The following is a 71,014-nucleotide window of genomic DNA, read 5'->3' as shown; positions in this document are numbered from 1 at the left end:
TCCCCTTCTGCTGGCTCTAGCTCAAGCCCCACACCTGTGCATCCGTTGTATCCTGCTCTGAGACCCCTCTAATCCCAACCCCTTCAGCCCCTGTCTCTGCCTTGGCCCCCGCACCTTATGTCTGGGTCCCTGAAGACGTCTTCCCTGTGGTCCTCCAGCCTCCATGCTGACTCCCTCTTCTTCATCTTCCATTCACATCTGGAGAAATCATGATACTTCTTTTCTGAAACCCTCCCATGGCTTCCATGTCACTCAGAACAAAAACTAATATCCTCACAATGGCCCACAGGCCTGACAGAGTTTATCCCCCTGTTAACTCTCTGCTCTCATTTCCTACTCCTTCCCCCCTCGCTCATGCTGCTCCAGCCACACTGCCCTCCTGGGTGCTCCTTGAAAATATTGACACCAGGGCTGTCGCCCGTGGTTGTTTAAGATGCACACCCTGCATGAGGGCATCTGGTTGAGAGTGTGAGTGGAGGCCAAAAAGACTCTGTTCTCAAAGCCATGAACCCTCGTTTGGAGTTGCCTTTTTCTTTTAAAATATGTACAGAGAAAAGCCCTTTAACATTCTTACCCGTTAGTTCCACAATCTCTGTTATTTTTAAAATTTATTTACTGACTTTTCTCTTAGTTATGGAACACGTTTTTCTATTCCTTGTCCAGTCTAGGAATTTTTTTTTACTGGATACTGATATTGTGAAGGTTACACTGCTGCTGGTCTGGATTTTATTTATTTATTTATTTATTTTTGTCTTCCTGTAAGAAATGGTATGCAGGTAAATTCGTTGGTTTGTTTTTTTGACGCTCATTTTAAAGTTCCTTTATGGTAGTTTCAGAGTAGCCTTCACTCGTGGAATGATTTAGCCCTTTTACTTAAGTCATAGTGAAATGCTTTATCTGATCACCGAGGGTTTGAGCTCTGGCTAGTCACAGCTTGAAGTTTTCCCACCCTGTGTGACCCCTAGGAATTGTTCAGCTTAAAACTTCCCAGTCTTTCCGAAACCGCTTTGGCTCAGCAGTAGAGCATTGGTCTGCGGACTGAAAGGTCCCAGGTTCGATTCCGGTCAGAGGCATGTACGTTGGTTGCGGGCACATCCCCAGTAGGGGGTGTGTAAGAGGCAGCTGGACGATGTTTCTCTCATCGACGTTTCTAGCTCTCTATCTCCCTCCCTTTCTCTCTGTAAAAAATCAATAAAATACATTAAAAAAACAAACAAAAAAAAAACTTCCCAGTCTTTCCTTGCCTGGCCTTGTGGATTTTCACCCAACACATGCACAGCCTTGCACGTAGCAATGGCTCAAAGGGATCCCAAGTAGATTTCCAGGGTTATTTTTCTGCATAATTTCCTCGAGTTAGGTACTCTGCCCCCGCATGGCCCCTGGTTTTAGGCTATATTAATAAAGCTGCTATGATTTTTGAGAGCTGGTCTTAGTGTGGGCAGATGTTTTAATTTCCTCTTGGGTGAACATATAGGAGTAGAATTTCTGGGTTGAATGGTTAGTGTACGTTTAATTTTGTAAGAAACTGACAAAATGTTTTTCAAAGTGGTTGTATCATTATATATTCCTTCTAGCAATGCATGAGAGTTGCAGTTGTTCCACTTTCTTGCTAACATTTGATATTGTCAATCAATTTCGTTTTAGCCATTCGTTTTAGCCACATGGTGGCATTTTCTAAAAACTAATGCTGTTATGCTTCAGGCAGACCAGAGGAAGAACTCTTTGCAAAACACTGATGGGGAGCCTCCAAAAGAGAACAGGAGGCCACGGGCCCCCCATGGCAGAGACAGGCTACAGCTGGATCCAGCTGCCAGTCTCCCACCGATGCCTGAGGACTAAAAGCGGTCCATGTGGGTGAGATGCCAAGCCTAGCCCCCTCTCTCTGCTGCCCTAGCCTTTTCCTCCCTGACACATCTCTCACCCTTTGCAGACTCAATCCTTCTTGCTTTGGAGGAAAGGGGTGGGGACTCCTAAGTAGATATGGCACAGCCTGAGGTAAGAAGACGGGGCAAGACAGTTATCTGAAGATGCTTCAGTCGTTATGAATTCTTCCATAAACAGAAGACGTTTGTATAAAGCCAAAGTCTGGCCAGAAGGCAAGACACCACTCCACACCGGCTAGCTGTCACCAAACCCCACCCAGTGTTTGCCATTCAGCAGTGGAGACAGCAGATGAGATACACAGAGGACAGACCCAGGCTGGTCATCGTGGCGAGACGCAGTTCACTCCCATTCACCAAGGCTCGCTTCCTAGAAGCACACCAGGATCGGTCTCCTTCTTCCACAGCTTCAACGTGAAGTTCCTAAATTCTTTGCACTTGGTTGCAGATGCTACATCTACTTCAGATTTTCCCTTCTACCTGGTCTTCCATCTAACTACTCAGATTTTCTTAAAGAACGTGGAGCTGAAACCGGTTTGGCTCACGGGATAGAGCGTCAGCCTGCAGACTGAAGGGTCCCAGGTTTGATTCCGGTCAAAGGCATGTGCCTTGGTTGCATGCATGTCCCCAGTGGAGGGGGTGTGCAGGAGGCAGATGATCGATGTTTCTCTCTCATCAATATTTCTAACTCTTTATCCCTTACCCTTCCTCTCTGTAAAAAAATCAATAAATTAAAAAAAAACAAAAAAAAAACAAAAAAAAACTAATGCTGTTGAGCATCTCTTCATGTGCTTATCTGCTATTCGTATATCTTCTCTGGTGAAGTGCGTGTTCAAGTCTATGCCGATTTTAAAAAGTAATTTTCAGTATCTTATTATTACTGAGTTGTAAAAGTTCTTTATATAATATATTCTGGATATGGAAAATTAGGTCAGAGTTGAGGTTCCCGTTTTTTTGTTTTGTTTTTGTTTGTTTGTTTTTAAATTTGGGTTTCCAATCCGTCCAGCACCATTTGAGGAAAATCATCCTTTCCCCATCGCCTCGGCACCCTTGTCAAAAATTGGTATTTCTGGACTCTCCATCATGTTCCATTTATCTGTAGGCCAATGCCACATTGTCTTGATTATTGTAGACTATGGTAAGTCTTGAAATTAGGTAATGCAAGTTCTCCTACTTTGTTCTTTCTTCTCAAAATTGTTTAGACTATTCTAGTTTCTTTGCATTTCTATATCCATTTTAGGATCGGTTTGTCCATTTCCACAACAAGGCTTCTAGGATTTTGATTGCAGTTGATGCTATCCACCAATCCGGGGAGAACTGACACTTTAACAATGCTGATTCACACGCCTTGTGACCCTGGACCAGTATGTGTCATCTCTGAGTCTGCTTCCTCTCAGAGAGGTTTCATGAGCAGGTTAAGGCTGAACTAAGAAGTTCTGGGCGCACAAGGAAGTTGACTTGGTGAGGATTTGGATTTGGAGGCAGGCGGCTGACAGGATACTCTACAGTGCCTGCCAGCAAAAGGGGGCAGGGCCACGGGGCCGCCCCAAGCCGTGGGTCCAGGTTCCTGGGCTGGGCCCTACGACACTTACTGATCGCAACGTCTGGGTCTCTTCTTCCTGGGCCTCAGTTTTCTCATCTGTAGATCTGAGTTGGCTAGGTTGCTGGGCAGATTAAACAAGAAGGCCAATGAGCAGAGCTAAGAAAACCATCTGTTTTCTCCATTCCGTCTCCGAGCTGCCAAGGCCGGCCGGCAAAAATCACATCATCACGCTGGTTGGTGCCAACACAGATTAGTTTTTTTTAACTTCATCTGGGTCTTAAGTACAGCCCAGCAACCCCTCACCTGGTCCCCAAACTCCTTCTCTTTCCTTTCCTGCAGTAGTTTTTCTACCAAGCGGCTCCCCCCTCCCCCCTTTCCCCTGGGCTGATCAGACAACTGGGCTCAATGGAGGAAACAGAGGCCTTTGTGGGGACACCAGCTCCCTCCACACCCTTCCCTCACAACTCCGGAGTGATCTGCCAGCACTCTCGGATGCCTAAGGCCAGCTGTCCCTTATCGTCTCCTCGTGGGCCTCACACCCGCTTCCTCCCATTCCTCCTTCTCCGCAGCTCCTTCCTCTCTACCCGTAAGAATTCTCAACTGCTCGCTCCCATTCCACAGCCGCTGCCTCCCCCAGATCCCTCTCCTCTCCTTCCTGGGGAAGCTGCTCTTCCCTGCCTCCATCCTCACCTTCTACCCCCAAGGTGGTCTTCCGAACGGTTCCCAGGAGCTCTCCTGCCCACTTACCCCATTGGGGGGGCTTTCGACACGGGCCATGGTTTAGTGGCACAACAGCTGGGGACCCTGGGCCGGGCAGGATGTGGCCCCCCCTCCCTTCCTGGGGCATTCGGAAGCCCACAAGGTTCACTCAGGACACGGGGATAAAGTTACCCGCTGAGGACTTAATTAATTCAGCACTTAATTAATGGCAGCTTAGCCCAACACTGACGTATTGTTTAACTCTAATCCTTCCACCTGGCCTGATCCTGTCCATGTGGGCACTCCCCCTCCCCGCTGAGCCTGCTTCTTCCTTCTGAAAACACCCTCCCTTCCGCCTCCATCCCCTGCTGCCCCAGGGCTCCCTCCCCAGGCCTGTGTCTGGCTGCCCTTTCTGATCTTGCTCCAGGCCCTCCAGACAATGAAAGCCTCTCTGGCCAAAGCCATCAGGATGTGGATGGGGTCTCAGCCAGTGGCTTGAGCTTGGCAGCATCTGAAATGGCGGACCACCTTCTTCCTCAAATGAGTGGCCCCTGGGTTCTCCGTAGCACCCCAGTCCCTCCTGGCTTTCCTCCTCCCTCTGGCCGCTTTCTCCTCGCCCTTTGTGACCCCTTCTCCTTGTCCTCTAAGCCTCTAGGCTCCATCCAGCCCACTCCTCTCTCCTCTCCCCTCTTCACTCCCTTCTGGGGCCTTGAGTGCCAGACCCTCAGTTACAACTGCCCGTTACCCATCGCCTCTCAGAGTCATCAGGCCCCAGCCAAACTCTGTCCTTCCTCCCGAGCCAGCTCTTCCTGAGTGCTCCATCTCAGGGGCCTCTGTCACTCATTGAGTCGACTCAGATTTACTGAATATCTACTAGAAGCCAGGCACTGTCCTAATTGCTGCGATGCAACATTTGTGGTAGATATCGTGGATGATGCTGTTTAGATCCACCCCGATCTCTTTTAACCAGTGTTTTGAGCCCCCCACCTCATCTCATGTTAAGTGTGTTTGGAGCCCCATAACTGACACCAGCAGTTGTTCTCCTGCAGGACTGTTCTCGGGTTTCAGGAGCTTCTTTCCCCACAGGCACTGAGAGCCAGAAGTGCATGGGGATTTGTGTCTCCCTCCTGCAACCCCACTGTGTGCCCCAAATCCCTTACTTGATACCTGACTGGTGTGTGAGTGTGTAAGCCAGATTTCTTGCCTCCGGGGGGCGGGGGGCGGGGGGCAATTTAGAGGTGTGCCTGACCCTCCGGAGGCTACCCTCTGTGGAACCTTGTCTGCGTCCTCCCCATTTCCTGTCCTACTTCCCCATTCCCTGCGGTTTGTCTTGGGATCACCTCCTTTGTAAACCACATGCACCCAAATTCTTGTCCCCTGGTTTGCTTCTGGGAACCCCCACCTGAGTCAGTGTTCACCATTCAGATTCTCACTCCCTCCAGCCTAAGGCCCACCCCCTGCTGTGCCCTTGTCGCCTGGACAATGCACCAAGCTCCTCCCAGTCCCAGGGCACAGCTGCAGCCAGCTCTGAGACACACCAATGACGGTGCCCTCCTCCTCATATGGCCCTCCCAGTCGCCCTGACAAAAACACGGTCAAAAGATTTGAACCACGACTAGAATGGCTAACACGAAAACAAAACAAAATAAAACAAAACCCAACAATACGAAGTGCTGCCAGGGACGAGGAGCAACTGGACTTCTCAAATATTGCCAGCGGGAGTGTGAAATGGTACAGCCTTTAAAAATGGTTTGTTATAAAGTTACCTGAGCATGCATTTACCATATAACACAACAATTCCCTCTTGGGCATTTATCCTGGAGAAATGAAACTTGTACGTATAAACACCTCAACATAGATTGTTTATAGCAACTTTATCCACAGTTGCCCCACACTGAAAATGATCCAAATATCCTTCAACAGATAGAGAGGTAAAACAACAACAAAAACTGTGGCACATCCATGCAATGGAACAGTTCTCAGCAAGAAAAAGGAACCAATATTGAAACACACAACATGGATGGCTCTCATATGCGTTATGAAAAGTGAAAGAAGACAGACCCAAAGGCTCTCTACCCTGTAATTCCATTTCTGTGACATCCCGGAAAGGTGAAAGTATAGGGACAGTGGTTAGTGGCACATAGAGATTTTTTTTTCCGTGTGTGTGTGTGTGTGTGTGTGTGTGTGTGATAGATATGTTTTATATATAAATTATGTTGCAGGGTTATGCAATTATATGCATTTGTCAAAACTGTACACAAGAAAGGGTGAATATCCCTGTATGCAAACCATACCTCAAGAAACAGGACTTAAGAACCTTACTTTGTTGAGTGTAAATTGGTACAATTACATTGGAAAACTGTTTGGCAATATCTACAAAAGCGAAAAACACATGCCTTCCCTCTGACCCAGCAATTCCACTCCTAGAACCACGCCGCATGGAAATGAGTGCACAGATTCACCTGCTACAGAGGCATAGAAACTATTCCCAGCAGCTTTCCCTGTCATCGGGGAAAACTGGGAACAACTCAAATGTCCATCAACAGGAGATCCACTGGTGCTATATCCATAGAAGGAACACTCCACGGCAGGGAGAAAGAACAGAGCACCTCTACACATAGCAACGTGAGTGACCCCACAGACACATATTTCATTAAAAAAAAAAAAAAAAAAAAGCCAGACACAGAGAACACACGAATTTCATTCAGGTGAAGTTCAAGAACAAGCAACTTCTCTCCCCTTTGTTACAGAAGTCAGGATGGTAACTCCTGCTGAACGGTGGGTAGTGACTGGGAAGGGGTACAAGGGAGCCTTGGAGGGGGATAAAATCGTTTTGTATCTTGATCTGGGTGGTGGTCACGTGGGTGTACGCACCATAAAAAAATCATTGAGCTGCACACTTCAGCTCTGTATGCTGTATTGCTTGTATACGAGGCTTTTATACAAAAGGCAATATTTTCAGCACTCATCGGTTTTACTGACCAATGGTCAGAATTTGCAAGTGATCGTTGGGAGAGAAGATGAGGAAGAAGTGATCCCAGCCGCGATGCAAGATGGAACAAGCTGGTGCTCACGTTGGGCCCTGTTGCCTATGCAAGGGGCATAGATAAAGTCAGGCTACCCAGGAAAGGTGGCTTAATTAGGTCCTGTTTAATGTAACTCATATCTGATGGTAATCCCTCTGTTTACGGTCTTGGCACCATCTGGCCACTAGTTGTTGCATCCTTGCTTGCTCAGTGTCCTTCTTGTGTCCTTGTGTTCCTTTAGCTCCTGCCTCTCCTCTTCACTTCCCTTCTTTCTCCGGTGGTCTCCCACCCGTTTTTGCACCATCCCCCCTCCTGACCAGCTCCTCTCAAAGAGCCCCCCAAAACTTCCTTGTAGCCAAATCCAGGGGACATCATACTTTTCCTCCCCGCCCTCATTCCAACATTTCTGCTCACAGCTCCAGGGTGACTACTCCCACCTTCTGGAACACCCGCCTCCCTTGCTTAGCAGACATCCTATCGTCCACCTGACCCCCTCTGGCCCCTCCCCAGTCTGCCTGCAGGGCTCTCTCCCTGATTCCAGAAAGGGCGAGGCCCCTGATTCTCCCCTTTACTGTGGTCTCAGCTTCATGACTGTCTCCTCCTTCCTGGCCACATATTCTGGGTTAAATTTGAGCTGTGGACCAGTCCACCAAAGTCCCCTGGTTACCAACCACGGCGGACAGGTCTCTCTCCCCACTTGGGTGCACACTGATGGCTCAGCCCTTCCCGTCCATCTTCTCCTTGGTCCCAGAAATCCTGCTGGCCCACAGGTCCATCCAGCCCACGTTCGGAGCGTGTTCTTTCTGTAGCGCTGTTTTGTCTGCCATGACACTCCTGCTGGGCCTCCTCACCTCTCTGGCTCAGAGGACTCCCACATCCAGACTTGTCCTGGGCCGATCACCTTCCAGGTGGCGATCAGAGAATCTTTAAAAATGAAAGTCGTCTTTCAGACCCACAATGCTCCCACTGTATTTAGAATAAACTCCAAGGCCCGGTGTGAGGTGCCTGCTTGTCCCCCCACTACCTCTTGCCTGCTCCTTGCTCACCTTTGCAGCCACACTGGCCTCTTTGCTGCTCCTGGAACACACCCAGTTTGTTCCTATGACAGGCTCTTGCTCCAGAGGCTCCCTGTCGAATTGTGTCCCCGGATTTATATGTTGAGGTCCAACCCTCCCCCCCCCCCCCCCCCCCCCCCCCCGTGCCTCCGAATGTGGCCTTATTTGGAAATAGGGTCATTGCAATTGTCATTAATGAAGGTGAGGTCGTCCTGGAGGAGGATGGGCCTCTAACCCAATATAACGGGCATCCTTCAAAGAAGGAGACACGTAGACACAGATGCAAGCTCAGAAAGAGCAAGGTAGAGGTGAACGTGGAGATCAGGTGATGCCATGAGCCTGTGTCCTCTGCTCGATCATCCCGAGCTTCGTGCTGTCAAGGGCTTTCGGCATCTTCTCCCTCATCTCTATGCCTGGGTGTGGGGGCGCTCAGTCAATCCCTTCACTCGGATACGCTTTTCCCATCAACAAATATTGAGTGAGAATGGCTGCTGGGGAACAGGACAGCCCCAGTCCCTGTCCTCATGGAGCAACCCATCTGCAGGTGAAAAGACCCCTAGGAAACAAGCAATCACACAAACATGTAGACTCTGAGGGAGACAGGCCAGGCGCTTGCTAGGAGAGTGTAATCCAAGAAGACTGCCCTGGGAGCAATGTTTTTGCTGAGATAGAACCATAGGAGGCTGAAGCAGAGGGAGCCCTGTGCAAAGGGGAAGAAGGTTCAAAGAGCAGTCGCAGCGTGTGCAGAGCTCCTGAGGCTGGAAGAGGAGGATGACATGTGACGTTCAGGCTGGCTCTGTGGCCAGAGTGCAGTGAGCGGTGGGCAATGAGGTTGGGAAGGGCAGGGAGATCAGAATGACGCAGAGTTCTAAGGGCAGCGAGGAGCCCCTGGTTGTTCCGAGCAGTGAGGGTTGTTTTAAGCAGGAGTGGCCTGGGCAGACGAGGTCAGAGGTTATCACAGGCAGCCTGAGTCTATCCCCTGGAGGAGGGAGGCGGTGGGGATGGAGATGAGGGCGTGGGTCTGAGAAATATCAGTAAGACCGAACTTGGCTCTGACTGTTGGGAGGGATGTGAGAGGAGCGGGATCAAGGATGACCTTCACATTTTATTGAGACGATGGATGTCAGGAGCCACAGAATGAGGCAGGGGAAAGGCACGGGGAGCACAGGGATTCCCAGCCCCCTGGCCCTGGGCTTCCCTCCGTCCGCAGAGCGGGGGTTCCTGGGGGCTCCTTCCCTTGACCAGTGGCCTCGGAAAGCTGAGCACAGCCTCTTCCCATCCGGTCCCCCTCCCCTCCCCCCTGCTCCCGGCCTCCGCCACCCTTCCCTCCGCCCCAGGGGTTCCATTCATGTCCCTCTGACACTCCAATTGGTTTCAATAATTAAAAAAAAGAAAAGAAAAAAAGACTGAGCTGCATTTCAGACATTTCATTTTGTGTCTGAAAACATCCTTCAGCCGGGCCGGGGGATTAGGGCGGGTAGGTCGCCAGGTGCAGAGGGCGATTCAGAGGCCTGGCCTGCCCTCCCGCTGCCGGGCAGGACCAAATCCCTGGCCTGGAGCTGCCGCCGGGCCTGAGCTGCGAGGGGCTTGGCAGCAGGAGGACAATTTAATTTGTTCCATTCAGTGAATCATGTGTTCTAGTCCAAAACTAATTTCCCATCGCTGCTCGGGACCCCCAGCCCCCTGCGCGTGTCCCTCTGCTCCATCACTCACGCTGCAAGGCGTCCTTCCCTAGAACTTCACGATTCTGACGTTTGTGTTCCCCGTTTTCTCAGAACTCCGCATTGTGTATCTGTATCTGCTGTCTCTGGAGGGATATGCTGATTGCCTTTAAGAAGGGGACCTGGGAGGGTGGAGGAGGGGGTGGAAGGAGGAGCAGGCGAGGGGGAGAGGCGGACTTCTCACCAAGCATTCTTTGTAGGGTTTGAATTTTAAACTGTGGGAATGTGTTTTCTAATTTAAAAAAATTTAGATTAAGAAATAATTTCCAGCAGAAACCAGTTTGGCTTAGTGGATAGAGCATCGGTCTGTGGACTGAAAGGTCCCAGGTTTGATTCCGGTCAAGGGCATGTACGTTGGTTGCGGGCACATCCCCGGTGGGGGGGTGCAGGAGGCAGCTGGTCGATGTTTCTCCCTCATCAATGTTTCTAACTCTCTATCACTCTCCTTTCCTCTCTGTAAAAAATCAATAAAAGATATTTTTTAAAAAAAAGAAACAATTTCCATTACAAAATAATAGCTTCCTGGACTCTGCCTCCTTCCTAGCACACCTTGCCCCATTTTCTTTCATAGCCAAACGCTAATTGCCTCCCTTCTTGGGGTTCCTGTACCTTCCCCTGGGGAAGATCCCCAGAGGCCTGACCAAGGCCAGGTAGCTCCCCTGGACTCTTCGGACACTGCCCACTGCTGCCCACGGGAGTGTCCCTCCTTTCAGCATCTGCCATTTGGCCCTGCCTTTTCCACCTTCCTGGTGGGCTCCTTTAAATGCCAGCGTGATCCGGGCCTCTAGCTGGACCCTCTCCCAGTGTCACCGTCCCTAAAGCTATGACCCTCTCCTGGCTCCAGGGACCCAAGTTAGTGTACACCCCCACCAGCACAGGCTTGATCCAGGCCTCTGGCTGGACGTGAGGCAAGTCGGAGACCTGCCCTATGTGGTGATTGCTCTTACACCCCCAGCCAGGAGCCCCGGCCCACCTGCCTCCTTGACACCCCCATTTGTTGCCCTGGGGACCCCCACACCTTTCACAGCCAGCTTGCCTGGCTTCAGATCTGTATTCTACCCCTTCCTTGCTGTGGGCACGTTTCTCAGCCTCTCTGTGTCTGTTTCTTCCTGTGTGGATGGCCATAGATCAGGTAGCAGCTACCTTTCAGGAAGGTTGTTAAAGAGAAGTGAATTAATACAAATAAAGCTCTTAGAACAGAGCCGGGCACATGGACAAAGCCAAAGTGTATTTGTGAGATTAAATGTCCCAAATGAACTCCTGATCTTCTTCTTGGAAACCCAATTCCCCAGCAGCATTTCCGCCGCCATCCGGTTCCTTCTGAACCCTGGAGACCCGGGGGTCTGGCTTGCAGTGTCTCCCTCTTCCTGCTGCTCTCCCTCCCCCATCCCCAACTCTGGTCCATTTCACCTCCTACATTTCTCTCTGTCTCTGTCTCCCCTCGGCCCGCAACCTGGTCCATGACCTCCTGAAATTGTTCTTGTTAAGCTCATCAATGTTCTACTAATTGCCAAATTAAAAGAAAAATCTTAGCCTTCAAGAGTTTGGAATTTTCTGCTACATTTGGTCCTGCCGATCCCTCTCTCCTAGAAACACTTGACTAGCTTAGTTTCCATGACAACCTGCTCTCGGCTCCACTCACGTGGCCACAGGGCACAGACATCTCCTCCTCTCTGCTGCTTTGGTAGGGGCCCCCAGCTCTGCCAGCGCCTGAAATGGCGGTGGAGGTCCTCAGACCCTGGCTGGAGTCTCTATCTCTCAGTCTTCCTAAGCCTTGGCCATTGACACGTGATCACCCTGACTTCATGTCTCCAGGTCTTCCTGAGGATCAGCCTCCTAGCCCTGACTCCCTGGGGGTCACCCGCCCCCCCCCCCCCAAGGTGTTTTCAGGCCCCTCAACAATCAGCCCTGGACTCTGGCAATGGCCCCTCTCTGGTCCACTTGCTTCTCCGAGTCCCAGTGAGATCCCCATACAATGAGAATCTGTCCACGGCACATGCCTGCTCCTCACTCTCCCATGGCTCCCCGTTGTCCACAGGATTAAGCTTGAGCTTCTTAACAGGACATGCACTGCTCAGCTGACGTTTTCAGTCTTGTTTTCCACGTGTTCCTGTCTCACCCCTCACTCCAGGAACACCCAGCCGCCTCCAAGTACACACCACATGGTTCCTGTCCTCCATGGCTTTGTTCACAACATGCTCCCCTTGCCTGGCAATTGGAACATTGGCAATCTCTGATACCCTGGGCCTTAATTCGAGAGAAATCAACTGAAGTATCGCCTTCTCTAGGCATCTTTTTTCTACCCACCCCCAACACCCTCACCCCTGGCTCCATGCTGAGTCTCCAAGATGAGGTTGCAGTCCTCTGCTTGTTCTCACAACACTCCAGGCATTACCTCCATGACAGCCAGGACACTTTTGGTCGCAAACAACAGAAATCAAGCTAGAAACATCTTATGCAAATGGGGAATGTATTGGCTCAGGAAGGGCAGGGTGCACCTGGGTTCCTGGGAAATGTCATGTGGAGCTGAGAGAGAGGGAAAAGTCCAGGATACCCGGGCACCAATACGATATATGTGTTATTGTTATTTATTTTGTATTTATTTTAACAGCTTTATTGATATACAAATGACATACTGCATGTATTCAAGAGTACAGTCTGATATGTCTGGACATATATATCTACCCATGAAACCATCATCTGTCAAGCTAACATACATACCCATTCCCCAAAAGATTTGTGTCCTTTTGTGATTTCTCCTTTTCTTCTTGTCCCACCTCTCCCTCTCCTTCCATCCCCCAGGCCTCACTGATCTGCTCTCTGCCACTATACATTAATTTGCAATTCCTAGAATTTTATACAGTGGAGTCATGCGGCATATACCCATATTTGTCTGGCTTCTTTTCGCTCAGCAGCATTATTTTAAGATATCCATTCGCCCATTGACGGATGTTTTGCTTTCTTTTTTCCTCTCAGTTTTTGGCTATTATGAATAAAACTTCTATGTCTTTGGGAAGACACATGCTTTCCTTTCTCCTGGGTAAATAGGAGAAACATGGCTGGAACGAGTGGTGAGTGTGTGTTTAACTTTTTAAGAAACTGCCAGATTCCTTTCCAAAGTGTTTGTACCACTGTACATTCTCACCCATAATGTACCAGAGTTCCAGTTGATATACATCCTCACCAACGCTTGGTCTGAGCAGTCTTTAATTTTAGACATCCTAACAGGTGGTGTGCAATTATGATTTTATGCATTTCCCTGATGACTAATGATGTTAAGCAACCTTTTATGTGTTTGTTTCATCTGTATCTCTTCTTTGGTGAAGTGTCTGTTCAAATCTTTTGCTCATTTTTCTTTTTCCTGGTTTGTTGTCTTATTCTTGAGTTTTGAAACTTCTTTCTATAGTCTAGATACAAGTCCGTCATCAGATGTATGACTTACAAATACTTTTCTCCCATTCTGAGGTTTTTCTTTTCATTTCCTTATCAGTGTCTTTCAATTTCAATGAAGTCTAGTTGATCAATTTATTCTTTTATGGATTATGCTTTTGGTGTCAAATCTTAGAAATCGTTGCCTACCCCAAGATCACAAAGGTTTTCTCTTAGGTTTCATTCTAGAAGTTGTATAGTGATGGTTTTACCCTTTTTATTTTTTTACTTTTATCTGAATGTCTGAGTTAGTTTAAGTTGGGTTTTGGTATTGCAAAGGAGAAAGTCACTGTGACTATTGTAATCTATGTAGGAGGAAAAGCTTAAAACCTTCCATGCTCCTCATCCCCCTTGGGATAAAATCCTCAGCTCCCCAACTTTCCCACCACCGGTAGCTCTGGAGGGACCTGAATGAATGCCAATCCTTGAGCTCACTGCCTTTGAGTTTCAGGGCAGGTTGAATCAGCTAACCGACTGACCAACTCCACTCCCTCCAACTTTCAGGTGCAAAGGTCTTTGAATGTAACACAGCCATCCTCACGTCATCTTCAGGGCTTTGCCATTTACTTCCCTGGCTTCCATCAAAGCTTACTCACCCTGAGTCCCAGGCCTCAGGTTCAGGGTCCTAGCAGATTTCATTCCAGTCTTTTTTTTTAATTTTTTTTTCTTTGTTTCCAGAGCTGAGATAATAGCTAGCATACTATTTGTGCCCTGATTTCTCACTTGCTGTTCCATTTCTATATCATAAGAATTTTCCGGAGCTTTTTGTAAAAAAAAATAAAACAACAAAAAAAACCCCCAAAATAATAAATAAATAAATAAATAAACCAAAAGGACTCAATTAGCTAATGAATAATAGTCCATTTAAATGGATATAAAATAATTTGCTTAACATTTCCCCCGATCATTGGTTATTTTTATTGTTGTTGCTAAAAACAAGGCCATTCCACATCCCTTTGTACATAAATCTTTGTCAATTTGGGATAGTTTTCTTCTGAAGGAGTGTAATTATCAGGTCAAAGGCTGGCGTGATTTACATTCCCATCAGCAGTCTTGCCCGTTTCATTCCACTCTAGCCAGCATGGGGCATTCCCATTAAAATTTTTTCCTGCACTCTGTGATGGGCAAAAAGTGTTATCTCACTGTTGTTTTAATTTACTTTTTTAAAAATAATTAGATATCGGAAAATAGGTTCAACCTATAAGCCATAAAAAATTAATCTTCTGTTAATTGAGTGTTCCTATCCCTCCGCATTTACCCAGCAGTGATTTGAATTTTTAAAACTCCATTTGTATGGATTCTTAAACGCCAAGGATGTTAACCCTCTGCGTGACATCCTCCAAGGTGATTTCAATTTTCGTACAGTTGAGTTTAAAGTTTAAAATCTATTTCCTTTTTCTTTTCTTTGTGAATGCTTCCTTTGCTTTTTGGCTTAGACGGCACCACTCATCTGGAGTTTTGAATGAATATTTGCTTCTACTTTATTGGAGTATGATTTTTAATATAAGTCTTTAATCCACCTGAACTTAGTGTTGCTGTAGGACATGAAATGAAAAATGAAGTGGATTTGCTTTTCCAAACAGCTTAGCGATCATTCAAGCACCTTTAATTGACTAATCCTTTCTTTTCTCACTGCTTGGGTAGCCGTGTGCGGTTTGGTGATATTTTTTCTCATCTATTGACTGTGGCTGTAATGTGCTCTCCACCCACTCACTGTCTGAGCTTCCTGGGGGCTGCTCTCAGGGGCTGACATTAGGAAGCATCCCGGGTTTGGCTTCCAGCTCCTGTGTGGGCTTGCTAAGTTCATAACACAGACAACAGTTGTGACCCTTTTATCTACAGGGGAGACTAGAGAATGAGAGTCATAGCTTCCGAGGCTTGAGAAAGAAGATTCTGGATTCCACAGAGCTGGGAGGATTTGACATCCAAGCTGAGGGGAGGGCAGAGAGTTGATGCATGGACAATAGGCTGAAACAGCAAACACAGTGACGTCAGAGTCTGGGCCCCCTGAAGGGACAATGAGCTCAGCCTGTGTGCAGGAGTGGAGATATCCAAGGGGATTGGCCAGAGCTTTGGCATTGCTTGGGTCCCCAGAAGAGGCTCAGGTCCCAGCCCCTAAGCTGAATCCCCAGGAAGAGTATGATGAGGTTCCAGACAAGTTGGGGGATCCAGAGCAGAAGTCTTAAGTCCAATAAGGTATATCAAAGACAGGGCAGGCAGCGTGCCTCTAGCAACCTTGTGGGGGGTCAGGGAGCATCGGAGAGTGTCGGGGCACCTGTAGAGGGGACTGGTGGACTGAGGCCCAGGGAAGCCGGGAAACCTAAGAGGATGCACGACTCATGGAGTCAATGTCTGTGGCTGCCAGCACATGAGGACGGGCCCGGGAGAGGAGACATCCTGCCGGTGTGGCTGAGCAGCAGAGTGAGCCTGTCTGTGGCCATGTGGCAGTCCCCAAGTCCTGGAGCCTGAACTTGCACCCAGCCACTGAGGCCTCACTGATGTGGTTTTGAGTTCTATCTGATGTTCAGGACGGCTGGTTAAACCTTGAATTCCAGGAAGCCCTCTGGTGAATGTCTTCTCTTGAAGACCCACAAACTCTACTTTCATTTCTCATAACTTTTGCTTCTAATTCCAGATTTGATTTCTCCCACAGTCAACGTTGGACCAGGAGGCACCTGTCAGAGCTCATCCTGGGAGGCAGAGGTGCTGGGACTCTGGAGTCAGAGGCAAGGAGAACGGCCATGAGCACACTCTGAGGTCTTCAGGGCCCATATGCCCCAGGCTGGTCTCAGCTTCCTTCTCTGCTTGCCTGTAAAATGGGCTGCCCATCTCTACCTGCCTCACGGGGTTTTGTAATGATCACACGAAACAATGGCTATTACCCACTGTATCAGTGGTTCTCAACCTTTCTAATGCCGCGACCCTTTAATACAGTTCCTCATGTTGTGGTAGCCCCCAACCATAAAATTATTTTCGTTGCTACTTCATAACTATAATTTTGCTACTGTGATGAATCATAATGTAAATATCTGTGTTTTCCGATGGTCTTAGGCGATCCTGCTAGCAATCGCAACCCACATGTTGAGAACCGCTGTTGCAGAGCCTAAGGCCATTGGAAAACACAGATATTTACATTATGACTCATAACAGTACAAAATTAGAAAGTTCGAGAACCACTGCACTATATAAAGACCTGTGCCCACACCACGGTAGGTTGTCCTGTTTCTATCTCCTGCCCTCATGTCCTATAAGTCTTGCATGGCATAGGTGCCAACCATCTAATCCACCCCCCCAAACTCTCCTAATTCCTCATTCACTTCCCAATGCAGAAATTGGCAGCTCACGCGCCCCCACCCCCCCAAAAAAGTGTTTTTGTCTGATTGTTCTGTTGATCGTCAATTCTTTTTGATTAAAAAAAATTTTTGACCTTCCATTTCAGACATTAAGTACAACTTGGAACAAGTCAGGAAATGTTTTATTCAGCAATCTCTGGTTGGCTGCCCCAGGCTGGCAATGGTTCCAAATGAATGAGAGAGAGTACCCGCCATGGGCAGGGCGAAAATCCTGCTACAGTGAGATGTGGTTAAGTCACAAAGGTCACATACAAATTCCCCAAAGAAAGTGGGATGCCAGTTACTCAGTTAAAGGCCAAGTATTGAATTCTCTCCCGGGAGCTGGATGCACGCGATTGCCCAGGATGGATGCCTCTTGCCACGTGGCCTCATTTCCTGGGAGGCCTCATTTAGCTAATTGCCTCTGCTCTGCAATGGCTTATATCCCACAGGTGCCTTCCGCCAGGGAAAATTAATATGCTAATATTGCCCTTTCATTAAAACCAAACCAAATGAAAAATTCTGCACCCTTTATCTACCTTCTTCCTTTTACCCTCCCCTGATCTGCACATCCACCTGCAAAAAAAAAACAAAAAACAAAACACACACACACACACACACACACAAAACACACACACACACACACACACACACACACACACACACACAAAATACACAAAAAACTGGCAAAGGTTCCCAAAGGCCAGCTTCATAGTACCCACCCCCGACACTCCTGCCCGTGGCCCACCACTGGCCACTCTGACTTTTGGAAGCTCTCCTCCCTGGGCTCCTGGGCATCCTCTTTCTTTCTTGTCCCCTCCAGTCCTTCCTTCTCAGCCTCTGTTTCCCATATCCAGGCGCTGGTGCTGTGCTGGGCATGACCTTCTTCTACTCATGCCTTCCATGCTCTATCCCTTAATATCAGCATCTCCTGAGTTGCTTCCACACCCTGCACCCCTGCTTGCTCCTGAAACCTCCCCAATCCCCCCTCCAGCCTGAGCTTTCCTCTGGGCTCCAGAACCCAGAAGGTCAGATGACTCCATCGTCAGCACACTCAACAGACCGCCCTTCTTGTCCAAGTGTGGTGCTTCTCCAGAGACCTGCGTCTCATGAAAAGAGACCACCAGCCACACAGATGCCTGGGGTCTTCCCCCTCAGCTCACTAGCACTCACTCACCCCCTCCATAGTCCAGGCCAAGGTCTTGGAGACCTGACCTCCCAATGGCTCCTGGATCTTCTCCGTTCTCTTCAACTCCACCCCAATGTGCTAGTCCAAGCCACTCCCAGCCCTGGTCTGGATGGCGGATGGGAAGTTGTCCTCTCCAGGGTCTCCCTGCAGCCCCCCACCCCTCTCCCCTGCAATCCTTTCCTCACCAGAGGCCAGAGTGATACTTTCAATAGGCAAATAGGAATATACCATCACCATTTTTTAACTCTCCAAAGACATCCCTTCCCCTGTTCATTCTTGGGAGAAAGCCCCAAAGCTTCCCAGCCTGTGGACCCCTTCAACTACCTCACTGGCCTCCTTCCCTTCCCAGATCACATCCTGCAGGACCTTTGTCTGTGCTTTCCCTCTGCTTGGACTGCTCTTCCTCATTCTACTTGGCCTGGTTGATACCCACTCCTCTTCCTTTAAGATCCCACCTGGGAAACATTAGCAGATCTTCCCCTCCCTGGCTCTGGGTCCCCTTGCTGATCTCAGCACCATACACCTCTCCTTCATGATTATCCATTTATTCGTGGGATCGCTTGCTTCCTGTCTGTTTCCCCCTTTGGACTATCAGCTCTGTGTGGCCAGGGATGTGTTTGTCTTGCTAACATGGTCTCCCTCATGGCCAGCCCATAGGAGGTGTTAAAAAAAAAAACCACACCATTTCTTGAATTGAGTTGAAAATTTTCTCTTGACTTCACACTCCACTCTAGCTCCAAGACAATCCTTCTTGAAACTTTTCTAATGACCTAAATTTAATTATTTAAACTTCGGTGGAACTGGGCATCTTCGGGGGCCATCTATCATCCCCAGGAGCTGCGGTCGGGGTTCTGCTCCATCTCACCCCTGACACTGCTCTTGCCGAGAGCTCCCATAACCTCCTCATTACCGACTTCAGTGAGTGTTTTTCCATCCCTGTCTTATTGGAATTCTCTGCAGGGTCTGATATTGTTGATCACTCTCGCCTTCTTGAAATGCTCTCAGCTCTCTTGGTTTCCATGACAACACCCTCTCCTTGTTTTTAACCCATCTCTATGATGACTTTTCCTTCCCGGTCTCATTAATCAGAGCCGGTGAATAAACCACCCTTGAAATGTTAGGGTCCCGAAGACTCGATATTGTGAGGATGTCAGCTCTCTCCAAATTAATGTACAAATTCAATGCCTTCCTAATCAAAATCCCACCAGGATTTTGTAATGGAACTTGATAAGCTGATTCTAAAGGTCATATAGGAGTGGAAATGGGAACACAGTAGGAGGAAAAGGGCTGATTGGCCCCAGGAGGGAGTAGCATTTGAGAGAGCAACAGTGATTAAGCAGCATGGTCAGAAATAAGCATACTGCCCACAGAACTAAAGAGTTCAGGATCAGATCCATGTCCGGAGAAAACTTGCCATATTCTAGGCATGGCATTTCAAAGGTTGGGCATCAGTCCCCAGGAGCACAAAGCTCCCCTTTCCTCCACAGTTTGAAAGGGGCCCACCCTGGCAACTGCCTCTCGCAGGACCCTTTTCTTTCTTGCCCATCCCTTCTTCTCCCTTCAAAAATCGCAGGATGCAGGCAGGTATCATTCCTTTAAGATCTGCCTCCCTTCTCCTCCACCCCCTCCTCTTCCTCCTTCTTCTTCTTGTCTTGGTTTTCCTGTTTAAAAAAAAGTAACACACGGGTAAGGACATGGGGTGTGGTGGAAACCAGGTGGAGGGGAGCTATGGAGAGAAAAAAGAGAAACAACCGTAATAATCTGAACAATAAAGATTTATTTAAAAAAAGTAACACATGATCTTGGGTGGTGAGTGTACTGCATAATTTGTTCTTGTTCTCCTCTGTATTTTTAAAAAATATATATTTTATTGATTTTGTACAGAGAGGAAGGGAGAGAGATAGAGAGCTAGAAACATCAATGAGAGAGAGTATCGACCAGCTGCCTCTTGCACACCCCCTACCGGGAATGTGCCTGCAACCAAGGTACATGCCCTTGACTGGAATCAAACCCAGGTCCCTTCAGTCCCCAAGCCGACGCTCTATCCATTGAGCCAAACTGGTTTTGGCTCTCCTCTGTATTTTTGAAATATATTACCATAAAAAACAGTGATACCTGAACATTGCAGAAAATACGGAGAGTGACAGCACGGAGAACAGAAAAATCCTGACAAGAATCCCAACACTGACGGTCGTGTTACATGAAAATGCATCTGAAAAACACACCTCTTCTCAGTCCTTTTTGTGCAGTTGTTTACAATAAAAGCTTTTATTATATGTATAATTTTGCACCATCCTTTTACCCTGATTATATGCTAAGCATTTCCCTGTGTTAGTCAACATTCTTTGTAATTATAATGTTCAGTGGCTGCCTAATAATCCACTTAATGAAGGAAACATAATTTGGTTAGCCATTCTTCTGTAGTTGGAGATTTTTTTTTACAGCTTCCTGTGCTTTTTTCTCCCTTTCTTTCTAGCAGTTATAAATAAAGCCCCAGCGCAGATCTTTCTGTACTTATCTTTGGGCAGGTTTTAGATCATTTTCTTAGAATGAGCTTTCTGTGAATGGCATTTCCAAGTCAAACAGTGTGAACCTTTTTGGGACTCTTCACCGTCTCACCCAAATTGCCTTCTGGAAAGGCTTTGCCACTTGGCAGTCCTGCCAGCTGTGCCAGAGAGGCCCCATGCCACCGGGCTGCCAGCCGCTCCGTTTGTAGCCGGCTCCCGAGGGCCCAACGTGGTCTTCCTCCATTTTCAATTTGCATCTAGTTTATTATGACAAGTTCAACATTTGCAACTGAATTTGCGTTTTGAACCTCATCTTTCATAAATGGACTCTTACCTCCTTTTATTGCCCCAACATTTCATTATGAAGATTCTTACTGCCTCTCTGAATGTTTATGAGAACTTTCCACCCAGAGAAGCTTTACATTTCCCACAGTCAATTATGTTTGTATTCACCATTATAATTCTCTCTATTGCTGGGAAGGCTACCGTGGCCTCTCTCAATCACAGTTTGATGATAAATCATCCCCACCTTATTTCTAGTTAGTAGTCTGCTGGTTTTTTGTTTGTTTGTTTTGCATTCAACTCTTTAAATCACCTAGCATTGATAAAAAATAAAAAAATAAATTACCTAGCATTGATTTTGGTAAAAATTGTTTTTGTTTCCCAAATCCTTCCATTCTCCATTCATTTGTGATGGCTCCGCTCTCAGAGACCACAGGGGACGATATTCTGTGGATCTGCATCAGGGCTTCATATTCTACTGCACTGAGATGTCTTTCTTTTCTTTGTTTGCAAAAGTATGTTACTTTGTTTTATATTAAAATGCAATATCTTAGCCGAAACCGGTTTGGCTCAGTGGTAGAGCGTCAGTCTGCGGACTGAAAAGTCCCAGGTTCGATTCCGGTTAAGGGCATGTACATTGGTTGCGGGCACATCCCCGTAGGGGGTGTGCAAGAGGCAGCTGTTGATGTTTCTCTCTTATCGACATTTCTGGCTCTCTATCTCTCTCCCTTCCTCCTCTCTGTAAAATATCAATAAAATATATTTAAAAAAATAAGATAAAATGCAATATCTTAATTAGGATTAGAACCCTTGAGATCTCTATTTCATGCCAGACTGGTTGCCAAGCATGTGTCTTCCACATCCAGCTTCCTTCTGGTCTCTCACCTGGGGTTTCCCACAGCTCCCACACGTACACATTTTTCTGGCTATTCTTCTCCCAGGAAGTCAAGTCATATCACTGGGCTCCATAGGGGCAGGCGAGGAGTGGGCACAGCCTTACAATCTGGAGACAGGGTAAGGAGATCTGGGTTTGACCACTGCCCCCACCAGCCGTACACTGTTTCTATGGACACCCCATTTCTCTTCCTGTAAAATGGGGGTTTCAATGACCAAATGAGGCAGAGAACATCAACTGATGTGTGCGGGGTGTGGGAATACCAGAGCAATCAGGGAAGAAATGGTCTCTGAAGAGATGGCCTTCAGGGAGCTTCCAGGAGAGTAAGGGTGGGGGCTCTTCTAGGGGGAAGCCCCTCAAACCAGAGAAAAATGGCAACTCCAAAGAGATTCTTACAAAGCCTGTGAGGGGAATGAACAGAATAGGGAGGAAGGAATGAGGAGGGGCCCTGCTCTGGACAGGTATCTGGGGAGAGCCTCTCTGGGGGACATTTAAGCCTAAAAGGCTGAGAGGAAGGGGTTGGGCGGGGGGGGTGCGGGGAGGCTTTCCTGGAATGAGGAGCAACATGAGCAAACCCGTAAGAGAGGAATGAGCTTGTAGAACTGAAAGCATTAGCTTGTGGCCAGGGGACAGGAGTTGGAGCATCCACGGGGAATTAAAATGTAGACGGCACATCAGGGAGCCTTGAGAAAGACATTGGATATTGTTCTCAGAGCAACAGGAAGTCGCTGAAGGCTGATGATATGGATGAAAATGACATGATCCTATTTATGTCTTAAGAAGTCTCTTTTCAATGCTGTGTGAAAGTTGTGAGGCTATTGTGGTAAGGAGATGGGAGATGGGAAGTGTCTGGAACCAGGAGGTGGCAGTGGGGTGAGGGAAGAGCCAGATTCTGGAGACAGAAGTGCCCGGATTCCCTGGATTTGGGTGGGAGGGGTCAGGGCAGGTTTGAAAAATTGAGTTGAAGGTTGGGTCTTTTGCAGAAAAGACAAGAGGGGAGTAAAAGTTTTGAGAAGTTAGAATTCTGATTGGCTCCAGCAAGTTTGGGGTGTCCAGGAAAGACATCCAAGTAGAGCTGTTAGCTGGACAATTGGGCATGCCAGCTTAGAGAGGGCAGTGGTGGTGGTGGTGGGGATAACTAGTCATTGGTGACCATCCAGGCTGAAAATACAGAGGAAGATGGAAAGGGCTCAGACAGGAATCTTGTCTTGAAGGAACCCAACACCTACATGGTGGGTGGAGGAGTGGCCAGTGAGGGTGGAGGTATCTTGGTGTCATGGAGGCCAAGGACAGGTGCTTTCACGGGGGAGTGGTCAGCTGTGTTAAATGCTGCCATGGGGCCCAATGAGTTTAAGGAGAGAAAAGCATCCTTTGGATCGGGCAATTGGGGGTTGCTGAAAAGGATGGCAGTGGTGAACAAAGGGTGGGGGGAATGATGCCAGGCCAGTGGACAGCACTGTCACCTATGAAGAGCTGGGCTGGCATTGGTATAAGTCCCACCCTTCCTCCTGTGCACACATTCTTTGAGCACATCTCCTAATGCCCAGCCATGAAACTATCTGGTAACATTTTCAAACCCACAACCCTTCCATCCTCACCTACCCTAACAGCTTCTTTTGCCTATAATCTCACTCCCTCAGAGTTCCCACCTTGTACTTTTGATTTGAAGAAAACAACAACAACAAAAAAACACCACATTTTCTGAACCTCCATTTCAAACATTCGATTTCAAGCAGAAAGTAATTATCCTGCCTCTACCTAGCTTGCTGCCTGTTGCTAGGTGCCGAAAGGTACAAAGAATGAATGAGACATGGCCCCGGCACAGGCAGGATAAAACTACTGCTAATTAGAGCTGTAGTTAAGTACCCAGAGGGCAGAGAAAAAGCCTCCAGAAGACATGGAGATCAGGTGACTTGTAAAATGTACATGAATCAATTTTGTTCCTTTCCACCAACACAGCTAATCCCTTCACCTCTACACTTAATCCTGCCATTCGAGGGCTCCTTTCATTACCTGTTCTTGCTCTTCAAACTCTGAAACTCAGGCTTCTGTAGCCCGCCTCCATTCAAATGTCAGCATGTAAGAAACAGCATTTTCAGCACTGTCCCTCCCTCCAGGGACCCCCTCTCCCTCCTGCTTTCCCAGTCAGAGCCTCTAGAATCCCCACCCAGATGGGCTTCCTCCTCATTCCCTCCAAGTTGCTGAGGCAAAGGTCCCCAAAGACCAGATCCAGATGCCCTCGCTTCCTCTGACTTCTGTGCTCCAGTGGTCACTCTGATTTCTGGAAATGCTCTTTCATGACCTCTGAGATCCGACTTTCCTAGTCTTCTCTTCTTTCTCAGATTCCATTTCCCATGTTCATTGGTCTCAGCCTCGTCTATCACTGTGCAACTTTTCCCTAAAGCTTTGCCTCCCTCTTGGGGGCTGATTCCCCAAGTAGAAAGTCCCGTCCTTACTGCCTTTGAGCTCTAGACCAACACAATGAAACTCCTAGTTTGTTTTTCTCTTTTCACTTCACTATCTGTTTTCATTCAAATTCTTAAACTTTCTTCCCCAAATTTGTCCTCATCTGGTGTTTCCTCTTTAGGGGAATGACGATATTCTATAATGAGAGACACTTGATAGTCACCCTACAACCTCCTCCTACTTCATCTGCCACATCTGTTTTGAAGTTGATAGATCTACCTTCTAACTGTCATATCAGTAGGTTAGTCTAACCATCATCTTTTTCTTTTTTTTTTTTTAACCATCATCTTATGATTGGTCCACTGCAGTTACCTGATAATTGGTATCCTTAAATCAATTCTTCCCACCAATAATCTAACCCCACAGAGCAGCCACAGTGTTTCTCTCCCTCCCTCAGAATATGTATGCTTTTAATGCCCACCTCCTTCTTAAACGGCTCAGAGAAAGATAATCTTTGATTAATTCAGCCTTATTATATGCCACATTCCTTCCACCGGACATGGTTCTTGCCAAAAGTATTTTCTCCTTAAATCTTGCTAACAGAAGCCACTCTCCAAGTGCCATAGATTTATCTATTGAGTCACAATGGCCAGGTTTACTTCTCTTGACAGTGATTGGTTTTATGAGTGGGCATTTGATACAAATCTGGCCAATGAGAGGTGGTGGGGTCTTTTGTGGAAGGTTTCTTAGTCCTTAAAAAGAAGTATAAGAAAGAACCACTTCCTTTAATCCATCTCTGGATCCATCATTGTATGATGGATACAATGCCTGGAGTGTCTGCAGCCACCTTGTGATCATGGGGACAGGAGTCCATGTGCTAAAGATTGAGAGAACTGAAAGAGGAACAGAAACTGAGTTCTTAATGACATTAGAGCTGCCTCCCCTGGAACTTCTCACATTACATTTCTTATTGTTTAAGTGTGTTTCAGCTGAATTCTCTGTCACTTGAGTCAAAATTGTTCTTACCAGTAAATTCTGGTTTCTGGAATGAACTCTCCCCCCACAGAGCTTCACATGAGCTGTTTCCTGATGGGCAATACTCTTCTCATTCCTAGTTAAAGTCCACTACTCTGATCAAATGTTACCTTTCTGGTCTAGGAAGATTTCTCCATGGAGCCTATCTAGCTTTAAATTATGGATTTCTTTATTCTCTTGATAAATATCTGGCTGTTTTGCTGGCCTGGCAGCTGATGTGGGCAGAGACCAGGTCTGTTTTTCCTCAGCATTGTGTACCTCTTACTTGTTGGTCCCAGTGCTTAGATGAAACCAGTTCACTGATTCAGCCAGGGTCCTGATGAGAAAGAGAGTGGTGTACTAAAAAAAATTGACTGAAACTAATTTAATGAAAGAACTATTCAGGTGAGGGGTCTCCTTAAATGCATTCTTCCCACCAATAATCTAACCCCACAGAGCAGCCAGAGTGGAGAGGGGTTCCAGAAAAGATGAAGGACCCAGGGGTGAGCAACAGTTCAAAGCCATCATTACTTCTAGGACTGAAGAGATGAGAAGAGGGTGTGTGTTTTCAGCTCCTTAGGAGAAAGCTGTGTCTTTAGCAAAGGAACGCAGTCGGTGCCAATCCACAGCACATAGGAAGACAGCCGGGGGAACCTTACTCTTTCCCCTCCCCTCACTCTCCTGCTGGTTCATTTACTGGTCAAACGCAACTAACACCAGAGGGCAAGGAGACCTAGTGGTGTAAAGGTCAGCTATCCAGGGCACAGAACAGGATGGAGAAATAGATAGAGAGTGGCTTTGAAGGAGCCAGTGAAGAATATCTGAACAGGCATCTAATGACCTTCTAGCTACTTAATTCAATGTACCTTTTTCACTTTCTTATCAGTGCCAACCACCCTGTGGAATTTGACAGTGTAGACAACCTTCTCCACAAGGTTTTCAGGCTTGGAAAGGGCATTGCAAGGGAATCTTGTCTGTCTCGCCTGCTTCCCTTGAGAAGTCTGCAATCATCGCCACGTGTTTCCTTTCAAATGGGCTCAGAGGATGGATCTGAGCTCACACATTGCTCCTCTTTTCATCCTCTCCCTCTCTGCTGGTGCCCTCTTTCAAGATGAGAAAATTTTAGGGTCTCTTGTTTTAAAAAAATTCTTCCTTGATCACCCACATTTTTCTCCCTGCCATCCAACTCCTCCTCTAGTCACCCAACCTTCTCTAAGGAGGGGTCTGTGTATCCTACACCCATTCACTCCACTGCCTCCTGTAAACTAGCTTTCACACCCCCTCCCTTTTTCCCCCCTGCCAAGGTTCATAATAGCCTCCTGATTGCTAAATTCAAAGGACTTTGCTTTGTATTTTTCTGAGATTCGGGCCATATAGCAGCGTTGATTACTTTCTCCTTGAAACTCTTCACTACCTTGGTTGCCATGGCAACCTCCTCTCCAAGTTGTTTGTCTCATCTCTCTGGTCCTTCCCTCTCTCTCTCATTCCTTTGTTGCCCGCCCACACCTTAATCAGCCCCTCAAATGTCGCTGTAATTCAGGATTCTGCTCAAGGTCCTCTCCCATTTTCTCCATGCATTTTCCCTGGGGTTTCTGTTACTCTCTACCCCTGAGTTGGCCCCTCCAGTAGAATCTCTTTCTGAGCCTCAGGCTGTGGGATCCAGCTGCCTGCTGGGCGTTACATGGCTGTGCTCCCAGGCCCCTCAGCTCTAGCTGAGACTGAGTTCATTGTTACCATCCTCAAACTGGCCCCCATGCTGTGTTCCCCACCAACCACTAAATTTCCTGTCTCCGCCCCCCTACACACACACACACACACACACACACACACACACACACACACGAGACTCACCCTTGGCTCTACTCTCACTCCCACTCCAACAGCCAACAATCATCAAACTTTTTTTTTTTTTTTTACTTTATTTTCTTTTTTTTAAATATTTTTTTTATTGATTTTGTACAGAGAGGAAGGGAGAGAGATAGTTAGAAACATCGATGAGAGAGAGTCATCCATCAGCTGCCTCTTGTACACCCCCTACTGGGGATATGCCCGCAACCGAGGTACATGCCCTTGACCGGAATCGAACCTGGGACCCTTCAGTCCCCAAGCCGACGCTCTATCCATTGAGCCAAACCGGTCTCGGCTTTACTTTATTTTCTAAAGATTTTTGCCCAACCCCCTTTTCATTGCTCCAGGTCAGGCCTAATCCCATCTTACCTGGACCATAGTATCTTAATTAGTCTCCCTTCCTAGAGACTCTGACCTTCCAAATTTAGTCATCACACTGGCTACTACAGTGGTTTTCCCAAACCACACATTGGACATGTCACTGTGTAAAAACTTTCAATAGTCCCCACTGACTGTAGTATGAAGGGCCTGATTTCAGTCCTCTTCTTCAGTGACACTCATCCCATTCCTTCCTTCTCCCAAATTCCAGAAACACCAAATGCCCTCAAGCCCCACTTCCTGGGCTTTGCTCAGAGTGTCCTTCCAGTTCCTCTACCTTGCTTTTTCCAAGTCAGACCAGTGCTCTCCTCCTCTTGTGCATCTCTATGTTCCATAATTACACTTACCGGACTATATTTTATGGTCTACTAAAATGTCCTATAGTAGGATAAGATTTTATATATTATTCAATGTGTCCCGCACACTTTCTTGCCCATCACTGTTCTGTGTAACAATGACCCCAAACTTTAGTGGCTTAAAACACAGTTTATTACTTCTCATGGTTCTGGGGTTTGACAGGGCTCAGCTGGGTGGTTCTTGTTTAAAGTCTCTTAAACAATTGCAGTCAGATGGCAGCTGGGCTTGATTCATTGAAGGCTCCACTGGGCTTCCAGCTCAAGAAGGTTCATTAACATAGCTAGCAGTCAGCTGGGAGCTCAGTGGAGGTTGTTCACTAGCGTGCCCACATGTGCATCCACAACATGGATTGGACTTTCCACAGCCTGGCAGCTGTGTTGCAAGAGTGAGTGTTTTGAGAGGCCTGAGCAGAAGCTCACAAGTTTCACAAGTCCCAGATGTTCCTTCTGCTACATTCTATTGGCCAAGAAAGTAACTAAGGCCAGCCCAGATTTATTGCGGGGGTGGGCTGGGGTGTTGGTGGGGAGGGTAAGTAAACTCCACCCCCTGATGTGAGGAGTAGTGTATATATATATATATATATATATATATATATATATATACACATAAAGGTGTGTGTGTGTGGGGTGATGGTAGGGGAATTGATGGTGACCATCTTTGGAGACTAGCTATCATCGTCACTCTCTCCTGACTCGTCAGAGCTTTGTAAAATGGTTGGTATTGTTGCAGCATGAATGCAATGAGGAAGACAGCCGATAGTTTCACACTGTTTATTGAATCCTACAGGGAGTTTGGTTGTGGTTGCTGACCTTCTGTAAAGGGAAAAGAACCCAAGGAACTCAGAACTTGAAATTGATACCATGAGCGGTAAATAGGGAAGAATGCAGACGCTGTCTTGACCAGCTACTGGGAGAAGGAGCATCATATGGAGACATAAGTAATAGTTTATACTAGATCTCTTATGGTGTTCCCCAGGAGACCAAAACTTCCCAGCTTGTCCTGGAGAGGTTGAGAGCTCTGCTGGGAGGAGATGTCTGACAGATGGACCTGTGAGTGTCCTTCAGGGTCCTGTGTGTACCCATATCAAAGTACTGACGGTGAGGGTATAGTGAATTGGGTGAGTGTAGCTGGTGGAGTTGGAAATGCTTTGTGGTCAGGACAAGGATTCAGCCCCATGTGTTTCAACTCAGTGGATACTAGTAGATCCTGATGACTGGGGTCATATCTAAACCCTGGTGCAGGGTAAAATAGGAGAGCCCAGAACACAGATCACCCTCAGTGAGAAAAGGACCAGCCGGAAGTAGAGAAGCTGAGAGTGGACCAAGAATCTGCTTAGGACAGCCCTAGCTGGTTTGGCTCAGTGGATAGAGTGTCAGCCCATGGACGCAAGGGTCTGGGTTCATTTTCGGTCAAGGACATGTACCTCAGTTGCAAGGGGTGAGCAAGGGAGGTAACAAATAGATATGTGTCTTTCACATTGATTTCTCTCTCTCTCTCTGTCTCTGTCTCTCCCCCTCCCTTCCACTCTCTCTAAAAGTCAATGGGAAAATTTCCTGGGATAAGGATTAATAACAACAAAAGAATCTACTTAGGCCAGACAGGAAAAGTCCCTATGTGGCTTGAACTGACATTAAATTTGTGCTACTGAACAGAAAGGAGTGGCAGTGGTGATAAGAGTGAGAGTACTATAGAGCAGTGTTTCCCAACCTTCTCTCATGATGAGAATCACCTGGTGGAGTTGTTAAAACACAGATTCCCGGATCCCAACTAAGAAGTGCTAAACTAGAATTTTTGAGAACATATAGGTAAAATTGCATACCTAACTTAGTGCTCTGTATATAAAATCTGTCTTAGAGCACTAGTTAAGTATACAATTTTACCTATATGTTCCCAAAAATTCTAGTTTAGCACTTCTTAGTTGGGATCCGGGAATCTGTGTTTTAACAACTCCACCAGGTGATTCTCATCATGAGAGAAGGTTGGGAAACACTGCTATAGAGAAACAAGGAGCTATATTTGGGCAAGGCTCTGTTTATGGCAGTTTCTGGGCCAGCAACCTGGGGCCATCTTCAACCTTTCATTCTCTTATCTCTCATGCCCCCTATGTCTACCTCAAGAATTTCTCTTGAATCCATCTCTCTATCCGCACTCTTGTTTAGCTCAGCTGTGCATCACTTCCCACCTGGACAAAGTGGTGATCTCTCAGGCATTCCTCCTACCTCCAGGCTTGTGGGGCCCTTTTCAAACCCTTTTCTACAGGCAGCCAGAGGGATAACACGACACATCCATTATTTTCTTTACCGAGACCAGTGCCAACTCCCCTGGAAAATCACTCAGCACTTCAATCTACTTGCTTTGAGTGGAATTCTCCTTATTACGTAATTCATCTTATTATCTATCACTGATTGGACTGAGGTGATTGGATCCCTGACTTAGGCTGAGTCCTTCTCCAGATTTTTTGGCTTGGGAACAGAGAGAGCTCAGAATGAACACCACTGAAGCACTTATTATATGTCAGGCCCTGAGCTGAGCATTTTACAGGCATTATCTCCTTGGACAGTGACAACACGCTACTGGAGCTGCTACTCTCCTTGTTTCACAGAGGAGGACACTGAGGGCAGAGAAATCAGCCAAAATAGTGAGTAGCAAGAAGCAATGATTTTAGTGAAATAGCTGAACCCAACTCTGGCACTCCCACCTTGGTCTCTGTTTGACCACAAACCTGAGAGTGAGGCTGGTATGCAGCAGGATGTGGAGGCATAGAAACGAGGGAGAGTGGGTCTGCCGGTCAAGCCCCTGGCTTCAGGGGACCTGGAGGCCCATGTAGCCTGTCCTGTGGTTTGGTTATGGAAGCCAACCAAGCTCTCTTTCTGAGTTGGTTTGAGTTGAGCTTCTTTTACTGGCAAAGAGAAGTGGCTAAATGAGAATATGATCACACCTGTCTCCCTGCTTAAGCACCGGTTCCTCATTACCCTTAGGAAAGTACTTGACGTGACGTGACACACAGGCCCTGCATGTACTGGCTAGTCTGACCTGTCACTGCTCCATGTCTTGCTGTATCCATGCCCCCAGCCCTGTATGCCCCAATACATGCTGGACTCACTGTTGTCCCTAATACCCAGTGGATGTTGCTGGCCTCAGGATCAGGTAAGAGATGAGATATTGGCTGGCTCTCTCTGCTCCATTTCCCCTCCTGATTCCCAAGTTCTTTGAATCCAAGTCTATTTAGGATTTCACCTGGGAAGTCTCTTCTAACCTCTGGGCCCCAAAGTTGCCTCTGTCATAGTCATCTCCTAAGAATCTGATTGTTTGACTATTTCCCCCCCCAATTATAAAGACAATTTGGAAACATCTTAGGTAATTGTGAAGTACCCAAAGTACCCAGAGGCAACCACTCTTCACATCTTGATATACTTACCAGAATTTTTTAAAAATTCTCTTGATCATTTTTATTGCTTTATTTGAATCAGATTCATATTACATTTGGCTATTTTTATTTATTTATTTATTTAATCTTTTTCAAGTTTTTAAAATTGATTTATTGATTATAGTATCACATAATTGTCCTCATCCCCCCAATCCCATTTCAAACCCCTCCCCACATATGCCCCCAGCCTCCTGTTGTCCATTGCCACTGGTTAGGCCTATATGCATGCACACAAGTCCTTTGGTTGAACAGAATTGCTTTTTAAAAGACCAATTTTCCATTTCTTTCCATGTGATATATAGTATTTATTTATTTAGTTAGTTATTAGTTAGTTCTTCCAACAATGTATTGTATTGATCTATTCATTTCTTAACAGACTTGTTTTTAACCAAACTTTTCTTCAATGTGCGGGGCAAACTGTGAGCCAGATTGATGGAGTCTCAGATATAGTGCCTGTCTTCCAGCTCTGTGTGTATGGGGGGAGGGGAAGAGGAGGGGTTGTCTCAGGAACAATGGCCTCTACCAGTATGGCAGAAAGTTGTCCCTCTAGCTCTTGCCCTGATGCTAGCCAATTCAGTTCGTCCCTATATCCTTGGGGCCTTTTGAGTTGCTGCCCCACTACTGGAGCTCAGAGTGAATCTGAGTAAGACCATGCATGGGAACTACCTGGGACTGCAGCAGTATTCACAACCCCCCTGGATTTTATAGCCAGAAGTTATGGGGACTTCTCTTCCTGGCACTGGAACCCTGGGCTGGGGGCCTGGTGTGGGACTCGCACCTGTCACTTCTCAAGTGGGACCTCTCCAGCTTAGATAATTCTACCAATTCTTTATCTGCCCATCCTATGTCTCTGCCTCTCCTACCAGTTTTGATATGTTTTTTTTTTCTTGTTAATCCTCACCTGAGAATATTTTTTCATTGATTTTTAGAGTGCATGAAAGAGAAACAGAGAAACATCTATATGATAGAGACACACTGATTGATTGCCTATGCTCCAACACTGGCCAGGGTTATGGTTTCTTCTTTAAATCCCTAATTGTATGACTTCCATTCAGCTAGATTTCAGGAGGTTCTGAATGATGAAGATTAGTTATAATTTTAATGTGGTTGTGGGAAGATACAGGTATTGGGTTTACCATCTTGACAGGAAGCCCCATACATGTAATTTTTAAAAATCCAAGAGGCTAGAAGAGGTTTGATGAAGACCAGCCTTCTATGCTTTCTCCCCACCCCAAACTGTCACCCCAGAGTTCCTGAGGTCACCTCCCCAGCTCTAAAAAGATCTTGGATTCCTTGTATTTGTATTTGATGGAGTGCTTTTACTAGCATTGAACAGAACACTTCCAAGTGTCTTAAGCAGTAAGAATCTTTATTTCAGAGAATAAGTCCAGAAGTCAGTGGTTTCAGGTGTCTAGGCTCTGGGTCAGCAGAGAGCTGAATCTCCTGGCCTTCCCTTCCTGGTCACAAGGTGGCTGTCCAAGCTCCAAGCATCAGGTTTTCACCTAAGTAGAAAGGAAGGGGCAGGGCCAAGAAAGCTCCCAGGTTATTTCTTTAATCGGGAGGAAAGTGCTGCCTTGAAGCTGCATGAAGATGTCCCCTTATGAAATCCTAGTCAAAATTGGGTCATGAGAGTTCTCTGAACAGCAGCTGCTGTACCCTATATCTAGTTCCTAAGATTTACTGATGTCCCATATGGCAGATAAGGCATTAGGTCACTTGGAAACTACTTCCCTCCATTCCTGCTTTTCCCTACACAGTTTTAAAGTACCTCAACTATTTATCAGTTTAATTGTAAGACATCTCCTTGTCTCTTCACTCCTGTTCCACTGTGTTCACAGAGGCTCTTGCCTCCCCACTACCAGTCTCATCAGCCCTCCTACCCTCTCCCTACATCGGTATCTCCCAACTTCTGTAGCTTTACTTTCATGTTGTAATAGGTGATAGTGCTGACATTCTGTGTTGAAACTATAATCAAATCCAGGCCAATACAAAAATTGAATATAAATGAAAACTGGGAAAGACAAAATTATCATTAATTGGGACAACTATTCCATCTATTTCCTGTGGGTGCCTATCCATGTATTGACAAGTTTTTAGAAAGTTTAGAAAAGCGCACACTGAGCCCATTACAGTGGTTACCTCTCGGGAGAAAGAAGGAAATGGGACGGCAGTGGGTGGCTGAAAGGGACCTGAGCTTCATCTGCAATGTTCTAGTTTTTAAAAAGGAGAATATATTCACGTTTTGCTGGTATCATTAAACTTTAATTTGAAAAAATTCCCATTCATTTTCAGCCAATTATGCCAGCTCTGTGTATTTGGCAGTGCTGGCATGTTTGTGCCCAGGGAGATAGAACATTTACTTTGTGGGTGTATATGAATGAGACATAGTGATTAGTAAGTAGATTTAGAAAAATGTAACCAGCAAAAGCAAAATAAGAAAGGGGGTGAGAAGAGAACTCCTTCACAATACAAACTAGAGGAACAAACATTAGGAAACGGATAGCTTCTTTATGGAAAAAACTGTAATATGTGGCTGAAAGACACATAAGATGATCAGAATAAATGTAGGGCTCCTCGGTATCCATAAATTGAAAGGCTCAGTATTGTATTGATTCAATTTCCCCCAACTTGATCTTTAAATTCACAGAACTTGACAGGCAAGCTTTAAAATTCATGTGGAGGACTTAATGTGCAGTAATAGTTAGATTAGATCATTGGAAAGGAAGCACAATGAAATGGAGCATTTTATTTAACGCTACCAAAATGGTATAAAGTTATAGCAAATAAAATAGTCTGGTACAGACAGGAATATATAAACCGATGAAACAGAACAGGGGACTCAGATCCCCCTGGCACTTCAGCTCAATGGAGAAAGAATGCACTAGTCAATCTATGGCTCTGCGTTTATCAGCTCCATGTTCGGAGAAAGGTTAGATCATATCTTATTTCAATCATAAAATATACTGAGGATGCATTAAAGACCTAAATAAAAACAAAATTATCAGAAAAGAATACAGAATATATTTAAACATTAGGAGTAAAAAAGGCCTACAATAGGATATATAAATAAAGGGAATAAAGGAAAAGATTGCTATATTTGATTATGTCAAAATTGATAAATTGTCTAACAAAAGATTCTACAAAATTAAATGAGAAAAAGAATGAACAGATAATTCAGAAAAAAAACCAAAAACAAATGCCATACACATATTAAAATCTCACTAGCAAACAGGTATTATATATTTTTTAAAATGATTCGGTTTTTCATCCATCAGATTGGCAAATATTTAAAAAAGCTACTTATGCCATGGGGATTAGAGCCTTCTCCTACCCTCTGCCTGGACATTTAAATGGCACATAAATTATGGAGACACTTTAGTAATATTTGTTAAAACTAAAAATGTGGAAAGCTAAAAATTTGAGACCCCAAATTCCATTTCTGAATCACTAGTCTATAAAAACATTACAGTGGAGGCATGTGCAGGCTGTTTTCCTACAGTGCTGCTTATAGAGGAGAAAAAAGGAAGCAACTTAATGTCTGTAGATCTTGGGGAAGAGAAAATGTGGTACATTCATGGGAGTAAATATAATGCAGCTAATAAAGAATTGGACAAGAGCAATTTACATCGATATGAATATATCTTAATTTTTTTTAAAGTGAAAAAAGCAGCTCACAATAAAGTCCCTATATAGTGGGATGATTCATTCAAAATACCTACATTAATATACTATGGAAGGAGACAAAACTGTGGACAGGGTGGGACTTCAGAGGATAGCTAAAAGCAAGTTTAGCTATAGTCACATTGTCCTACTTTTAATAAGGAGAATGCATTCATCCTTTACTTGTTTGATTAAAGTATAATTGGAAAAGATTCTAATTTGTTTTCAGTCAACTCCGCTAGCTCTCTGTTTGGCTGTGTCCGAATGTTTGTGCTCAGGGAGAAAGAACATTTACTTTGCATGTGTGTCTGCAAATCAGGTACAGTGATTATTAGTAAATGGGTTGCAATGGAATACGAAAGAATAAGGACCAACCAAATAAGGGGAGAGGGAGTCCTATTCTTAAGTTGACAGCAAAACTTATAAAAAACCAAGAAATACATTTATCAGAAAATGAGCAAGACTTTGACCACAGAAAATAAAAAAAACATCCCTTAGAGACATACACGCTGACTGGAACTGAGAAATATAGCAATGTGCCTTGGTAGGAAGACTCAGCCTGACAAAGATGCCAATTTTCTTCACAGTTATCCATAAACTCAATGAAATCCCAATTAAAATCCTAGAAGAAAATTTTCTGGAACTTGACGGGCCGATTTTAAAATTCATGCAGCGGGACAAACATGCAAGGATGACCAAAGCAATTTTGCTAAAACAACAAAGAGGGTAGGATTTGTCTTGCCTGTTAGCAAAGCATATCATCAAGCTCGGGAGCAGACAAATAGATTAGTGGGCCAGAAAGAGCTCTGACATAGACCCACAAGTCATTTAGTGTCAGACAAAGGTTATCAATTTTGATATTTATAAAAATTAAATACCAATATTACATTAAAATAAGCTTCATATACAGCAAAATCTTAAATGTGAAAAGTGTAAAATGCAAAATATAAATACAAAAAAGAGAATTATGTAAGCTTTAGAAAAAATATAGAAAAAATGGCTGTGATCTTAGTTAACAAGACTCTATATTTGACATAAAAAAGTTCTATAATAAAAGATACAGTTCAGTTAAAAGACAGGTTCAGAATGGTAGAGAATTATGTTCAATGCATAGAGTGGACAGGGAATTAATATTAAGAAAATATAAAGAATTCCCATAAATCAATACAGAAAACTCAGAAAAAATATGGACAAAGGATATGCACAGATGATTGCAAAAGGGGAAATATAAATGGCCAGAAACCTGTGAGGACAACACATAATGACCAGTCACTTAGCAAAATATAAATTATACCAAGAAGAAACCATTTCCCCCCCCACCCATTTGAGCTATAAACTTTAAAAGCTAGCGATGATCTGGAAAAAAATCTGAATTTACAGTTAGTTGTGGAAGGAGTTTAAATTGGCACAGCCACTTCAGAAGCTAACCGGGGCCATGCCTAATAAAACTAAAACAGTGGACAATGAGAAGGCCAGATTTCACTCTCAGTATCTATCTCACAGAAATATTTCAAGAGGCTGTACCTGGCAGCATCTTCATAATAGGGGAAACCCCTAAGGGTCTATGCGTGCTAGTAAAGGGAAAATAGGGTACAGCCATGTGAAGGGGTATTAACCGTTATTAGGAGAGAACAAGAGCTGCTATAGCAATTAACATTGCAGATCTCAGAAATATAAGATTGAATGAAAAAAATGCAGGATATAATATAATACCTATGATGTGGTATAATTTATTCAAATGCCTCCATCAATACTATGTGGAGGTTGACACATAAAACTGAACCAGCAGCCACCTCTGTGGAGGGGAAGGAATCAGGATCTCAGGTGGCCAAAAGAAACTTTAGCTATAGTCACATTGTCCTATTTTTAACGAGGAGAATGCATTCATCCTTTACTTGTTTGATTAAAGTATAATTGGAAAAGATTCTAATTTGTTTTCAACCAACTCTGCCGGCTCTCTGTTTGGCTGTGCCCGAATGTTTGTGCTCAGGGAGAAAGAACATTTACTTTGTGCGTGTGTCTGCAAATCAGGTACAGTGATTATTAGGAAACAAGATGCAATGGAATGAAAGAATAAGGACCAACCAAATAAGGGGAGAGGGAGTCCTATTCTAAGTTGACAGCAAAACTTATAATAAACCTAGAAATACATTTATCAGGAAATGTGCAAGACTTGGACCACAGAAAATCAAAAAACATCCCTTGGAGATATACACGCTGACTGGAACTGAGAAATATAGCAATGTGCCTTGGTAGAGAGACTCAGCCTGACAAAGATGCCAATTTTCTTCACAGTTATCCATAAACTCAATGAAATCCCAATTAAAATCCTAGAAGAAAATTTTCTGGAACTTGACAGGCCGATTTTAAAATTCATGCAGCGGGACAAACATGCAAGGATGACCAAAGCAATTTTGCTAAAACAACAAAGAGGGTGGGATTTGTCTTGCCTGTTAGCAAAGCATATCATCAAGCTCGGGAGCAGACAAATAGATTAGTGGACCAGAAAGAGCTCTGACATAGACCCGCATTGGCATTTAGTGTCAGACAAAGGTAGCAATTTTAAACCAGTGGATAAATGATATATTATTCCATAAGTGGTATTGGAACAATTACCTATCTTTTGTGGGGTGGGGAGGGATTAAAGTTAGATCCTAAGAGTCCTGTGTATGGAGTTTATTTTATATATAGAATAAAAACTTAAATATATACATGTATGCAAACTATAAATTTTAGAGAAGAAAATACAGAAATGTTTTTGACCTTGATACAGGGAAGGCTTTCTTAAATAAGCCTGTAAATTTATCAGTCTTTTATGTATTAAAACGTAAAATTTCTCTAAGACAAAAGATATAATTAAATGATAAAAATCAATGTAGAAAAACATTTGTAACATACATAACAAGGTATTAGTATTCAAAATGCATAAAGAACTCCTAAAAATCAATAGCAAAATGACCAAAAATATCTTTAAAATATAGGCAAAGGGTATGGACAAGCAATCCAGAGGAGGAAATACAAACAGATAGTAAACACATGAAGACTTCAGCCTTGCAGGTATATTCAGAAAATGCAAACTAAAGCCGAGATATTATTTTTCATTCATCAGACTGTTAAAAATGTAGAATTTGGAGATGGTCTGGGTAAATGGACACTCTCACACATTGCTGGCAGGAGATTCCATTATTATGACACTTGGAAGAACATTTCAGCAGTCTCTATTGGAATTTAAGATGAGTATATTCTATGACACATCAATTCCTTTTCTAAGCATCTCTCAGAGAAACACTTGAATGTATGCAAACAGGCAATGTCCAAGGAAGCTCTTAACGGCTTCTTCGTAATGTAGTGACCCTGGGAACATTTTAATAGTCAATCGTAGGAAGCAAGGAAGTCAAACAGTTAGTTGACTGTGGTGTATCAGTTATGGCCGCTGGTTGCCAGCTGCAAGGAGCACTGTATTGTTTGGCAGGCTATACCAGGTCCCGTAGGGCACACTAAGCTGAGCAACACCGCCAGTGTGTACACACCCTGTCTCTGCAAACAAACATACACACAGAGAATGAAAGATGTGTTTCAATGGGCATAGGAAAACATTTTGGGTAAACAGCAAAAACCCAAGAACAACTACCTCTGAATGGGGGAAGAGTCCTGAGGAGGTGGTGTGGGAGATCAGAAGAAACCTCTTTATTTGTAAGGCATTAATTTTACGTATAAGAAAATATATTCATGTATCACTTGTATAATTAAAATTTAATTCATAAGTTCTAATTCATTTCCAGCCAATTAGTTCTACTTTACATGTGTACTGTGTTCTTAGTTGTGTGCCCAGGGACAAAGTACATTTATTCTCTGAATAAAGCATCACGATTAATAAGCTGATTAAAACTTGGAAAACAATAAGAAAAAAACCTTTTTCCACTCACAAAAGCAACAAAATTGGTAAGGTGGGTACAAAGGCATAAATCTATTAAGAAATGTGAAAAACCTTTATGACAAAAGCGACCAACCTTTATTAAAAGTCATTAAGAACCAAATCAAATAAGACTGATTAAATGGAGACAGATACCATGTTTATAGATGTGAAGAACCGATATCCTAAAGATGTTATTTCTTCCTTCAATCCCACTAAAAATTCCAAAAGGAGGGGTTTTTTTTTTTTTGTTTTTTTTTTGTTTTGTTTTTTTTTTTTGTGTGTGTGTGTGTGTGTGTGTGTGTGTGTTTTCATGGTAATCTGACAAGCTGATTCTAAAATGTATGTGAAAAAGTAAATGTGTAATATGACCAGGCTTAATTTATAAAGGAATAAAGAGCCAGGAAGAGAGAGGTACTTACCGTATTGGGTAGCAAGATAAAGCTTTGCTCATTAAAATCTGGTATTGCCCTAGAAGTAGACAAATAGATCCGCAGGTTTGAATAGAGTCTAGACATAGGGAATTGGGAGAAAAAATGGGGTGGGGACAATAAATAGTGCTTACTGGTTATCCATTTGGAAAAAGATCAAATTAGAGCTCTGTGTCACACCACACAATGAAATACATTTCAGGTGGATTAAGGACTTAAACATTTTATTAAAATTTAGGAATTTTAGATGCAAATATAGTTTAATTCACATGATGGGAAAGCTTCTTAATAAGAGCGCAACCTGCTCTGATGCCAGTTCTGCAGATTCCAGACTGTGGTTTGAAAGGATGCTTTAATATCTGGTAGGTCTCCAGTCAGACTGTACTTCCAACCTCCTGGAGCAAGTGTCTGTGGAACGTCTCCACCTGGATTTGGCAGGCCTCCTTCTTCTTGAGCTCAACCTGGTCCTGGGAAGGGGGACTGCGATACTGGGTGGACTGAGGGCTGAGCCCAGCTCCTGCCACTTATGCTGTATGTTAGCACAGTACTTCCTTCTCTGGTTTCTGCTTCCTCTTTTATGAAATGGGGCAATCCTCTGAGTCTTGTGGCGGGATATGAAGTTCATATGAGATGGGGAATATAAACAGAACACAGAAATGGCAGAGCTTACAAGGATGAGGGAAGCAAACTCCTCTACTCTTTCTCCACCCACCCACCCAAGCCCCCGCCACCCATCACTTATTATCCCAATTCTTTCTTCTTTCCTGCATTCTGAAGAATTGTCATACATTCTTTTTGGTCAAAAGTTTGAGCATTGACTTCAGATATTTGATTCCAGGGAAGAAAATACTTATTCAGCACCCAAAGTGCTTACTGCTTGAGGCTTGGTGCTGAGAAACACAAAAAATAGTTAAGGCCTGATCCCAGCCACGAGGCAGGAGAAAACTGGTGCTAATTAGCACTGTAGTAAGTACACAGGTCAGAGAAAAGCTCCCAAAACGAATAAGAAGATCAAACTACTCTCTAAAAGGTAAATAATTTAATTTTGTCCCTTCCAGACAAATACACATTATTGCCCCAAACTAACTTGTCCACCTCAACACTTGATCTCAGTCCTTTGGGAGTTCATTTCACTAATTGTCTCCATCCGTAATCGCTTTGTCGCTTGGGCTCACATCCCTCAGAATATCCATATACCAGTGCTGTTCTTTCCTTTAAGATTAAAATTAAAAAGTCCTAGCCCTAGCTAGATGGCTCAGTTGGTTGGAGTCCCATCCCATAAACCAAAAGAGTGCAGGTTTGATTCCCGGTCAAGGCACATAACAAAGTTATGGGTTTGATCCCAGTTGGGGTGAGATGGGAGGCAACCAATTGATGTTTCTCTCATATCAATGTTTCTCTCTCCCTCTCTAAAAACCAATAAAAACATATCCTCAGGTGAGGATTTAACAATAATAATAAAAATAAACAATAATAATAAAAAACAATATAATAAAAAATAAAATCAGTAAATATATCCTCAGGTGAAGATTAAAAAAATAAAAAGCCCTAGACTTTGCTACTTCCTCTTTATTCTCAGTCAATATTTTCCCCAAGCTGCCTCTGATAAAGGTCCCCAGAGGTCTCTCCTGGTTCTTTGGAAGGTGCTAATCAGCACTGTACCATCTGCCCAAATGCTTTTCCCAAATTTGCTCTTTCCCATGAACTCCTTCCCCCTTTTAACGAACTGGTTGAAGTGTCACCTGCTCATGCAAGCCTCCAAGAGTCATCCTAGGGCAGGTCCTTAAATTGTACACCTCCAGCACTTAGTATCTTTCCTTCAAAGTGTCTATCAATGTTGGAAATTTTATGTTTATGTGATTATCTGATGCATGTGTTTCTCCCCTAAACCAAACAAGCTTCATGAGAACAGGGATTCTGTCTACTTTCATTCACCCAATTATCCATAGTGTTAGACACAAAATAGGTGCTAAGCTAGGAAATTTGGAATGAATAAACTTTTGGTCACTAAAGAATGCATATCACTTGTGGGGGTTGATGTCTGCCTCCTATGCTCAACTTCCCACCCCAACCCTCACATCATGAAATCTTTCTTCAGACTCTTCAAAGGACTCTTAGTGATGGATTCACCAACCCGTCATATCTCAACATTATTCCAGCCTATACCTGATCACTCCCCCAATGCTCTTATTTAGGTCACCAAAAGTTTATTAATTATCAAATCCAAAGTAGAAAATTGTCTTATTGGAATTCTCTGCTCTGCTGCATTTGACAGTGTTGATTACTTTCTTCTTGAAACCCTTCACTACCTTGGTTGCTATGGCAACCCACTCTCCTAGTTGTTTGCCACATCTTTCTCCTTAGTTGCCTGTCCACACCATGATTGGTTCCTCAAATGTCATTGTAAATCAGGATTCTGCACAGGGCCCTGTCTCATTCTCTCTCTGGTGATCTCACTCATTCTCAAGGTTCCAGTTACTCTTTGAGTGGACATGGCTCTAGGCTGGTACTTCTGGTCAAATCTCTTTCTGAGCTCCAAATGTGGATCCAAGAGCCTGCTGGGCTCTACCTGGCTGTGACCCAAACCACTTGGCTGAATCTAAGCCCACTGTCTTGCCCCTCAAACTGGCTCCCCATGCTGCCTGTGCTCCCCATCCCAGGGGACTTCCCACCATTCACCCTGTCACCCATCCAAGTCATCCTTGTCATTACCCTTATTCACCACTTATTTCGTTTTTTTTTTGTTGTTTGTTTGTTTTGTTTTTAATATACTACAAGTTTCTGACCTATTTCTCTCCCCCTCCACTGGTCTAGTTCAGGCCTCTCACTCTCTTATCTGGACATTGTTCCTCCCTGCCTCTGGGCTAGTTCATATGATGGATGTCTGGGGATTTGGGCTTTCTAGTATCCCTTATTCTTCCCTAGTGTCTCTTGTTACATTTAGGGAAATTTCCTGTTCCCTGTTTTATGTGGCTGTGCTGGGATGAGGCTACTATCTCACAGAAGCAACAGAGGCTCTTTCTCCAAGTTATGCCTCTCACCATCCAGGTCATCAGGGGTAGTGTGAGGCCTGAGCTCAGCCAGTTAGACCAAGGCTCTCTCCTGATTTTGACTTCTGTCCAAATATCTATGACAGAAATAGAATTATTCAACGTTTAGGACAGCAGTCGCCAACTGGTGGTCCGTGAGGTCTGAAAGGTTGGCGACCACCGATCTAGCAGACACCACCAGGTACCCTGAATGTAGCATTTAAGACTGTGCCCCAGTCCTCTTCTACTTCATTGCGCATCATTAATTTCCTCTAATCTGCCTCTCTGGGCCTCAGCTTCCTAGCCTGGGAGATGGGGCTAATGGTAACCCACCCAGTGTGGGAAGATGGGGTCAGGATGATCAGATGAGATAATGGTCATGACCCCACCATGTAAACTACTAGTATAAAGAGCTATGTACACATTGGAGTGCAGAATGTATTTCCTGAAGTCCAGATAGCCTTATATCCAGACAGCCTCAACCTTTTCCTTCCCCCTTGTTCACCTTTTTCCTGGGAATTGTTAAAAAATCTGTGGTAACAAAATTCTGAACCACTATTTCAGACATTTGATTTCAAGCAGAAAGTAATTATCCTGCCTCTACCTAGCTCGCTGCCTGTTGCTAGGTGCCGAAAGGTACAAAGAATGAATGAGACATGGCCCCGGACACAGGCAGGATAAAACTACTGCTAGTTAGAGCTGTACTTAAGTACCCAGAGGGCAGAGAAAAAGCCTCCAGAACATGGAGATCAGGTGACTTGTAAAATGTACATGAATCAATTTGTCCATTTCCACCAACACAGCTAATCCCTTCACTTCTGCACTTAATCCAGTGCTCTAGGGCCCCTTTCATTACCTAATCTTGCTCTTCAAACTTGGGCTTACAGAGCCCTCTTCCCTTCAAATGTCAGCACCTAAGAAAAAGCACCTTCCCTGTCCCCTCAAAGTCCCCCCTTCTCCCTTCTGCTTTCTTAGCCAGATCATCCCCCACTCAGGTGGGCTTCTGGCCCCTCCCTCAAAGCTGCTGTGGCAAAGATTCCAAAGACCAGATCCAGGAGATGCCCTCACTTCCCCGACTCTGTGCATCTGGCCCCCCAGTGGCTACCCTGACCTCTAAAAATTCTCTTTCCTGGGCTTCTAGTATGCCCACGTTTTTGGTCTTCTCCTCTGGCCCCTTCTGCTCGGTCTCCTTAGCAGGATCCTCTTTCTGCATCCATCCCTAAAATGTCCGTTACAGCTTTGAGTCTAGCCCTATTCCATAAACTCTGCACCTTCTCCTTTAAACCCATCCTTAGTTCTCCATCTATCCCCCTTGAGAGATGCCCACACTTCCTTTGCGAGCTCCAAACTGGCATATATACTTTCCAGCTTGACAATAGCCCTAGTCAATGTCACCAATGTACATTTTCCCTCCTTACCCCACTTTGATCTTCGCTCTGATTTCTGCAGACAGGAGGACTTTTAGTGCTTTCACACTCTCTTCTATCATGTCTATCCTATTTCCTCAGAAATTCTCCCTCACTCAAATCCTAACCAGCAACTTCTCCCCAGTTATCACAAATTCCCCAGGATGGGTGGCCATGCTGCCTGGTTTTCCCTCCCTTTTCACTTCCAGTTTCCTCTGCCGCTTCATGTTCCAGTGAGGATTTAGCAAGCCCCCGCCCCCTCCCCCCCCACACCACACACATCCCCTGCCCCCAAGTGCTCCATCTGGTGGGCTCCCAGTCCTTATCTAACTGGCTTTTCTCTTTTGTCTTCATATTATTCTTTCCTGGAATAGCTCCACATCCCTGGGTTTCCATGTTACACAGGCTGTAGGTGCTTTTCCATCTCTGACTTCCTTTTTTGCCCCTGTGTGCTTTTCTTTTTCTCTATCCACCCCTTAAATGGGGAAGAGGTTCTCTGTCCAGACCCCCTTTCTCTTTTTAGCTGCTACATTCTCTTAGGACCACCTCACCAAAGTCCATGGCTATAATCACCGTTAGTCACAACCTAAATCTGTTGTTCAAATTTCCTGCTGGATCCAAACTCTCTACCTACATCCACTTGGATGCCCACCTTTTACTCAACTTGTCCAAAACTGGGCTCACTAATCTTTCTCTCACTCCAAAGCCTGTTCTTTCTCCTGGGTATTCTCCCAGTCACCCAATATAGAAACAGAGAAGGCATCCCTGGTCAGCAGGTTTTTCTAATTTTACCTTCCACCATCCTCTTGGCTTCCACCCTAATTCAGGTCTTGCCTTCTCTACCAAGGCAATCATTTCCTCATTGGCCTTTAAACCTCCAGATGTCTTCAAGCAACCAGAATAATTACGCTAAAACAGCAACTGCCTGCTCAAAATGCTTCAGTGGTTCCATGGTAAAAAAAAAAAGATAAAACTCTTCAATTAAACAAACATTACACTGTGATGAAGACAAACCTTATTCATCTTTGCCTCTTATTTCATGTTTGGCAAGCCTGAACTGTCTACGAATTCATCCATGACGCTTCTCACTTCTGTCTCTGCCCTATACCTGAAAACTACTTACCCAGGCACCTCTCTAGGAGTGCCCCTGGATGCTCCTGTAACACTTCACACTTACTAGTTCACCGCCCTCAGCGGCTGCATGCTTTGCTCACGTCCGATATTTCTGGCCACTCCTCACTACACATAGTAATTTTAATATCTGTCCATGTCCTTCTTACCTCTTTGCATGCCCAAGAGCGGGTACCACATCTTATTTATCTTCATATATATATTTTTTTCTTCATATATAGTTGTTAATGCTCACCTGAGGATATTTTTTCCATTGACTTTTAGAATTTGTGTGCGCATGAGAGAGAGAGAGAGAGAGAGAGAGAGAGAGAGAGAGAGAGAGAGAGAGAGAGAAAGGGGGGGGGGAGATAGAGGGGGAAAGAGGGAGAGAGAGACAGGGAGAGGGAAAGAAACATCACTGTCTTCCATTTGCATCCCGACTAAGGTCGAGAATCAAACCTGCAACTCAGGTACATGCTCTTGACTAGAAATTGAACCCTCAACCATCTGGTGTGCAGACAAACACTCTAACCACTTAGCCACACCAGCCAGGGCATTATCATCATATTTTAATACCCAGCACTATAAGTAAGTAATAGTGTCCATTCCACTGTATCCTCATCAATATTGTGTATTCTTGCCGAAACCGGTTTGGCTCAGTGGATAGAGCGTCGGCCTGTGGACTGAAAGGTCCCAGGTTCGATTCCTGTGAAGGGCATGTACCTTGGTTACAGGCACATCCCCAGTGGGGGGTGTGCAGGAGGCAGCTGATTGATGATTCTCTCTCATTGATGTTTCTAACTCACTATCCCTCTCTCTTCCTCTCTGTAAAAAATCAATAAAATATATTAAAAAATAAACAACAACAACATGGTGTATTCTTAAACTATCCACCCCCCTAATTTGTTGATAAAAACTTATTTCTTTATTGTTTTTCATTGTTGATCTTCAGTTACTAATAAAATTGAATATTTTTCAAAAAAATTTTAGTCAATTCTATTTCCGCTTCTGTAGATTCTGTGTAGGTGAATTACATACTTATTGGTTGCATTTTTACTATTAAGGTTTTGCATTTGTCCTTTTATACATTATGGATCTGCATAGTTCACCCACTCTGCTTTTTGGTTAGGATGATGATATTGTTTGTCACTGCAAATATTTAGTTTTGATGTAGTCAAATTGGTTTGTCACTGCTTTCTTGATGCCATTTTGTTGCTTTTAGCTTAGTGGACACCCCCTATTCAGATACTTGTTAAATATCCATTTCCTTTCCTCCCTGGTTTTTAATGGAAACATAGCTCTTTACTGACCTTTTAGAATAGTTTTTGAGTTTGGGTGTGTGTTCTCAGATGATGTTGAAAATAAATTATTTTTCTTTTAATAGTCAGAGCCCCAATTTTGGACAAGTCTTCCCCTCATGGCTCTGATTCTGAGCTAAACTATTCCTGGCTGATTATGGCGTCAGGGCCACAATCTTCTCAGAGAACATGCCACCTGGAGGGAACTGGAAAGCTTTGGGAAAGTATGCTTTCAGACAGCGACAATGAAATACAAGGAGGCATTAAGAGGTGGGAGAAGAAGCCTTTCTGGAAGCCCTGCCAGGACAGTGTGCAGAAAGATGGTTCAACTACATATGAATGGCTGAATCTAGCTGGTGCTGATCAGTCCTGGAGGATTCAGAATCTGCAAGGAAACATTAGTCAGGGATCATAAGAGGGGGAGAGCCCAATCCCACCTCTCACCTGCATCAACCTACCTGTACAGAGTCTGCCAGAACATTTTACCATCAGCAGAAAAACATCTCAGCCAGTTCCTGCCAAATTCATCTTCAAGAGTTCTGCAGTCATCACCATGATTTCTCCATGCTCCAAGATCCTGGGGTCATCATGTCCCCTGACCAATTATTGCTCTAGGTACCAGGGCAGCTGAGGGAGATGCTAGAGCTAGAAAGGAACTCAAGGATTATCTAGTCCAATCACCTCATTTTACAAATGGGAAAACTGAGATTCAGTGAGGGGAGGCGTCTCACAGCCACTTGTTGCTATAAGGAGGATGCTAAATTGTGGAGCCCTTTTATTAAAAATGGATTTTTAAAAAATTTATCTTTAGTGATCAAGTTATTACTGATGGCCCCCTATTCTCTCCCCCGCCCCTATTGCCCACCTCCAACCCCGGTTCCTCCATTCCCCATCCCTGGCCTTCACCACACTATTGTCTGTGTCCATGAATTATGCATATAAATTCTTTGGTTAATCTTTGCCTGCCCTGTCTCCCCCCCCCCCCCCCCCCAACTGAGACCGTCAGTCTGACTGCTCACATATCTTTGTGAGATATTAATGTTTGTGATATCTATGTGTAAAATGTAAGTGTGAAGGCTAGAAAATATTGTCATTTCTGAGTTGCCAAGAGGAAATTTCGAAGGCAAACTAAATTTTATTATTTCCTGGGAAGACTGGGCCAATTAATTCCTTAGGGAGTCTAGAGATTGATTAATTAGGCCATCTATCCATTTACCTCCCTGGCTGGACATCAGTAGGTTCCCTGCCAGGCCTGGTCAGGCAGGTACTGTCCTGATCAAGAGACAAAGACCAAGGCCCCCCCCCCCCCCCCCCCCAAGGGTTGTGCAGGGTCTTGATGGTTAAACTAAGAAATTAGAACCACAGGCAACATGGAACCAGTGAAGGGTGTTTGTCTTCCTCCCTCAGAGACCTTCTAAGTCTGCCTGGACTCTAAGCTAATATTCTTGATAGTTCTGCATCCAAGAGATTTAAAGTTTATTCTTTAATGCAAAAATCCTTTGATTAAACACTTGCTTTCAAGCAATATCTTTAATACTAAAATAACAAGGGTAAAGTTCAATGATGCTTCACAGAAGATAGCTTTGGAAAAGACTTCCTGTTCTAGCACCCTCCTTGGAGTATAGATGTGCAAACAGAGACCTGGAGAAGAGCCAGCAAAGCACAGGAAAGTCACATGGGAAGTGAGTGAGGACCAGGACCGGGGCCTCAGCTCCCATGCTCCACCCCTGCTCCAGGCTGCCTCTATCAGTTTGGAGGTAGGGAATTGGCAGAGGGTTTCGCTTTGGAGGAAGTGTTAAGATGTCCAAGTGCAGACTTTTCACAAACTGCCATACTGTCCAGGAAAAGAGGTGAGAGGCTAGAACCACTCAAAGGATTAGACTTTGGAGAAGGGTCATGTGCAACCCATATCTGTTTGAGAGCACTCATACATATCCCTTCACGGGTTCCTTATGAGGAAAGATGGGACAGACAGCAGTTTCTCTCTAAGAGGGGGGAAATCCATGGAAGGTCTTGAGTAAGCTGGCGGCCAAGGAACACATAGTCAGGATTTTAGCCTCTCAGGAAAGAGCTATGCTTTGGTGTTCCTCTCCCTTTTTAGGATATTGTCATTTTGGAGACTGCAGAAAATAAGAAAATTCACGCTGAGGTGCTAACATGTGATTTCTCTCCCTAACTCCAGTACAGCCTGAAAGATATGGCACTGTAATCACTTACTTAAAGGACTTGCTACTGCCCTCCCTCTGTTGAGCTGAGCCCCTCAAGAAGGGTCTGGTTTATATTCTGCATCAGGTTCTCAGAACTTGGCACAGGGTCTAGCCAATGCTCCTTCAAGAATGAACGAGTGGGAAAGCTGGATGATCAGATCGAATTCAGGCCTGAGCTCAATAATGGTCAGTAGTAAGGGAGCCAGAAGAGAGGAAATAACATTGTGAAAACTTCACCTTGAGCCAGGCTGTGGTAGATGTTAGGATACCCATGTTACAAGTAAGGAAACTGAGGCTTAGGAGGGTGCAGACACAAAGGCAAAAGGCATAGGGCCTAGGACTCCCAGAGGCCTCGCCTTTAAAGGTTTATCCGTTCTAAATTATTTCCCAAGTTCACCCTGACCCCCTGGGTACTGATAGCCCAAAGGGAGACCAAGGACATCTGTCTGAAGCTCTGGCTGCTGCTTAGCCAGCTTCCTCCCTTCACCTTGAGCCCACTCTATAATAAGTTTTTCTCAAGATATGGAATTCTCAGAAGCCTGGTAAACCAAACTCTGCCCCTCCTCTGGCTTTCAGAAAGACATCACGAAGGGAGGGTACTGGGCTGAGGTCAGATAAGCCCACCATAGTCAGGGTCAGCTATCACTTGTTGAGGTGAGCACATCTTAATTTTTCCCTCTTTTCAGAACAGTGACCCTTTCACCCATTGTGGAGGGGGTGAGGAATGAGGGATGAGCTCTCCACTGGATGCCAGCAGACTGGGTTCTAACAATCCTTCTCTGGCATCCTTTCCTGAAGCTATTCAATGGGAGTCAGCTTTCTTTCTATCATCTTTTTGTCATTCTCCTTCTCTAGCCTACCTTCTCCAGCCTTTTGTACCTCACCCGCCATCAAGCCTTAGAGCTACTTCTCCCCAGGGCAATGCCTTTCTTGACAGCCCTGCTGCTTTTCACTACTCAAATGCTATCCTGTTCCCTACTGAAAGAATCCAACTTTGAATGCTGTTCTGATTGGGTCATCCCTTATTCCCATCTGATCCTTGTTTGTGATGGTTCCAGTCACCTGGAAACGAGTTCTTGGGACTGAGTTTTGGGATCTGCCACCACATCAGCCTTAGCCCCCCTCTGCAATCAAAGCCCTCTAGCTTTAAATAGACTGATCTCTATGCCCACCCCCTTTAGAGTTCTGACTGAAGGGTAGCCAAGTACTGGTGGTCTTTCACTTTACTTTCAGCCCAGTCTCTTTATATGTAAGCACAGAGATGCTTGATCAAATGGTGGGAAAGAATAACATTTATTACTCACTGTTCAAACATATTGTTCTTAGGTGTCAGTTTGAACAGCAATCCTCCTCAGTCTACATCAGATCCACTCTCAGACTCCTCTTATATGGCACCTGCCACAATCCATAGTATGTATATAGTGTGTGTGTGTGTGTATGTGTATGTGTGTGTGTGTGTGTGTGTGTGTGTGTGTATATATATATATATATATATATATATATATATATATATATATATATATCTGTCCAATGTCATTCCCTTTCCCAGTGGCCTGGTTGACTCCATGGTGGAATGGACTGTCCATCTTGTCTACAATGTGGCCCCAAGGCCTATTACTGCATGGGATTCTGATAAGGACCTGCTGACTAAATAAAAATTCAGGCTCCCTTGGGAGACAGGATCCCAATAACTATAGAAGAGGAGTTTGCCTAGCACTAACACTAGCACTAAACAGGAGGCTGAGTAAAGTGCTCTAGGCAAGCGGATCTCCAGGGAGAGGGATGAAGTTCAGGAAGGCTTCCTGACAGGCATAGCTGAGCTCACATGGTACACTGACTAAAGCATAAAGCATACGCAGGCTGTCTTACACGGGCACTGCCACGTTACTCAAATGTAGCCAGGAGGACCCTAAAAGAACTTATTTTACCTATAAGTAAAATGGGGTCCAGAGCAGGACATAGACTAGTTCCTAAAGCCCAGACCTAAGCCTCTTGGAGTCTTGCAATTACCATGTCACACTAGGAGATCAGCAGAATTGCAGAGCATCCTCCTGCTCTTTTCCAGAAGTATCTTACTTTACACTTTCGTGAAAAATGTTTCAGAAAAGGGGGCAGGGTGCTGCTGTGCTGCCTTAGTAAGGTGGAAAGAATGATTTGGCAGTCACCTTGGGAAGGGGCGGGCTGCAGGAATCCTGCTGTAAAGGGTCAGAAATCTTTCAGAGGGAGGCCTGTTTGTGACTCTCAAGCAGGCTTGACCTTTGACAGAAAGCTGGTTTCTGAGGGAGAGCAAAATAAGCAATAATCTTGGTTTCCTTTATCATTCAGGTGCCTCCACAGGAGAGTAGGGCCACAAAAGCCTTTTTTGTTTGTTTGTTTTGTTTTTGGAATTTGCTATTGTCTATTTTCTTAAGTCTTCTCACTAGGTTAGAATCATGTGGTCTTATAGAGTCAGGCCTAGGTCTTGCCCCTGAAATCCCCAGGAAGCAGAGAACAGGGGCTCAATGTTTGCTAAACAAACCATCCTTTCCACATGTGTGACTCCTCAGCTTAAGACCTTGCTTAACCAGGAAATATACCCAGAAACCCAGAAGAGAAGAATTCAGAGATAAAAGCATTGGAGAATCAGATAGCAGACATAATCAATACAAGTTTAGTTCTTTGAAAATACCTTTAAAATGTACAAATCTTTGGCAAGTTTTGATCAAGAGAAATTACTAATAACACTAGAGTGAAAAAATGAAAAACTGACAACAAAGAGATTTTAAAAGGACAGGAGGAAATTACATAAAACTATAGCAAGAAATTAAAAACCCAGGTAAACTATGAAGTTACCAAAGACCTTTCACAACCGTTACCTCAATAGACCCTCACAATAGCTCTGTGCCTCGGACAGGTAGTGCTTGTTATGTTTTCTAGAAGAGACAAAGATAAAGAGGTAGACAACCAGCACAAGGGCTGTGACAAGCTACCCTGCTTTGTCTCAAAGGCCACAGCCATGGGAGCACATGGACATCGATGACACTGAACTTGTAGCCATTGCCTGAAGCCGTAAGCCCCCTGGTTGAATGGCCAGACTTATATTTATTTTTCCACTTCAGATGCCATAGGGGTTTCACTTTATTTTTACTTCAAAAACAGCACCATAAAAATCCTTGATGATTGGAGCTCCAGCTGTCTTAAGTTGTTTGTCAAGGGATCGGTTACTCAAATCTCCTATGGAGGGAAACAGTTTCAGGCGAGAAGCCATGGGAGCTGAAAAACGCAAATGTCTCATCTCTGAAAACTTTCAGACTCCCTCTTGTTCACCGCCTGGCCTGGCCCCTGCTCCCCCTCTCCCGAACCCACCATCTGCTCTCCAGAGAACAGATCAAATTTTCAGGCTAAGGTACTCTGGCGCCAAAGACTCAGCCCCTCCATGCTACCTTCTGCCCCGCACCAACTTAGAAACCCAACACCATGACCTAAATGGACTGCAGCCACATAAAACCACAAAGTAAAGTTTATAAAGCTTTATTAAACATTTCAAACAGCTTTGCAACGAACACACCAGAAATAAAAGCTCCAGAATAGCAGTCCAAATGTTCCATAAGTGTGGCCTCTTGGTCCCATTTCCTAGATGGACTGCCTCCAGTTGTGTCCTTTACCTGGCCCACCTCCCTTCCTGCTCAGGCAAGAGAAAGATGGATGGTTTAGACTGGAGGGACAATCATACCGATTGCCAATGGGCAGGGACCAGGAGAAAGTCTCGTTTGCCAACACTTGTATGAAAGCGCAGAAACAGCAAAAAAAGCAAGTGACAGTCACAAGTCTTCCTCTTTGTATTCTTCGTACAGTCTATATGTGTAGGACTGAAGGAGCTCCTGGCACGAGGATGGTCACTGCTCCCCTCTGTCTTGTTTGAACCACCTTGGAGTCCAGTGTGCTGGTCACTCTGCAATCCCATGCTAAATAAAAACTGTAGCGGCACCTACTATAGTAGCTATTGCTATACCTCAAAATCAGAACACATTCAATAAAGCTTATTTAAAAGGAATATACACATGTATTTGTTCACGTATACACACGGCACACCAAAAAATATCCAAACACCTATCAAGGGATCATGGCTGTTTTGAAACACACAAGTACTCTCTCATTCACTCGGCTGGGGACTCTAGATCTACATGAACACGCTACACCTCAATCCTGCAGAGCATGCACAGGAGAGACAATGAGGCCAACCTCCAGCCCCCTCTGGACAGCTGAGGAGGAGAGGAGGAAGGACAAAGGAGTGATGCTGAGCAATGAGCCCAGACACCCAGGTGAAAGAGCAACATGTTACTTCTTTCTTAAAAATGAAGTGGAAAAAATACTGGAGATTTGTGAACATCAAACAGTCAATACATGTTTCTGTCTAGCCTGCTGATCAGGGAAAGAAGAATGAAAAAGCGAGGCTCTCGGGCATCAGCAATCTCTTTAAATTCGAGATAAGTGCAAAAATGAGCCCTGTCTTAGACAGATGCTCCCAAAAAAGGAAAGGGGTAGAAGAGAACTAAAGGGAAACCAGAAGAGGAACTGAGGATTTGGGAATATTCTGGGAAGGCAAAAGATCCTGACAAGGAGGGAGTCACAGAGGTGACAATGAACTTGGCATTTTATCTGCCCAGGTCATGCTGGGGTAGTTGATCAGGATGAGTGCAGACTCCTCGCAGGAATGAGGCGAGGGGGGGCGGGGGTGCATCTTGACAGCTGGGACCAAGATGGGGACAGAACACACACAACCACAAGACCACCCATGGCTAAAGGACTCTACAATAAAAGCACCTGTCAGTGCTATTATTCACATTATAAGGATAAAACATCACAGGCCAAAAAGGCGCCGTCAGGAATGTGGCACCCGCAGGCTGCGGGATTTGAAACTCCAATGCTTTATGACCTATGTCAATGCCTCCCCTCCCGTCTTCTGCTTCCTTAGAAAGCTAAATGTGCAGGCTGTTAGGTGCCCACAACGCTGGGGTCATGTGCCGATTCCGGAAGCGGGGAATCCGAGCAGTGGTACAGGAAACAGTTTCCCCAGCAGCTATAACAGATGAGGAACAGGGCTGCTAGGAAAACCAAGGCACAAATTGTGCAAGGCTTCCGCTCCAGGAGGAAGCTGAGCAGGTAGAAGCCCATGAACATGGAGTGGCTGAACCACAGGGCGGGGTTGAGGGGCTTGGGGATGAGGAGGACAGGCAGCAGCCACTGGAGGCAATACATGATCTCTGTCAGGCAGGGCCTTCACCAAGGCCGCTGAACACCGCTGCAGGAACCGACCTAATGGGAGCCCGCGGGCGTGGGCGCTGCCCTCCGCGTTCTTCAACCCTCACTCTCCAGGAGCTCAGCCGCTGTGCTCTCTGGCTGTCAGCCCAGGATCACCAAGGCAGCAGGGGTCCTGAAGAGAAAAGTCAACACAACAGACAAACAAAGACAGACAGACAGACAGACAAAAAACAAAAAACAAACAAACAAAAAAACAGGAACAGAATGTATACTTATTTGGGAAAATGGATCATGGTTAACAACAGTAAATGTGAATGCCCTTTCCTCCCTGCCCACCCATGGAAGTCACCATTCCTAGAAGCCTCCTGGGGTGTCTCCCCTGGGCTTCCTGGGAGCTCTTCCGGCAGGTCCCGAACAGTGGACTGGCTTTGCCTGGGCCCTGCCCAGCAGAGATCATGTATCGCCTCCTGGGGCTGCGGCCCGTCCTCAAGGGGTCCAGACCTCACAATACCGCTCTGTGGTTGCCATTAAATGGTCATGGCTCGATGTTGTGCCCCCACAGGATTAGCACAGGGTTCTCTCTCACAGCAGGTGCTCAGTAGGGAGTTAAAGCAGTTAACCGTGCAGGTGCAGAGCCTGCAGGAACTGCAGCAGCAGCAGCAGCAGTACCATCAAATATTTTGTTTTAAGATGGCAGCTTGCTTTTACAAATTAGCCTGGCATCATTTTACCAAAATCAGCCAACTTCTTAAAAAGTGAATATAAAAAAAATAATAAATCACCATGTTACTTTGTTTAAACTGACCTCGCTTGGATCACTTACACTCCATCTGCTGCTGGCACTGTATGGAACCTGATTTCTGTGAGCTTTTAATAAAAATTAATTTCCTGTCCACATAGGGGCAAATGTCACTTGGCCCCTGTGCCAGGCAACATGCTGGAGAGAGGTGCTCACCAGCGCCGGGCCACCAGTGCCCTGGGGCCACACTTGCAGATCCGCTGTGTTAAGGTCTAATTGATGCGCCTGCATACGGCGGGAGCCACAACCCTCTGCTGGCGGTAGCAAAGCCCTGCTCCAGCTGTCCAGTGCAACGAATACAAAGAACCTCGTTGGCTGCGCAAGACCAGGACCGCGGAGGAAGGAGAACAGAAGACAGGTTGAAATGACCTGTCCAGCAGCAATCTATCCCTCAGCGCATTCTGACCACTTTACACGAGAGCTCATCCCATCCCTTCCTGGACCCCTCTCAGAAAATATACCCAGTAACTACCGTTTTCCCGCCTAGAGTTCAGTGCTCTGGTAAGAGTCCTACAATCGCCACGGCCATAGGTCTAGCAACGGAAGTGGGACTCAAGGAATCAGGGAAAGATGACACGCTCAGAGAACTCCCGTGAAACAGAGGACGCTGGCTTACAGCACATCAAATATTCAAAAAAGAGCGCTGAGCAGGGACCTATGAAGACAAGGTTCCTGGAAGGGGCAGCCTTTTCAGTTCTATAGGCAAAGGATCCTTCTCTAAATTACGTTTCCATCTGTGCCCAAGGTGGATTCTGGGAAGGCACCGGACATTGGGTTCGAAGAGAAGAGATCCGTACCAAGAGGCGCACAACCACTAACTACACTCGTGCAGTTCGCTACTCAGAGTTGCAACCCCCCTTCATTTTACACTAATATTCAAAAGCTAGTACGGCAGAATCTTCTGGAAAGGGGCTAAGATGAAACTCAGGAGGCGGGGGTCGGTGTGGCAAGAGCAGATGGATTATTTTGTCCTCTCCTAGCGAATGAGGAGCGCCCCACCCTACGGGATCACCCCCGCCCAGGTGCGCATGCGCATTTGGGTAGCGGGCGGATACTTAAGGGCCGGCTGCGGCAGTGCGCCCAACAGCGGCCTCCGACAGACCAGCGGCCCGCGGCGAACCCTCAGCCTTCGGCAAACTCTCTCAACCACCCATTCTCGGAACCATGGCAGCAGTGGCGGCAGCATCGGCTGAACTTCTCATCATTGGCTGGTACATTTTCCGCGTGCTGCTGCAGGTAAGTGTGCCCGGGGTACTGGGTGGCAGAGGGGTCCCAATGTGTATACCCCGAACTGGCAAGCTCACGTTGCAACTGCCGTGCTCATACCCATCCTATCCTGATTGCCACGATCCCTGATGGCCGCGATCCTGCCTGCCCGAGTGCCGCAAACGGCGCCACGCGCCCCCACCCGTTCCCTGCGCCCTCCTCCTAGCGCGGACCCTTCTCAGTGCGCCCGCGCCCGGCTGGGAACAAAGAGTCGGGGCGCGGCGGGCGCCAGCCACCGACGAACGCGGAGGCTCTTAGCAACCAACATGGTAAGAAAAACCCGCTACACTCAGACTCGACCCTAGGAGGGAGGCGGGGCACCTCAGTTTTGTGAAGAGGCTACAACTCACATAGCAAAAATTTTCCACCTTAAAAAATTGCGCATTGCAGGGGAAATTTACTTTTTAAAAAATATAGCGCTTGCGGGGCTGAGCCGAAAAATAAATTAAGAAAGGGCACTTCTCAAATACAAAGCACCTCACAAAGACCAACAAACAACAAACTAGAAAAAAAGTAATTTGTGGGGGATGAATTCGAGAAAAATGCGCATTGCAGGAAAGATAGACAAAAGCACTTGGCAGAAAAATTGCATTAGATAAAAAGCACATTGCAGAAAAAAATTATAGACAACGCAGCTAACAAAAAATGAATCAGGTAAAAGTGCTTTGAGGAAAACAAAGGAAAAGGCTCTTTGCAGGAAAATGGAAGAGAAAAAGGCGTTTTCTAAAAAATCAAATTTACTTTATTTATTTTAAAAAATCTAATAGAGGCAAAGCACTTTGGGTAAAAAAAAAAAAATCAGAAAAAAAAGCGCTTTGCCCATAAAACCATTTACCCTAAAAGCACCCTTTGCAGGAATAATTTCCTGCTAAAGGATTCTTTTGCCAAAGGACTTGCATATTTCCTTCAAGGTGTTCCTGGAATGCTGCATTTACTGGGTAGGATTCCCTTTTCGAAATTCTCCAGGGACGCAGCCTATTGCAAGAAGTGAGGTATACTTAAGTTTTAGGTCCAATCAGCTTGCTGCCATGCAGCTCAGCACAGCTGGAAAAGCTCCAGTTGCTCTGACGCGTGGACAAGCTGTGCCCCGCCTGCCTCTCCTAGTGGGACAGGTGGGCGGGGCAGGGGGAGGGGCGGTGGCGGGAACTGAAGCGCTGTACCCGGGCTGCGGATCCCCACATCTAAGAGCAGGTACTGGGTCTCTCACTACAGGTGTTCAGGTACTCCCTGCAGAAGGTGGTGTACACCGTGTCGAGGACCGGGCGGCACGTGCTGGGAGAGCGCCGCCGAGCCCCCAACTAAGGCCCCAGCCCCTAGCCCGCGGCCATGTCACCAGGTGCTCTTGTGCATCCCGCCCAGCATGGGAGCCAATGCCGCCCAGGAATAGGGGGTCCCCTGTGCTCCCTCGCCAGAGGAGCATTTGCCAAGGTCAATGAGGGGCTGGCAGGCCTCCGGAGAAACAGCACCGCAATGACGACAATACCAGACCCCTTCCCAACTCCTCTGTACCCCTCCCACTATGGGGCGGGGTAGAGGGAGGAGGGATGGAGGGAGCAGAACTCTGAGATTTGGGCATAGGCACTCTGATCTGGAGTCGGACAGCAACATCCCAGCCCCACAACCAGGGCCATGCCAGCAGGCCCCACCACAGAGATCCAGACCACCATACCAGCCAGCAGAATGAACATTCCAACATCAATCGGCCGAAGCCCTGAATCTCTGAGCAGCAGACAAGGAGTCAACTGCGTGTCTGTGTGGCGGGACAAGAGGGCTTGGGTGGGGGAGGAAGAGGGTTAAGAAACAGAGCGGAACTCAAAAGAACGGTTGGTCCAGAAAGGAACTCACTACAGACTGATTCATTTGCCTCTCAGCATAACCAGTATGGCTTTTCTCAGTTTAGGTTCTTACAAGGGTATTTCTTAGATCACAAGATCTCACACATCTAGAGGAAATGATGAATAACATAGACTGATGAACAAAAACAGACTCAGAGAAAGAGAAGCACCGAACAGACTTTCAAACCTCAGAGGGAAAGTAGGAGAGGGGGGGGGGTAAAGGAGAAGAGATCAACCAAAGGACTTGTGTGCATGCATATGGGCCTGGCCAGTGGCCATGGACAATGGGGGGAGAAGGGGTGAGGGCATATGTAGGGAGGGGTTTGGGATGGGATTGGGGGATGATGACAATTATGTGATACCATAATCAATAAAAAAAAAGGGAGGGAAAAAAAAAAGAAAGAGTGGGGCCCTATCACTGTTCCTTGCCTACTGCATGTGCATTCCAGTCTTGCTGCCTTTGCTCCCTCTATTCTCCCCTCCCCCACCTCCCAAGCCCACCCTGCTAGAAAAAATGTGTCACTCAATTTGGACCTCTTCAATCAGTAAAAGAATCCCAACTTAACTAAAATACCTCCAAGCCCCCAGTCCCTCATTGATCTTTTCCCTGGTCTCACCTAATTGTGGTCAATATTGTGGTAATCGCTAATTGTAATAATTGTGTAAGTGTGCATTAGTTGAGTTTCCCGGCTAGATTGTAAGCTCCTGGAGAACAGGGACCACCTCTACAAAAAATAAAAAAGCACCTCCCCCATCTCGCACAGTGTCCCAGGACCCTGCGGGGCGGTGGAAGTGCACCAAAAAGTTGTCTCTTGTAACTTCTTTTGTGGCTGGGTTGATGTGCCCATTGTGAAGTAGGCATGATACTTGGGAGAAGGAGGGGCTGGGGAGGCAACAAAATGGATATTGGGACTCTCATATATCATATATCTCAACACTATCCTGAAATAAAGGACCATATCCCCCTCAAAGAGGTCTTCACTTGTGGTCTCAGAATAAGAGACCACTACCCCCTTCCTCCCTTCCAGAGGGTAGGTGCCTTCACTTGTCCAGGAATAAAGGGCCTTGGCAGATGATCACTGGGAAAGATGGGAGGAGCGGAATGCCAGGAGTGGCCCTCAAAATGGGGTATTAGAAATAGGGAAGAGGAATGCAGGGATGGAGGAACACACACACAGGACTTCAGAACACAAGCCCCATCTCTATCCAGGAACCCCAAGGAATGAATACTGTGCAGGTGGGCACTGGGTTGGGCAATGACTATGGGATAAATGGTATGCGTGGCAGCTCCCTTGCCCAGTTCATCCTTCTAGGCCCTATAACCACTATCAGGACCATTACAAGGGCATCCTGCCGGTCTTGCTACTCTCTCTAGGTTATCCCTCCCACTCCCAGAATCCTCTCCAGCACACTCACCCCAATACTGGGTTCTCTGCTTTTAGAATTAGCCTCCTTAATTTTAGCAGTGCTTACCAGGGCCCTGACCCTCATGTCAGGGTGGGGGGGCTGCTCAGCTCCAGACTTCTCTCCCTTTTCCCACTCCTCAGTGAGTTAGGGCTCCTGATATGGGGTCAGCTGACCACCTCACCAACTGGCTCTGCTGTCTACTCAGTCTTGACTGTGGCTTTATATGTCTCTGTCACCACACCTGTTCCTAGGTCAACACCAAGGGAGGGAGTTGGAGAGCCATAAATCTCTGCCACTTACTCAAATCCCTTAGTCACAGCTGTCACAAACACTTTGAAGCACAACTCGCCTCACCCCCTTGAACCTAATGTTCTCTTAGCAAGCCCCTTGTGTTTTTCAACCCAACCACCCGCACCTCTGGAGGCATCAGAGAATTAGGGTGGTGGTGGGTGCAGACCTCAGTTCTGATATCGGCATTGCCATCGATCAGCCCAGGGAATCTGGCCAGGTCACTAACCCTACTCTTTAGTTACCCTCTGTAAGAGGGCTGCTAAGATTCCAGCGAACCCTAACATACTAGAAACATTCTGCTATCAAAGTGGCAATCAGGAATGATAGGACTGGAATGGGATGTGCAATATGAGACTCCCTCTTCCTTAGGCTGGGTGGCTCCAGCTTCTACTACAGCCTGAAGGCAAGGCTGGTCTCTCCTTTTGCCTCATCAGCAGGCAATGCCCACACCTCCCTTCTGAAGCCCATCTCTTAGCAAGCCTCAAGAGTGGAGTTTCTGTAGTTTTCTACCGAAACCCCCAGCACCATGAACATATTTCAACATGTGTTCTTAATGAAGGCTGCCTCTCCCTTCAGAGACTTCCAGGGATGTGCCCAGAGGCTCTAACCTCAGCCCAGTTTTAAGGCAGCTAGGTTCATTGAGACAGGCTGCAGCAGCACAGACAGGTCTGGCTGCTCTGGACACAGGAGGTAGCCTCAGAGCTTTCCAGAAGATCTTGGCAAAACCCACCCATGTGGCTTTCTCCATCCATATATCAGCAGGGTTCAGAGCATTGTGAGATGTCAGACTTCCAGGCAAAGGCTGCCATGATGGCCTACACCTGCATGGGTGGGCTTGAGTGTGTAATGTCCACTCCCTTCTTTTGTCCCCCATTCCCAAACCACCATGTCTTGGCAACAAACATAACCCAACAGAGAAGACAGAAGGAATGTGTTCACTTTCTACTCCAGTGCAAGGACTAGAAGTCTGGTACAAACAGCTTGTTTATAATATTTTTTCCCCATAAAACATTAAAACATTTTATTCTGACAGATAGCAATGGGAGGAGCTGAAAATGACTAGAGTTTTATTGTAAAGCCCTTAGTCCACAGGCCTCCCCTTTTCCTTAACTATCTCTACCACCCCCACAAGGCCACGCGGCGAGAGCAGATGAGTTGTGAGAGGACTGGGATGGCTCTGTGGAACTGCAGTAACAGGTGAGACTGCCCCCAAAAGGATGTTAGTTTCTTAGCTTAACCAACTGAAGTTAAGCCCCAGGGGAGTTCAGGCACCATGATGGTCAGGGGTGCTATGTGACACTGTTACCTCTATCTGCGGAGTATTTGGATTGTGATTAAAGGGAGGGGCAGGAGGACACATTTCTTGAGCTTCAACTATGGGACAGCAAGAGTTTATTACACCTGGTTTGGGTGAGGGAGAAGGTTTGCTGTGAGCCAATTGTTAGACATTATTTTCAAACTTGTATTTGCTCAGGAGCCAGCATCCTAAAGTGAGAGTCTGAATTTGCAGTTAGTTTCTCTCCCGCCAGAGATTTAAATGTGCACGAGTGCATGCACACAGGTGCACACACAAACATTAACAACAGTCTCTTTTTCCCTGGTGACCTCTTACTTCCTTTATATGCCCCAGAGACTTATCATCATCTTCTCTGGGAAAGATCCTGTTCACCCTTGTCTCACTCCCTTCTCCTTCCCATAGGGCCTGGACCCCAGCAGAACCCAGATTTCTCAGCATTCCCAGAACAGGAAGTCAGAGAGGCAGGCAACACATGGTCCTTGGTATATCACACAGTGACAGGTTTAAATGGAATGCATGTGTTTCAAATATAAGAGAACAACAACAAAACGATGGCCAAACCCAGACTTTCAGATTCCTCTTGGAAATAACATATTACACGTAAAAGGTTAAACTGTTTTTGGCAGCAATTCTAACGAGACCAATTTTTCAGATATGGAATTGATCTAGTCACTGGAAACCAACCAGGGCTCTGAATCATTTTTTTTAAAACAGATTTTTCTTGACATTAATGAATCTCGTATTTAAAACAAATAAACAAGACCTAACATTTGGCATTAGCATTTAAGCTGGAACTTTTTTTTTTTTTTTTTTTTTTTAATCCTGGCTTTGGCATTGCTGAGGGAATAGTTGGACCATGTCAGGCAAGGCAAACAGAAGCTGTCCCCAACACACCAGTGCCCTGGGAAGGGATAAAACACGACCCAAACCTATAAACAAGAAAGACCATTTCTTCCCTAGGACAAAACCCCAGTCTGCCCAACATTTAGCATTAAAAAGGCACACAGAAGCCTGGAAGGAAATTAAAGAAAGTTTGGGAGGGGTAAGGAAAAAAAGCAACTATCCCCACAACCCCCAATCCCCAGCCCCCATTCCCGGTTTTCCTTTCCAGGCTATGAAGTGTGCCAGGCATTCCATTCCTTCTGCTGCCCTTGAGGGCCAGTCCCCACATACACTGAAGGAAAAGGGACGGGTGTCCAGACTGGATGCAAAGTTAGAGGGAGTAGGAAGTCCCCGAGACTCCAGAGTCGACCTATCATCCCAGACACCAAAGCAGGGCTCGGGGCAGGAGACCCTTTTCTCTTTCCCCCCCACGCCCCCTCTGACTTAAAAAAGCAACCGAAGTGGTGGGGACAGAGTGACCGGCTTCTCAGAAGCTGGGTCCCCTACCAGAGCCCCAGAGCGGAAGAGGGGATGGTCGCGCCCCCCAGCCGCCCGCTCCCCCCGCCCCTACCGGGAGCGGACTGGCGAGCGCTGACCTTGGAGGCGAGAACGAGAACCGAGGAATCCCGGGACCCGCCCTCGGCCAGGAAGGGGCCCTCCCGGCCCGGGCTGGGGCCAAAACAGGGCAATCGTGAGAAACCGGACAGAGGTGGCCCGAGGGTGCGCGAAAGGAAAACCCCAGAAAGGGACCGGGACGCCTAAGGTGACCCCAACGGGACAACATGGCGGCGCGGACGCCCTGAGGCCTCTCATCCAGCCCCCAGGAGGCCAACACGGTACCTGCAAGCCCTGCCATGGCACCGCCGCCCCAGTCGCCTTCGCAGTCGCAGTCGCTGCCGGCCTCCACCTTGGCCACGGACGCCGCAGGAAGCAGGGGAGACGCCCCCTTCGTCTTCTAGTCCAGTGGTCGAGGACCCCTTCTGGGGTTTGGCTGTCTACAGTAGACGCCCGATCACGGGACCCAAATTGGGGGGTTTCTCCTCCTACAATCTCCAAATATCCGCTCCAAACGACCCTTTGAGGACTTTCTACGTATGTATGAGGAACCCTGAGGGCTCTAAAGCCTTCACGCCCGAAGAATTTTTAATCAGGCGAATCCTGGGCAGCCCCAAATCACGGGCCCACGGGCCCCTCATGCATATGCAGCAGATTGTGATCACACACTTCTAGAGCCGAGGAGGGGCGTACCTTGTTCTCTGGGTGTGCGCTTCTGTTCCCTTTGGTCCACGTGGATGACCCTTGTACTCAGGGAAACCCTCCTCTTGGCTCGAAGTCCTCCCCCTTCCTGGTCCTTTCACCAATGGGCCGAGGCTCAGGAGCGAAAAAGTCCGGGTGGGACTTAGGACTGACTTGGGGTCGGGACCTGACTCCGCCCCTTGCTCCACCTTTGGGCAAGCCGCTGGCGGACCCAGGCTCTCAGCTTCCTCACGTCTGATGAAATACTTACTTCGCCGGGTTGTGACGGGGATCGAATGAGTCAGTGCACTCGATTATTAGCTAATTAGGCACATTTCTTGAGCGTCTACTATGTGTAAGTGCAGCACGGGAGGCAAGAAGGTAGAATAGAGGGTGACATAGGTGCCTTTCTAACCCCAAAGCGCTGCCAGTCTAGTGGGGAAGGCTTGAGGGAGGGGCAAGGAAAGACAGTCATCAAATACTAACTATATGTTAATAATTTTAATCGGATCAATATATAATAATGCAATATGTGAAGTGTTGGGGAAAGTATAAAGAGTTATGAAACATTAATGGGGACGTAATGCTGGGTGTTGGGAAGCTGGGACTTAGGTTGAGAGACCAAGGACAATTAGGAATTGTACAGGGCAAGAGTGAGAGGGGAAATGTTTTAGGCAGAAAGAACCACTTGTCCTAGATGTGAAGGTGGGAAGGAGCAGGGTGAAGGTTAGAGGTGACCAACGGAGTAGGACAGATAGAGCCCCCTAATGAATTTGGATTTTATCTCGAGAGTAATGAGAAGCCATTTTCTTCAGGGGAATGACATAAAATTTGGGTTTCTGAAAGGCCACCCTGGCTGCAAGGTTTGGAAGGCACTTGGGAGTGGGTGTTTGGAGACCAGTTAGAAGGCTGTTGCAGCTAGCCAGGTGCAAAATAGGAGTGACTCAGATGGGGTGGTGGCTTGGGAAGGTAGAGAGGATATAAAATTGGAAGTGGCTTAAACTAATGAACTAAAATAGATCCAGAGACATAGAAGCATCCAACAGACCCTTGAACCATGGAGGGAAAGCAGGGGAGGGTGGGTGTGGGTGGGGGTAAGAGATCAACCAAAGGACTTGTATGCATGCATGTAAGTATAACCAAAGGACACAGACAGTAGGAGGCCAGGTACATGTGCTGGGGGGAAAGAGGGGAAGTGGCTGATGAGAGGTCAATGGAGGGAAACGGAGCATGTAATACTTTAAACAATAAAGAATTTAAATTTAAAAAAATGATTGAATGTGGATGTGTGCTGGGGTATTGGCAATAAGAACTAGTTTTTTGTCTTGAGTATGAAGGAGTGAAAGAGCCCTTGACCAAGGATCAGATTGAGAGGGAAGATCAAGGGTCTGGCTTTGAGAAGGTAAGTTGGAAATGTCTGGGTGGCATCTAGGTGGAGAGGGTCAGTAGGCAGTTTTGTATGAGACCTCAGAAGAGAGGTCTGGACTGTAGATACACATGTAGGTATCTATCACTCACAGGTGATAGTTACATCATGGTGTGGGATGAGATCCCAAGTGGGGGAAGGTGGATAAAATAGTAAGCAGAAGAGGAGGAGACAGGAAAGCAGGCTGAGAAGCAGTGACCAGTGGGGTAGGAGAAGGACCAGCTGAACATGGGATCCCAGAGAGAAGGTTTCAAGGCAGTGCTCAGTGGGGCTGACTATGTGAGGACAGAAATGGCACCACTGGGTTTGGTTGCAAGGAGGGCTTTACATTGCAAGTTCCAAAAAGAAAAAAGAAATCCTACTGAATTTGGCTTAAAAAATAAATAGAAACTCAATGGCAGGCTAATTGGTAGGCTTGGAAAAGGCATCAAGGACATTTCATGTCTCAAGTTCATTCCATTTTTGCTCTAGTGTCCTCATGTTGGTTTTATGCTCATGGTCATGGACAACCATCCCAGTTCCTGAGGTTACATCTATGTCAATAAGATGACCATTTATTATCTAGCTGAGACTCCAACAGTGGATGTGGCCTCTCACTCGCTTGCTGCTAATGGGCTGAGGGATCAGTGCACGCCTGCCAGACACATCCAGTATTCAATACTGGAGGAAAAGAAGAGTCTTAGAGTGAAAACTCTTGCTTAGAATAAGAGAAGGGGCTAAAAAGAGAAGTGTCAGCATGGATGGGGAGCAAATGAAATTCTTGTTGGTGAGAGAAGAAGTTAGAAAACTGGAAGTTTCTACTAAATTTAAATATACAACTATGCTATGACCTAGAATTTCCACTCTTAGGTATTCATTCTAGAAGTGAGTGCCTATGTGTACAAAATAACTTGTGTAAGAATTTTCATAGCAGATTTATTCATAGGTCAAATTGGAAATAGCCCAATGTTCATCAACGAGGGAATTAATGAAAAAAATTATGGCATCTTCACTCAATGGAATACTATGTTTTTACATCTAAAAGTACAAAATACTGACATATGTGATATCATAGATTAACCTCACATAGAGTACGTGAACTAAGATAATTCAAACACAAAAGCAGTGCATATTGTATGATTCCGTTCATATAAAGTTCAAGGGCATGTGAAACTAATATATGGTGATAGAAATCAGAATAGTAGTTATCCAGGTTGGAGAGGGAGTGGAGATGGGAAAGGAGCAAGAGGGACTTTTCTGGGGATCTGGAAAAGGTCTGTATCTTAATCTGGTTGGTGATTACATGGGCAAAAATTCATCAAGTTCTATAATACCATAAGCTTAGGGGACTTTGTGTATGTTATATCTCCCCCCAAAAAATAAAATATAATTAAAGGGAGAAAGGGGTCCTGCCAACCTGTGGTCTGTGATGTGTGCTGCGGAGCAAGAATAAGGTCCATTGTGGAGGGACTCCACCTTCCTATGACCTTAATGCCAGGTCTGGGCATTGACCAGGCCTCAGTAGATAACCCTCCTCGTTGGAGCCCCAGAAAACTGTAGAAGGTGAGGCAGAGCTTCTTACTCACATGGGGCTGGCTCATGCCCTTTCTTTGTACCCACAAGACTGCTTTCCCATATAAGCTCAGTTCCCATTGGTAGAAATGACACCAAAGCTGGGTTCTGACTTCAGGGCTGGAAGGTCTTTCTGCCCTAAAATTTTGCTCAGCAGATCTCAACTTCCTGCCAAGGCCTTTCCAACCTGCCATCTGAACTTACCTATGATTCCTGCTCTCTCCTGCTCCACATTTCCCAAGTCTAATATATCCCTTCTAAATCCCTCTTCAGGCTTTTTTTTTTGTTTTGTTTTGTTTTTGTCCCCACCAACAAAGCCTTGGTCTAGGCCACTGTCCTCTCTCCCCTGGACCCTGCACCAGCCTCCTCGCTGGTCCCTCATCTCTCTAAGAACCATTATCCATACAGCAGCCAGGATGATCTTTTTAAAGTAACCCTGTCCAGAGGGGAGGGTGGTTGTAGGGCTGGGTAAAACAGGTGAAAGGATTAAGCAAGAACAAACAAACAAACAAAAAAAGACCCTAAACACCCAAATAAACAAACAAACCTAATGGACACAGACAATAGGACGGTGATTACCAGAGGGACAGGGGCGTGGGGCGGTAGAAGATGGTACAGGGAGGATAAATGATGATGGAAGGAAACTTGATGGGGGGGGGGTTTGAACACACAATACAATATTCAGATGATGTATTATAGAATTGTACACCTGAACCCTATATAACTTTATTAACCAATGGATTTTTATCCTTTCTTTTGTTAATGTGAATCAACTATGTTGATTCTTCAATCCATGTATACTACAATAAAACCAATTAAAAAGTAAAATGACCCTGTCACTTTTGAGGGGGTGTCCCCTATCCCCTGTCTTCACCTGGCAAGAGCCTTTCCAGTTGTCAAAGCCCCAGATCAAATGCTGCCTCCTTGATGAAGGCTTTGCATTCACTCAGCAAACATTTGTTGAGCACCTAAAATGCACTAGGCACTGTGCTAGGCAGGGATGATAGAGAAATGAATAAGACAAATGCCATCAGTCTGGAGAGATGGGCAATTAAGCAGTGCCAACGTGTGCACACTTCCAATGTTGGTTAACTCTCACTGGCTCTGAGCTCTTTGAAGGCAGGGCTCATTTATTGGCCTCAGAGCCCAGTACAAGGCCTGGCAGGGAGAAGGAGGCAATAGCTATCAAATCAAGGAATGAATAAATGAATGAAAGGCCAGGCCAACCTCCTCCTTTCTCAGTTGTCCTCCAAGCCTCCAATATAGCTGATAACCAGGTTCATGAAATTCAACTGAAACTGGATGGCAAACCTGGAGCTAAAGTGAAAGAATCAGCAAAAGATTGTTATTTATAGAACAACTCGTACCCTGGTGCACAAAATTCGTGCACTCGGGGTTGGGAGATGCCCTGTCACAGTGTGGAAGCCCCTTGATTTGTTTCCCCAAAGAGGTAGGGCGGAGGCCTGCAGACCCACGGGGTAGGCACATGGAGAACCCCCTGCTGCGCCCTGCCCCAGGGCTAGGCTGAGGCGGAGGCCTGAGGACTTCTGAGTGTCAGAGGGGCCTCTCCTCGCCCCTACGGATCCCAGCTGGGCCCCCAGTGCAGAGTCCTCTCTACCACAGCCCCACTCCTGGGCCAGGCTCACAGTGAGGCCTCTCCGAGCCCCTGAGGTCCCCCAGCTGGGCCCCCAGTGCAGAGTCCTCTCCATTTGATGATAACTTTTTTAGAAAATCCACATTATTTCCTTACTAAAACTTAGATTCAGGAAATTTAACCCTGTAATGGAAAAATAGTAATTTGTTAAGTCACCAAAGAAGCTATGTGATATAGGAGGATTTAAAATGGAACAAGAGTTGCCGAAACCGGTTTGGCTCAGTGGTAGAGCGTCGGTCTGCGGACTGAAAGGTCCCAGGTTCGATTCCGGTCAGGGGCATGTGCCTTGGTTGTGGGCACATCCCCAGTGGGGGGTGTGCGGGAGGCAGCTGGTTGATGTTTCTCTCTCATCGACGTTTCTGGCTCTGATGTTTCTCTCTCATCGACGTTTCTGGCTCTCCATCTCTCTCCCTTCCTGTCTGTAAAATATCAATAAAATATATTAAAAAAATAATAATAAAAATAAAATAAAATGGAACAAGAGTTATTACCAAGGTGACCAAAGAAGCAAGCTCTGGAATAACGTTGATTGCAGCCAGAATGCCAGGGTTTTGATTCCACTCTGCACTTACTATCTGTGAGTTGTTGAGCAAGACATTTAACTCCACTGTGCCTCATTTTCCCCATATGGTTGTTTCTGGGAATTCAATGAGTTTGTATTTTAAAATGTGAATAGCACCTGTCACATAGTTGGCACTCATAGTTACCTAGTACTAAAGATGGATAAAATAGGCTAGCCCAGGGTGGAGGCAGGACAAGTGAGTTCAAATCTTTCATGACTTTGCCACATCCCCTACCAACTCTGTCTTCAATTTCTCCAACTCTAAGGCCCTTTTGTTGTATACTTCTTAGGGCTTCTATACTTGGGAAGCTAGTGGTTATTTTAGCCAAGTCTGTGTCGACACCTACTGGTGATATAGAGAAATACTAACATTCTTACCAAACTGTCAACTTATTAATGATAGGGACAATCTTACCTAATAATAGACAAATATGTAAATTGACTGTTCCTTCACTATGCCTATAGCCAATCAGAGTGACTATGCAAATTAGCCTAAAAGATGGCAATTAATTTGCATACATAGGCGCCCAGGGCCTGTGTCCCAGGAATACCCTGGCACCCAGGTCACTGTGAGGTTATAAGGCCTGGTGCAGGAGCAGACCCCCTGCAATTGATTGCAGGGAGCTGGGGCTCTGCTCCTGCCCAAGAGGCTTTCGGCCTGGGAAGGACTGGACAGGCCTGGGCAAGGGCTGAGCCGGTGATCAGAGGGAGCTGGAGGGGCTTTGCCCAGGCCTAAAGCTGTGGCCAGAGGCTTTAGGCCTGGGCAAGGCTCTGCCCTCAAATGGTGTGAACTACAGAGGAAACACCTTTTCTGACTGCACATTGGCTAAGCTTCCTGTACGCCACTGGTAATATTCTTAGTAACTTGGGTAATAAGAATCCAAAAAGGTGATCTAGGGTTTTTCCATCACACTTCTGGAGAAAAAAATGAAGGTCCGCTGCTGGAGGGCTAAGAAATGTCATATCCTGCCCTAGCTGGTCTGACTCAGAGGATAATGCCTCGGCCTGCAGGTGGCAGGGTCAGGGTTCAATTCTGATCAAGGGCATGTACCTAGGTTGCAAGCTCCACCCTGGCCGGGGCCCAGATCAGGGCTCATGCAGGAGGCAACCAATCAAAGTGTTCCTCTTACTTTGATGTTTCTCTCTCTCTTTCCCTTTCTCTTCCACATTCTCTAAAAGTCAATGAAAACATATCCTCAGGTGAGGATAAAAAAAAAAAATAAAGAAATGCATATCCTATGAAAGACACATCTTGAAAATGTCTAAAGAAAGTTGTCATTTTTTTCTTGGTGAAGGGACTGGAGTCCGTGTTGATGAAAACACCTTGGTGGCTGCGGTGACTGGCAGTTGCTGCAGCAGTGGGGTGATGGAGCTGGTGCCTTCCCCTGATCAGCCCGGTTGCCGCCCACAAAGGGAGGCCAGACTGCAGCTTAGGCCCACTCCCCATGGGGCACAGGCCTATGCCATCAGTAGGACATCCCCTGAGGGCTCCCAGTATGTGAGAGAGGGCAGGTTGGGCTAAGGGACTCCCCAACCCCCAGGGCATGAATTTCGTGCACTGAGCCCCTAGTAAAGTATATAAAGATCTTTCTATAAAGACACTGAGTATTACATAAAATCTTATATCCAATTTCATTCTATAAATAATAGATTGTAATTCTTATTTTACAGAAGAGGAAAGGAGAATTCAGGAAGGAAGTCAGTTGCCTAAGGTGAGGGAGCTAGATTTGAATACCCTGAAGTCTGCATTTTTAACCCCTCTATGCCAGGTTCTGAGATAAATACTATGTTTGCATTAAATCTGTATATTGCTTTGGGTAATATGGCCATTTTAACTATGTTGATTCTTCAATTCATGAATACAGGATATGTTTCCATTTTATTGTATCTTTTTCAATCTCTTTTAATAATGCTTTGTAATTTTCAGTATGTAGATCTTTCACGTTCTTTGTTAAGTTTATTCCTAGGTATTTTATTCTTTTGTTTGCAATTGCAAAAGGATTTTTTTTTTTCATTTCTTTTTCTGAAGTTTTGTACATTGGTTTTGTATCCTGAAACTTGACTTTTTTTTATTGTTGCTAATAATTTTTTGATGGAATATTTAGGATTTTCTATATACAGGATCATGTTGTCTGCAAAAAAGTGGCAGTTTTATTTCTTCCTTCCCTATTTGGATGTCTTTTATTTCTTTCTCTTGCCTTATTGCTGCTAGGACTTCCAGCACTAGTTTGAATAAAAATGATGAGAGAGAATCCTTGTCTTGTTCCTGATCTTAGAAAAAAAACTTTCAGTATGATATTAGCTGAGGGTTTATCATATATGGTCTTTTGAATGTTGAGGTACTTTCTGTGTATTCCTATTTTATTGAGTGTTTTAATCATAAATAGATTTTGTATCTTATCAAATACTTTATCTGCATGTTTTGATTTGATCAAATGATTTTTGTCCCTTCTTTTGTTAATGTGGTGTGTTACATTGGTTGATTTGCATATAGTGAACCATCCTTGTGCCCCTGGAATGAACCCTACTTGATCGTGATGTATTATTTTTTAAATTTACTATTGTATTCAATTTGTTAGTATTTTGTTTAGGATATTTGCATTTTTGTTCATCAGAGATATTGGTCTGTAGTTTTTTTTGTGTGTGTGTGTGTGTGTGTGTGTGTGTGTCCTCTTTGCCAGGTTTTGTTTTTGTTTTTTTTTAAATATATTTTATTGATTTTTTTTAAAGAGAGGAAGGGAGAGAGAGAGAGCTAGAAACGTCGAGAGAGAAACATCGACCAGCTGCCTCTTGCACACCCCCTACTGGGAATGTGCCTGCAACCAATGTACATTCCCTTGACCGGAATTGAACCCAGGATCCTTCAGTCCACAGATCGACGCTCCACCACTGAGCCAAACCAGCCTCAGCATCTTTGCCAGGTTTTGATATCAGGGTTTATAGTGGCCTCATAGAATGTGTTAGGAAGTATTGCCTCTTAAATTTTTTGGAAGAGTTTAAGAAGGATAGGTTTTCAATCTCCTTTAAGCATTTGGTAAAATTCACCGGTGAAGCCATCTGGTCCTGCATTTTTATTTTAGGGAGGTTTTTGGTGACCAGTCTATTTAGATTTTCCAGTTGTTCATGATTTATCTAGGCATTTATCTATTTCTTCTAAGTTATTGAATTTGGTGGCATATAGTCTTTCATAATACTCTAGTATGATCCTTATATATCTATGATGTCTGTGGTGATTTCTTTCTCATTTCTGATTTTGTTTATTTGGGTCTTTTTCCTTTTTTTCTTATGAATCTACCCAGTTTGTCAATTTTACTAATCTTTTAAAGAGCCAGCTCTTTGTTTTATTCATTTTTATATAATCTTTTTATTCTCTCATTCAGTTCTGCTCTAATTTTTATTATTTCTTTCTTTTGCTGACATTGGGCTACATTTTTTTTTCTAGTTATTTAAGATGTGATGTCAATTTGTTTACTTGTTTCCTGATATAAACTTCCCTTTTATTACTGCTTTCATTGCATCCCAAAG

General features: G+C 45.5%; 2 protein-coding genes and 1 long non-coding RNA gene across 7 annotated transcripts; 1 reads left to right on the top strand and 2 right to left on the bottom strand.

Annotated features, from left to right (window-relative positions):
- Positions 1-39,199: 39,199 nt before the first annotated feature.
- Positions 39,200-46,745, bottom strand: LOC123651567. Its single transcript, XR_006740360.1, has 2 exons — positions 46,294-46,745; positions 39,200-39,459 (listed from the first exon to the last, which is right to left on the bottom strand). It is a non-coding gene; the product is annotated as an uncharacterized LOC123651567 (long non-coding RNA).
- A 4,791-nt stretch (positions 46,746-51,536) lies between these two features.
- LOC118707457 (BLCAP apoptosis inducing factor) lies at positions 51,537-62,455 on the bottom strand. Of its 2 annotated transcripts, XM_036417753.2 has the most exons (3): positions 61,901-62,455; positions 53,633-53,919; positions 51,537-53,455 (listed from the first exon to the last, which is right to left on the bottom strand). In XM_036417753.2, exon 3 carries the CDS (start codon positions 53,278-53,280, stop codon positions 53,017-53,019), a length of 264 nt encoding a protein of 87 aa, XP_036273646.1. In that variant the 5' UTR covers positions 53,281-53,455; positions 53,633-53,919; positions 61,901-62,455; the 3' UTR covers positions 51,537-53,016. The 2 variants fall into 2 exon arrangements, with proteins under 2 accessions (XP_036273646.1, XP_036273645.1); XM_036417752.2 differs by lacking the exon at positions 53,633-53,919 and having other exon boundaries at positions 61,901-62,454.
- On the top strand, positions 55,107-57,154 carry NNAT (neuronatin). 4 transcript variants are annotated; one of them, XM_036417750.2, is made up of 3 exons: positions 55,107-55,318; positions 56,260-56,340; positions 56,561-56,788. In XM_036417750.2, the coding sequence occupies exons 1-3, from the start codon at positions 55,247-55,249 to the stop codon at positions 56,648-56,650; spliced, it is 243 nt and encodes an 80-aa protein (XP_036273643.1). In that variant the 5' UTR covers positions 55,107-55,246; the 3' UTR covers positions 56,651-56,788. The 4 variants fall into 4 exon arrangements, with proteins under 4 accessions (XP_036273643.1, XP_036273641.1, XP_036273642.1 ...); XM_036417748.2 differs by lacking the exon at positions 56,260-56,340 and adding an exon at positions 55,515-55,617 and having other exon boundaries at positions 55,108-55,318; positions 56,561-57,154; XM_036417749.2 differs by having other exon boundaries at positions 55,109-55,318; positions 56,260-56,335; positions 56,561-57,154.
- Positions 62,456-71,014: the final 8,559 nt, after the last annotated feature.

The sequence above is a fragment of the Pipistrellus kuhlii genome, unplaced genomic scaffold (genome assembly GCF_014108245.1).
Source record: "Pipistrellus kuhlii isolate mPipKuh1 unplaced genomic scaffold, mPipKuh1.p scaffold_m20_p_6, whole genome shotgun sequence".
NCBI lineage: Eukaryota > Metazoa > Chordata > Mammalia > Chiroptera > Vespertilionidae > Pipistrellus > Pipistrellus kuhlii.
Note: the sequence above shows the minus strand (reverse complement) of the source record. Positions and strands in the feature narration are given on the sequence as shown.

Bases quoted from the DNA above. Each gene is read 5' to 3' on its own strand.
- LOC118707457 (XM_036417753.2), bottom strand. From the start codon at position 53,280: ATGTATTGCCTCCAGTGGCTGCTGCCTGTCCTCCTCATCCCCAAGCCC.
- NNAT (XM_036417748.2), top strand. From the start codon at position 55,247: ATGGCAGCAGTGGCGGCAGCATCGGCTGAACTTCTCATCATTGGCTGG. The intron at 55,319-55,514 runs GTAAGTGTGCCC...CCCTCCTCCTAG, and splicing joins TTTTCCGCGTGCTGCTGCAG to CGCGGACCCTTCTCAGTGCG. The intron at 55,618-56,560 runs GTAAGAAAAACC...CTCTCACTACAG, and splicing joins GGCTCTTAGCAACCAACATG to GTGTTCAGGTACTCCCTGCA.